General features: G+C 47.4%; 7 protein-coding genes across 7 annotated transcripts; 4 read left to right on the top strand and 3 right to left on the bottom strand.

Moving 5' to 3' along the window:
* Positions 1-8,030: 8,030 nt before the first annotated feature.
* On the bottom strand, positions 8,031-9,545 carry LOC123167817 (SNW/SKI-interacting protein A). The gene is made up of 3 exons (XM_044585679.1): positions 8,483-9,545; positions 8,256-8,356; positions 8,031-8,166 (listed from the first exon to the last, which is right to left on the bottom strand). The coding sequence occupies exons 1-2, from the start codon at positions 9,416-9,418 to the stop codon at positions 8,288-8,290; spliced, it is 1,005 nt and encodes a 334-aa protein (XP_044441614.1). The 5' UTR covers positions 9,419-9,545; the 3' UTR covers positions 8,031-8,166; positions 8,256-8,287.
* A 114-nt stretch (positions 9,546-9,659) lies between these two features.
* On the top strand, positions 9,660-12,468 carry LOC123170963 (uncharacterized). The gene is made up of 3 exons (XM_044588655.1): positions 9,660-9,966; positions 11,346-12,123; positions 12,266-12,468. Exons 2-3 carry the CDS (start codon positions 11,346-11,348, stop codon positions 12,466-12,468), a joined length of 981 nt encoding a protein of 326 aa, XP_044444590.1. The 5' UTR covers positions 9,660-9,966.
* A 7,981-nt stretch (positions 12,469-20,449) lies between these two features.
* Positions 20,450-22,030, top strand: LOC123166927 (protein CURVATURE THYLAKOID 1D, chloroplastic). Its single transcript, XM_044584752.1, has 5 exons — positions 20,450-20,685; positions 20,794-20,915; positions 21,324-21,428; positions 21,518-21,589; positions 21,674-22,030. Exons 1-5 carry the CDS (start codon positions 20,544-20,546, stop codon positions 21,743-21,745), a joined length of 513 nt encoding a protein of 170 aa, XP_044440687.1. The 5' UTR covers positions 20,450-20,543; the 3' UTR covers positions 21,746-22,030.
* A 696-nt stretch (positions 22,031-22,726) lies between these two features.
* LOC123168933 (protein CURVATURE THYLAKOID 1B, chloroplastic) lies at positions 22,727-24,778 on the top strand. The gene is made up of 5 exons (XM_044586795.1): positions 22,727-22,938; positions 23,047-23,168; positions 24,049-24,153; positions 24,260-24,331; positions 24,419-24,778. The coding sequence occupies exons 1-5, from the start codon at positions 22,794-22,796 to the stop codon at positions 24,488-24,490; spliced, it is 516 nt and encodes a 171-aa protein (XP_044442730.1). The 5' UTR covers positions 22,727-22,793; the 3' UTR covers positions 24,491-24,778.
* Positions 24,779-27,914: 3,136 nt separating this feature from the next.
* On the top strand, positions 27,915-30,040 carry LOC123167238 (pentatricopeptide repeat-containing protein At5g18475). Its single transcript, XM_044585069.1, has one exon. The coding sequence runs from the start codon at positions 28,228-28,230 to the stop codon at positions 29,743-29,745; it is 1,518 nt and encodes a 505-aa protein (XP_044441004.1). The 5' UTR covers positions 27,915-28,227; the 3' UTR covers positions 29,746-30,040.
* Positions 30,041-30,636: 596 nt separating this feature from the next.
* LOC123167240 (blue copper protein 1b) lies at positions 30,637-31,779 on the bottom strand. The gene is made up of 2 exons (XM_044585070.1): positions 31,466-31,779; positions 30,637-31,205 (listed from the first exon to the last, which is right to left on the bottom strand). The coding sequence occupies exons 1-2, from the start codon at positions 31,638-31,640 to the stop codon at positions 30,943-30,945; spliced, it is 438 nt and encodes a 145-aa protein (XP_044441005.1). The 5' UTR covers positions 31,641-31,779; the 3' UTR covers positions 30,637-30,942.
* An 8,999-nt stretch (positions 31,780-40,778) lies between these two features.
* Positions 40,779-47,121, bottom strand: LOC123165104 (peptidyl-prolyl cis-trans isomerase CYP40). The gene is made up of 9 exons (XM_044582736.1): positions 46,744-47,121; positions 44,623-45,123; positions 43,857-43,944; positions 43,672-43,724; positions 42,913-43,017; positions 41,597-41,672; positions 41,480-41,517; positions 41,322-41,401; positions 40,779-41,241 (listed from the first exon to the last, which is right to left on the bottom strand). Exons 1-8 carry the CDS (start codon positions 46,951-46,953, stop codon positions 41,345-41,347), a joined length of 1,128 nt encoding a protein of 375 aa, XP_044438671.1. The 5' UTR covers positions 46,954-47,121; the 3' UTR covers positions 40,779-41,241; positions 41,322-41,344.
* Positions 47,122-70,025: the final 22,904 nt, after the last annotated feature.

Below are 70,025 nucleotides of genomic sequence, written 5' to 3'. Positions count from 1 at the left end.
CTCCTGTAGAACTGTGTGTACCGCTCGTCGTGCTCCATCTTAACGGTTGTCTTGTGAGACCTCATCCGCAGTGGCGGGAGCATCTGTGAAAATCAAGAACCAAAGCATAATTAGCATAGACATAATACCTAGCAACTTGTTTTCATCAATTTGAAAGACTTGGTTTAAGAATGGTAATTACCACTCCATTCTCAAATGTCATCAATTTGGAAGACTTGAAAGACTAAGTTCGACAAGGGTCACCATGCCCCTTTCATTGAGAATGGAGTGGTAATTACCATTCTTAAACCAAATCTTTCAAATTGATGAAAACAAGTTGCTAACTATTATGTCTATGCTAATTATGCTTTGGTTCTTGATTTTCACAGATGCTCCCATCACTGCGGATGAGGGCTCACAAGACGACCGTTAAGATGGAGTACGAAGAGCGGTATGCACCGTTCTTCAGGAGAGCCTGACTATTGGGTTTCGTCCTGCAGTTCAAGCGTAAGCCGCGGACGCTCGTCCACTCAGCTCTCACGGCTTTGATCGACCGGTGGCGGCTAGAGACGCACAACTTCCATCTTCCATGTGGGAAGATGACCGTGACCCTCCAGGATTGGGGGATGATTACGGCCCTACCGCTCGAGGGTCGTGCTCTCACAGGACGAGTGGAGAGGACAAACTGGCACAATAGGGTTGTCGCCCTCATCGGCGACTGCCCCCCTGCTAAGAACAACCGGACTTCCGGCGTACCGCTGCCATGGCTCCTCAAGTATCGGAGCAAGTGCCCGGAAGATGCAGAACCCCGGGTGGTGGAGCAGTACGCTAGGGCCTACCTGTGGTATCTTCTCACGGAGGTAGTGTTTTCAAACTGCTCCGGGAACTCTGCCATATGGATGGGTCTCGACTTCCTAAATGACTGGGATGTGGGGTACAGCTGGGGGGCCGCCGGCCTCGCCTACCTATACCGTTCGGTAAGTGAATATCACTCTGTTTCAAATATCATGGACGTGTGCTGCTTTAGATTATGTCATCTTATCCTCTATACTTGTTTTGTAGCTTGACGACGCGACCCAGGGGGCGGAAGACACGTCCGGTATGTGTGGATGTGTATGGGGCCTCTCCATTTGGATGTGGAACGAATCCCGGTGGGCCGTTCGGAGAAGCTACGCTCACGTGCATGGATGGACTATGGCGAAGATGACGGAGATGATCAGTACCCGACCGTCGCATACGCTTGGGACGTGGTGCGTGTCTACGCGGGCGAATCCAAGGCCTTGTACAAGGTCTTCAGCAACGAGCTTGATGCTCTGACAGTTTTTCAGGTATAAGAACTAGATTTCGAATAGTTTCGATGACACTTTCACTTGGGCTTACCATTGTTTGGTACTAGGTTACTTGGCGGCCGTATGATGATGAACGAGAGTGGGGGTTCACGCTGAACAGCATGTGCAAGCAGGACCGGCTTCTCTGGCGGTGCATCGTGCCCATGATTTGTGTCTATGTCGTGGAGTACCACTTGCCACAGCGCGTTGCCGCGCAAGTTGGTAAGGCGCAACGCACACCACCAGCCGGCATCGTCACCGATACCGGTGGCTACGACCTACACCAGTGAGTACCACCACGCGTCCTCATCGACGCCAAGTTCTTGTTTTGATGTTTTACATTCATTCTTAGGGTGTTCTACATTCTTTCTTATGCATTGCAGGATGAGCAGCCAGAAGAATCAGTCAATCATAGATTGGGAAAACCAACATGCGAGATATGTGAAGGAATGGAACGAGTGGAGAACTCGCAAAGATGTGGAGCGGAAAGTGATTGATTGGAACGAGTACGAGGATCACATGTTGTGGTACGACGATGGCATCAAGCATCGTCTGCGTCTGAGGCCCCAGTGGACGACAGCAGATGCCGAAGACCTGTTCGATGACGCCTCCGAGAATGAAGCCTACAATGATATCATCAGAGAGCTTAAAGGTGGGTTTAGGGAGTACGGACCCCTCATGAACATAGTGGTAAGATGTTTTAATCTGTTTTCAACCGATGGTTGGATGAAATCAACTTTAGTGATACTGACTCATTTTATTACTTTGCAGTCTTCGGAGCTGAACAAAAGCATTTTTGAAGCCTCGCTTAGTTCTATAACCGGGACTTGGGCTAGTGAGAACAAGTTGAGGGGAATGGTGAAGGTAACATGGAGTTCATTTGCTTAAGTTCGTCATTGCAGAAGTTCTCATTGTTTATTGTTTCGTTCTCATTGCAGAAGTTCGTCAACAAATGTCGCAAGCTTGTGGGCCTGCTATCCGGGTGAGGCCTAGCCGGCCTATCGGTGTCGTTTGTGTCGTGCTAGGCCGTGTTTGCTTGCACAAGACAGGCATGCGCGTCCGCCCGCCTTAGTGTGTGACACTCGATTGCACCTGTCTTGTCTGGGTACCCTGCTGCATATGCACTCGGCTTGATGTGCTACGAATGTGAACGTCAAACATCCAGTTAACACTAGCAGAGTATAACAGACTTTTTAGGTAGATACAAAAGTAAGGGGCGGCGGACGAGTCGGTGTGGGCAAGTAGATGGTCAAAAGGCGACGAGTGGCGGGTGTACAAGCAGCTTGGCTAGAAAAGTTTGGTCCGCCGTGCCACAATCATGTGGGGGGTCATGTGCGCGGGCCTACGCTTTGGTCACATGTATCGTCTACCGAGAAAGTGCGATGGGACCACGTGGCGGATGGGTTGGGCACTCGCCTGACATCATTATGTTTGGGACAATGCCTCCTTGCCGATAACCCTCTATCTGTGTTATTTATGGTTAATAATATGCGGTGATGTGTGATACTTTTGCTTTTGTGTTTTCCCCATCTTGTTCTTCGGTGCTTCCCCCTCCACCTTTTGCCCGTAATCTACTTTCAGGCCAGCCGAGTCCTACCACCTTGGTTGTCATGTGTAGGAAAGAAACAGAAGGCAACGACCGATTTCCTCGGGTCTACCGGAAGGGTGTTAGATCTGGACAGCCTGCCTGCTCACCCAGCGCCACCAAGGGAAGTGGTTGCCTTCATTGGTGTTTAAGTGCAACTAAATAAGCTCTCCATGCTTGGTTGCATTCCAGCGTAGGCGGTGGCTTCTTGGCGTGCCATGACTAGGGGCATTCCTCAACCACAGAGGTCGTGTTGGTGCCTCAGGATGACGAGCAAGTGGTGTTGCTGCCTTTCGTGATGCGAGGGATGTCTCTATCGCTTCATCATTTCTTTTGTGTGTTACTCTTCTTCTATGGCCTCTAGCTGCATCACCTTGTCCCTAATGGAATCTTTCACATCGTTTTCTTCATTGCATTGTGTGAGTGTTTATTGGGGAGTCAGTCGCATCTTGGCTTGTGGAGGAAGTACTTCCATGTAAAGGCCTGAAGAACGACGACCATCTATGAGAGTGTGGTTGTCCTCTCATACAAGTGTGGGGAAATGTAAAATACTTCGATCTGTGATCGCCCGACTCTGTGAAGACATGGTAGCAAGGTTGGTTCTACTTTCCCAACACCTTGAATGGCGATGAGAAGATGGGGGTGCAACCATTCTCGTGTAATCGACATGTGCGGCAGAGGTCTTGGGGTGAGCTGATGGATCTCGACACATCTGAGGAGACACAGATCCTTGATGGGGCAGTGGAGGCCCTCACGAAAAGCTACCTTGCTAGCAAGCAATCTTTAGTTGGATGGGTAGGCGGATCCAACCACTCCGCACAAGGGCATGTCTGGTGTACGAGGATTTGACTGCGATGGTGAAAGCCTACTACGATCAGAAATGGACCCTTTCCTGGTGAAGTTGAAGTCCTAGAGTTCCAGTTAGGTCCCCGCATTGTTTTGTACTCGTCCAAAAATGAGGGCATGAGAGTTAGTATCCGGATGTGTCTTCTCTTTTTTCATTTGCCTTTCTCTTACCTATGAAAAGTAATCCGATTTTTTTTCTCTAGAAGAGATTCAAGGAATTTTTTTGTATTCCAGCGCTTTAAGAGGGCAACATGGCAGATAATGTGTGTTTGCTGGACCCAATAGGCATGAAGAAAGGCACACTAGAAAATGGCAGAGACTATGCCCACATGGCGGGATAAAATGAAGACGATGATGCCAAGAGGTTGTCTAAGTTTACAGTGCACCTCCTGGATTGTGATGAGGTGAATGGTGGTGATAAGGCAGGGATGAAGCAACCTCCTAAACGGAGACACGGAGCTAATGCCTTTGGCTCGCAGAATCCCATTGCAGATTGTGTTCGGACATCATCAGAAGGCTCAGGCAGCGTGCCTTCCATGCACGGAACTAGGTCGGAGGCAAGCACTAGAAAATGTGTGCTATATTGTGACAAAAATCCTAGTGACAGGCCAAAAAATTGTCACTTAAGATCATTTTCTGTGACGGTTTTTGGTCGCCAGCTCATTTCCTCCCAAAGTAGTGCCCTGGGAAACTATGGTGAAGTTCTTGCCTGAGTTTAGCCGACGCATTTGACCGTCACTAGGTATGTGCATATTTTACGATGATTTTTACCATCACAGAAAATGTTCAGCGGGATAGAGACTAAAAAAAGGTGCGGTGGGGTTCAAGCATAGTTTTGCGTTTTTCTGCCAAAGGAGATTATGAACATATTATAATCAAATTTGTAGGGGTTATGAGTTGAGATGCTCACTATTGAAATCCATTGAAATTTTCTAGTACATGCTCTCATTTTATTAAACTATGAAGTGATATACTCCCATTGTTCCATAATGTAGTCATCTGGAATTTTTTTGAAAAGTCAAACCCCAGCTCGAGCCCAACACGACCATGGCGTCGGCAAGCGTGTGGGTGTCCTTACCTGTGCAGGCAGTGGCGGAGGAAGGAAGGGAATGGAGAGGCTAGGATTAGGGCGACGCGTTTGACATGCTTATAGGCTCTAAGGAGGAGCTTCGGTCATCAAATCAACGCTGTTGTCATTGTGGCTCCTCTGGATGCTCTGCCGTACAGGGAGAAGACGATGAAATAGAGGGGGATCGATGCTGGTGGGCTGGCTTTGGCTCAGAGGTAAGTGGGTTGCGTGGCTAGGAGGTAAGTTGGGCTGCGGCCTAGGCTTCTCTCTCTCCTCTAATTCTTTCCTTTTTCTCTTTTCTTCAAACAGAAAACTTGCGAGAAAAGTAAGGCAGGGATAGAGATGGAATTTGGCAGAGATGGAGATATTTCTAGAGTCCTGGATTTATGCCCAATTTTATAAAATGCCCTGGCAATTTTAAAAACTAAAAATTAAACCAAGTTTGAATTTAATTCAAACTTGAATGAATTTTGAATCTGTCCATAACATTTTGAAACGAGCTGAAATTTGGTGGAGTCGGTCTTAGGGTTTTTTAGAAATATAGTGAACATTTATTGGAATCAGGAAAAGTGCCACTTGAGATAAATGGATAAAATGGAAGAAAAGAAACTAGGGTGGGGTTTTGGACTAGATGGTGGTTGAGTTGGTTTGGTGGCAAGAGGCAGGAGGCAAGATGAAGGTGAGAAGGAGTTTCACACAAGATCACAACAAAATCAAATATGCCACAACAAAGCAATGATGATTATGATGCATGATGCAAAAACACACACACATTATATAGCATGCAAGCATGACGATAACACAAACTAATGGGGGTCTCAGTCTTGGGTTGTCACAACCCGTATGTCAAAAATGTTGACTAGTCAAACATGGTGGAACAGTTGTTAGTGATGGATTTATCATCATCAAAAACTATGATGAGGGAAAGATTATCCATCTAAGGTGACAATATTTCAAGTATGAGGAGACTGAGTAAAGCAGACTAGCCATGTGATGTTGTCTTGGTGTCATGCAAGAAAAAACCGATGGTTTTTAGGTAACACATGCTAATGTTGTAGTTATATGCTTAAGAGCATCTCTAGCAGACCCCGTATAATGCCGACCCGCAAAATGCATTTACAGTTCGCGGAAAACCAGATTTGCGGGCCAATGCGGGCGGCGGCCGAGCAGACCTCGCAAAGCGGACCCGTATGCTTTGCGGGGTCTGCTCGGCCGCCGCCCGCGCCGACCCGCAAATCAGTAATTTGCATTTCAATTTCAGACATGAAAACACTTCTTTGCTTTTTTATTTTCTTCAACGGCATTGGATACGTAGTAATTCACCAAATCTTTGCTAGAATAGCAAGACCAAAGAAAACAAGAAACACAATTATGCATTTTAGAAGATATCCAACTTCCATAACTGCTCCCACTAGTTGGATCAATATCTTCTCCATGCCTTAGTTGTTGATCTGCGGATTCTTGATCTTGCATTCTACATTCTTCTTCTTTGATTCTAAAGAAGTAGGCGTTGCTTCCCTCTAGTTTCTTCTCTAATTGCACATGCAGCCGCATCAGTAGCCTCAATTCTACTAAGGAGTGCACAAACATCTATTAAGTTTCTTTCTATCAATAAATCAATGTATTATCCTTCCCAAAACCAAAATGAGCATCCATCTTCCTAGAGACATGTCCATAAGCTATCGAAATTGAACCGAATAGGGTGACCAAGCCGAATGGAAACAACAACATACCCCGTTGTTTTCGCATTTGAAGAATACCCATCCGAGGTGCTTGGGCGTGCTAGAAGTTAGCCGCAGCACTGTCCGCGTGTAGTCATCGCACTATATGAGCGGCATCGGCGAGCCAGCGAGCCGCTGCGCGAGCGCCGAGCCCGGCGGACAGCCGGCCAGATCCTTGCCGGCAAACCGACGACGATGGCTACAGGACGAACCAGTACCTGCATGCGGCGCTGGGGCTTTGCCGGGGCTGCGCGGGGTGCTCCCCGACCAATCCATTGCTTGGCGCAGCCACCGATGGCCGGAAACACCAAATCCGGCCGCCGTGATGAACAGCCGCCGATCTGCTCGTTTCCGGCCCGCCGACGCAGGAAGAAGTGGCGGAGGGCAAGCTCGGGCGTGTGGCGGCCCTCCGGCGTGATCCCGTCGGCTAGTTTGGTCGGAATCGTAGGCGGCGGCCCGGCGGCGAGGGGTGGGGAGAAGCGCGGGGCGTGGGGGAGAGGGGCGGCGGGGGTGGGGAAAAGCGCGGGCTGAAATGTCTGCCCCGCCAACTGCTACCGCTATATACAGGGCGGCGACGGGGCGAGGGGGGAACACGCGTTTTCGCAGGTTGGGACGGGAATTATGCCGCGCCCCGCAAAAAAAATTATGGGTCGAACACGTTTGTAGCGGGGCAAGGCCAGAGCACCAAAATGCAGTAAAAACACGCACTGCGATATGGCCAGTGCCTTCCGCCGATGCTGGTCCGCCCGCTCCGCGCGGCGCCTTGCCGTCCTCTCCGCCCAGAAGGCGCGCTCGTTGGCGACGTCCTCTGGGTGGTGCCGGCGCCACTCCGCCATGGCTCGCTCATCCTCCTCGGGGATGAGGAGGCGGCGCTGCCGCCGACGGTGCTCCGCACGGTCCAGGTCCGTGATAAGACGAGGAGGAAGGGCGACGGCCTGCGCCTGCTCACGCCTGTAGACGTCGCGGAAGTTCATCTTCGAGCGAGGCCTATCAAGGCGCCACGCCGCCGCGTCGTACGCGCGGGCGGCCTCGTGCGGGGTCTCGAATGTGCCGAGGCCGAGGCGGACGTCGCCGGACCGGATCTCAGCGTAGTACGCGCCGGAGGGGCGCTTGCGGACACTGCGGCAGCCCGAAGATGAACGACGGTGCGGCGGCATGGTGGCGCGGTGGTGGCGGGGCGCTGAAGCGGCGAGAAAGTAGAGGAAGCGGCGAGAAAGCAGTGGAAGCGGTGAGGAGGCAGGGGAAATGCGCGCGTGGCAGTGTGGAGCACCGCGTGGCGAGCGCCGCAATTTATAGACAAGCCGGAAGCGGTGCGCCAAATCTACCGCACGACTGACAGCTTTCTCCCGCGCGCGCGCAAACGTTTACCGCACACGTTTGTTTCCCGCCTAAGCTGGAGCGCGCGAAAACTTCCCGCACGCTAAATGAGCATTTTAGCGCGCGCGCGTCTTTTGGCGCGGCTGTTGGAGATGCTCTAACGAAATATATTTTGGATTACGCTGGATTTTGCTGTTCGCGCAAAACAATTGGGCTATCTCGGCAAAGGAACAAAAGTACCTTGTAAAAGATCCGTGGGGAAGATGGAGCCTGATCAAAGCAATGACAATGTTCTTGAGACTAATAACGACTGCTCTGAACCTACAGAAGTTTATATGATACATATGAAACGGGAACACAAACTGAAACAATAACAATCTAGCATAAATTAGAGGAATCACCGACATTACCAGCAACACATGCGGGCCGAATCCTGATCATACTATGAGATGTGTAGCATCGATCCTAGCAGTTCGTCCAGATTGAAATCATCCATACCTAAGCAGGCAAACTGAAGCATATGGAAACAGGAAACTGAATTTCAGCAAGAGAGGCATACGTTTCAATAACAATAACAAAAACCATGAGATCAATTTCTTGCTGGTAAGGAAGATCAGTGCTCCTTCCCCTTCTTCACCTGAGACATGAACTGGTCGAGGTCGAAGGGGTCGCCGCCCTTCTCCGGCTCATCATGCCCGACCGGCCTCTCCCGCTTGACACCCGCCCTGACCTTCGGTGCTCCGCCGGAGAGCCCCTTGTCGGGTTTGGACCTTCCCGTCTTGGCAAGCCGCTGCTTATCGGCATTGCCGTGCATGTCAGAGCCGCCTTGCTTTGCTTTGGAGTGCAGGTCGCGCGGCTCCTCCCGGACAGGGGCCGCCGGAGAAGCTTCAGCGTCGGCTCTGTTCGCGCGCGCCACCCTGGCGAGCCGTCGCAGCTGCTTCTCCCGCCGCTCCTTCTCCTTCATCTGCAGCTCCTGCTGCATCTTCTTCCGCATCAAGACGGCCTCCCTGGCCTTCTTCTCCGCGACGTACAGCGCCTCCGCGAGCATGGCGAAGTTGCTTGCTACCTGATCGCCCCGCGTCCCCCGGCCATCCGACGACGCCAACTGCCGCTTGTCGAGCGGGATCGAGTACCCCTTGGGGTTCTTCCAGTCGGAGACGCAGGGCGGGATCTTCCAGTCGGCTTGGTCCTTCTGCGAGGGCGGCCGAGGAGGCGAACTCCGTACCGGCACCGGCGGCGGCCGGGACGGCCGGGGCAGCCGTCTGAACTTTATCATGGGCGGATCCAACGGGTCGGTTGAGATCTCCGATAACCTGATGATCCTCTCCGCCGCGCCCGGGTTGGACGCCGTGGACTCCGGCGCTGGGACGTACCTGATGAAGAGCGGGCGGGCACGCTTGTGCGGTTGGATGTCCGCGCCGGGCCGCTCGGTTGCGAGGCGGGCGAGGAGGGCCTTTTCCAAGGCGGCTTTGGTCCTTGCGGTGACGGCCTCATAGTCCACGTCGTCGTCGTCGGAGATCATTGGGACGTCGTCGCCGAGGCAGTAGCACGCGATCTTCGATGCGGATTCCATGGCGAATCTAGGGATTTGGTAGTTTGGGATTAACCGGACGTTTAGATACGATTATATATAGATCGAGGATCAAAGAGTCGGTTTGGCTCCGTTACAAAAACGCCAATACGAGGCCAGGACATTTTCGGCCTACTCCCTCTGTCCTTTCGAGAGTGTACTTCCAACTTAGTTGTAAATGTTGAGAAACCAGCCTGGAGGGGTGGCGGCGGCCGCGTGCAAAACGCACGGGCCGGCCCCTCCCGTTTCTCCTTTTTTGTTAAGTGGGTACTTATCCCTTGTTCACCTATCCCCTATATAAAGCAACGAGGAGCCATCATTGTAACACCTGATCATTGATTAATAAAGCTGGTCTCCTCCATCTCCCTGTGTCACTTTTACTTTCGACTACTTCGACTACTTCGTCTACGACGCTCGCTCTCGCTCCGCAACCTCGGACCGGACTCGCCGGCGGAGTTGCGGAACACGTTATCAGCACGCTTCGCTCCATCAACTCTCCGTCAAGCCTGCGTCAAGCCTGCATCACGCAGGCTTTCGTCGATCCCGCGGAGGTATAAGATCCGATCCCCACTCTTTGCAAAAATGGATTTCTCTCGTTACTATGATTCCGTTTTTGCGATTAGATTATTTTTCGGATACATCTACCTATGGTGTGGATTTCTCTCCCAAAAACCGAGCGGACGAACACGTCGCCGACCAATGTCGATGTTTTTGGATCACGAGAGACTTGTTGACTACACTATACGGGAGTCGGTACAGATCGTGATCCCGATGATCACGGTACCGCCGCGTTGTACCCGACGTACACGCGTCGTGACGTCCCGAAGACGCACGATCTTGCCATCCCGAGGCAGATGACGACGTCCCCGTCGCCAAGCGCTCGACTGCCGTCGCCGCGCTCGCGTGCCCGCTGCACGCGCCGCCCTGCTGGCCGCGACCCCGCTGGTTGCCGGCGCTGCCGTTCTGGCCGTCGCCGTGGCAGCACACCGCGCGCCCGTGGCCGTAGCCGCGCCGCGCTGGCCGTGCTGCTCCGGCCGCGCCGCGCCGGGGCCGAACCGCGCCGCCGCGCCATGGCCGCGCGCCCCGATGGCCGCCGCGTGCTGTGGCCGCCGCCGCCGCAGCCGCCGGCCGTGGCCGCGCCTCGCGCCGTGGCCGAGCGCCCGCGCCGTGGCCGCGCCCCGCACCGTGGCCGCGCCCCGCGCCGTGGCCTCGCGCCTCGCGCCGTGGCCGCGCCACGCCAGTGGCCGTCGCCTCGCCCGGCCCTGGCCAGCCTCGGCAGCGCCCGCGTGCGAGCCCCCGCCGCCGCGCCCGCGTGTGAGCCGCCGCCGCGCCCGCGTGCGAGCCGCCGCCGCCGCTCGGCTGCCAGGGGAAACCCTAGCGCCGTTTGCGTGCAGGAGGCAGCGCCGCGCATGGGCCGGCCCGCTGGCTCCTGGGCCGGATGGGCCCCGGTTGAGGGGATGCCTCCTCTAAAAAAAAAGCGAAGGCACTGGCTGCTGGGCCTAGATGGGCCGCGCGCCATGGGGATTAAAAAAAAGGAGGGGCGCCGGCTGTGGCGTAAAATTGCGGTTTAGCCCCTGTATTTTTCAGTTTTTACGCGTAGTTTATTCCTGCTGTAATATTTCGCGTAGAAACCGCTGGAACTGTCTGTTTTCGCTGAAAATGCGTATTTGGGCTTAAAAATACCTCGGGAATTCAATTTTTGGGCTAGTTTTCACATACTAGATGCGCTTAACATGCTATCTTTTGTAACATGATATTATTGTATGATTTTACTGCTGTAGATTAATTGTTTAGCACTCTTAATCATTTAGTAAGTCATATAATAGCATGTTTTAAATATTGGAACGTCATTTTATTGAATAAGTTTATCAACATCGCTTTGTGCAAAAGATTACCTGCTGTAATCTCATGATTTTTGCATAAATCGCAGATGGCCGGAATTGCCCACAAGGAGTTTCCTGAGTTGGCCCAGACAGGGCTGAACTACCTGTCATGGTCCTCGGACTGCGAGATCTTTCTCCAGGGCAAAACCCTCCTGAGGGCGATCGGTAAGGGGGCCCAGCTGGCCGTCACTGATCCCAAGTTCGAGACTGAGAATGCGCAGGCTCTGCACTTTCTCCGTCATCACCTGTCACCTACTCTGAAAGATGAGTATATGGCTGAGCGCAGTGCTTCTGGCCTTTGGACCGCTCTTAAGCAGCGGTTCGAGCGGCTGAAGTACACTGTGAAGCCACGTGCAGAGGCAGAGTGGATCCGTCTGAGGTTTGCGGACTTCAAGACGGTTGGGGAGTACAATTCGGCTCTGCACCGGATTTGTACGACTCTTCGGTTGTGTGGTACTGAGATTACCGACTCCCAGAAGATTGAGAAAACCCTATCCACTTTCCACCCCGACGCGGTCCAGTCCTCACGGAACTACCGCCAGGGGAACTACACGAGGTATTCAGAGTTGATTGACGTCCTCCAGGTGGCGGAGGCGCAAGACGAGGTTCTCAAAAAGAACTTTGTCGCGCAACCACTTGGGGGGAGATCTCGCCAGGGGGTGCACGCTCTCAAAGTCCGCAAGCCTCAACAGAAGAAGAGGGGCCGGAAGGGCAAGAAGAAGGGCCCTCACCCCCCGCCCCGGCTAAGCAGAACAAGCCGGGCAAGGGAGGACAACGGCCTCAGGACTGCTTCCGTTGTGGCTCGGTGGAGCATTTCTCCCGCCAGTGCCGCGCACCACAGGAGGTCGTTGCTGCATATAAGGCTCGGAAGGCGCGTGAGACGCACCTCGCCTTGGTTCAGGAGGGAGCTCCACCGGCGCCCATGGCGGCACCCGTGATGATTGCTACCCCCCTGCTGCGCCTATAGATGCGACCCCCGTGGTGCCCATCGCGGCAGCTTTGGCGGTCTCTACCGAGGCCCACGTCGCCATGGAGGTTGACCATGTGGCCGCCTCGGCAGCGCCGCCACTAGACATTGATGCTGCCTCCAAGATAATTTCTGAGGAGGATCAGCTCACTAGTATGGAGATTGCGGCGGAAGTGAATGGCTTCTTCACCGAGTCCACTTAGCATACCTCTTTGGTTATCACGATTCCGTGCTTTGCTACAATAAAATTGAATAAATTCGATTTGGTTGTAAGCTCTATGAGAGCATAAACTTATTCTTTACTTTGGCGATTGGATGACATTTATTCATTTATTCCATTATTTATACATGATAGCCTGTTATGTTCTGAGATGTGTGCATTTATTTTTAATGTATTTTCTTCCTCATTACATTAATTAGATGTCATATTTTAGAACGCGTGTGGCGCCCGAATGGAGGAAACGTGCCTTGCCGATAGCGCCACCACTCATACCATTTTACGAGAAACTAAGTACTTTGAGTCCATTAAAAAATCTCCGGGAAGTATTATGACAATCGCCGGCTGCGGTTCTCACATAGTTGGCTCCGGACGAGCCACTATTATACTCCCCATGGGAACAACTTTGCTCATTAATGATGCGTTGTTGTACCCGGAGTCGACTCGTACTCTATTGAGCTTTAGAGACATCCGCGCTAATGGTTTCCATGTTGAGACCGATGATGAAAACGGCAAGGAATGCCTACTCATCACAAAGCGGGATGAAGGTGGTAAACATGTTATCGAGAGGCTTCCTTCGTTTGACACAGGGCTATACTACACTCAGATAGTAGCACCGCCCGTGTACACTACCCTCAAGACCGTCTTTAGAAGCTCTGAACTCTTCTGCCTCTGGCACGATAGGTTAGGCCACCCCGGACTTAGGATGATGAGAAATATAATTAACAACTCGCATGGCCATAATGTTAACGTGAAGAACTTCCCGAATCCTGATGATTTCGTGTGCTCCGCATGCGCTAAGGGGAAGTTAGTCATTAGGCCATCACCCCTCAAGGTGAGGGATGAAATCCCCGCGTTCTTGGAACGTATCCAAGGGGACATATGCGGTCCAATTCAGCCCCTCACGGGGCCGTTTCGGTACTTCATGGTGCTCATTGATGCTTCCTCTAAATGGTCCAATGTTTGCCTGCTGTCAACAAGGAACCATGCCTTTGCCAAATTGATCTCACAGATCATCCAAATGCGGAATAATTTCCCGGATTATCGTATAAAGTCTATTCGAATGGACAACGCCGGAGAATTTACTTCAAAGGCGTTCGATGATTATTGCATGGCAATGGGAATCAAAGTTGAGCACTCGGTACCACATGTTCATACACAAAATGGACTTGCCGAGGCATTGATTAAAAGAATTAAATTCATTGCCCGACCGCTCCTTCAGGGTTGTAATTTACCAACTACATGTTGGGGCCACGCGGTGTTACACGCGGCTAATCTCATCAACTTTCGACCGTCGGCCTACAACATCCACTCTCCTGTTCAACTTGCGCAAGGGTCGGCACCGAAGATTTCCCATCTTCGTAGGTTCGGTTGCCAGGTATATGTACCAATACCACCCCCTCAGCGATCGGCGATGGGCCCGCTCCGTAAGTCGGGGATATACGTTGGTTATGAGACTGTGTCCATAATCAGGTATCTGGACCCCATGACAGGAGACTGTCACACGGCTCGTTTTGCTGATTGCATTTTTGACGAGGATCTTTTCCCGACTTTAGGGGGAGAGAATCAACCCCTTGATGCTAAAAGTCGAGAAATCACGTGGCAAGCCACGGGGATCCACGCTCATGACCCGCGCACTGCTGAGACTGAGAGAGAAGTCCAAAAGATAATAGATTTGCAGTCTTTAGCAAATCAACTGCCCGACCACTTTAGTGACTTAAAGACTGTGACAAAATCGCATGTGCACGCGCGCAATGCACCGGAAAGGGTTGAAATACCGAAGAAAAATGATGGTATGCCCGCTCCCGTCCAAAGGCCTAAAAGGACGAGAAATCCGGCTTCTCAAATCCCAAGTACTCGGGGACGCCCGACGAAAAAGGATAAGAGAGATTTATCACAGCCTGTCACCAAAGTACCCCAAATTGAAACGGGGAGCCAGTCGAGACCTGGCACAAGTACGGAAAATTCAGTGCACGAAATTCCGGACTTAAACTTTCCCATAGGGGAAACACCCAGCGGAGATGTGAGCGCACACATCGGCGCGGGAAATCTAAAGGACCTTGCTCCCATAATGGGAAATTTGGTAGAGCAAGTGTTTGCGCCTGATGCGCTCCATGACGAAATGGCCATAAATTATATTGATACGGGGGAGTCCCTGAACCGAGCAACGGTGATTGTCGACATCAACTTTGCTACGAAAATTGCCTCAATCATAGATCTTGACCCTGAGCCTAACACGCTCGCTGATTGCAAGAAAAGGTCGGATTGGAAAGATTGGCAGCAGGCAATTACTGCCGAATTATTATCTCTCAACAAAAGGAAGGTGTTCGGACCAGTTTGTCGAACTCCTCCCCACATTCGCCCTGTTGGCCATAGGTGGGTTTTTGTTCGAAAGAGAGATGAAAATAATAAGGTAGTACGGTACAAAGCAAGGCTCGTTGCTCAAGGGTTCACTCAACGACCAGGTGTCGATTTTGAGGAGACTTATTCCCCAGTCATGGATGGAGTTACCTTTAGATACTTGATTTCGATGGCAGTAAACATGGGCTTGAAAATGAAACTAATGGATGTTGTCACTGCTTACCTATATGGTAACTTGGATTCGAACATATACATGAAGGTTCCAGAAGGTATCCCTGTTCCGAACCATGATAGAGCAAATAGGGGTCTATACAGTGTTCAACTTCAAAAGGCACTGTACGGACTCAGACAGTCCGGTAGAATGTGGTACAATCGCTTAAGTGATTTCCTTCATGAGAAGGGCTACACGAGCAATAAAGATTGCCCATGTGTTTTTATACGGCGATCCCAAGATGGATTCTGTATAATCTCGGTGTACGTGGACGATTTAAACATAATCGGTACACCTGAGGATATTGAGGAAGCGAGTTCCTACCTGATGTCGGAATTCGAGATGAAGGATTTGGGTAAAACCAAGTTCTGTCTAGGTCTGCAACTTGAACATTCCCCTGATGGGATTCTAGTGCACCAGTCGGCCTACACCCAGAAGGTGTTGGAAAGATTTGGATTTGATAAGGCATATCCTTCTAAGACCCCGATGGTCGGAAGATCTTTACAACCAGACAAGGACCCGTTCAGGCCAAAGGAAGAGGGGGAGGAAACTCTGGGACCAGAGGTTCCTTACCTGAGTGCAGTTGGAGCACTCATGTACCTCGCAAATTGTACACGGCCAGACATTGCGTTCGCCGTCAGTTTGCTTGCTCGGTACAGTTCTGAACCTACCAAAAGACATTGGAAAGGTGTCAAGGACGTCTTCCGTTACCTGCAAGGGACCAAAGATCTTGGTTTATTTTATAAGAGGAATCAAGACCTATCTATTATAGGCTATGCCGATGCTGGGTACCTGTCGGACCCGCATGATTGCAAATCGCAGACTGGCTATGTTTTCCTTTGTGGTGGAACTGCGTTTTCCTGGAAATCGTCCAAGCAAACACTTGTGTCGACTTCCACGAACCACTCGGAAATCATGGCACTATTCGAAGCGTCAAAAGAGTGTGTATCGCTTCGGCGGATGATCGGCCACATTCAGCAGACATGTGGGCTGAACACCGTACAAACCCCTACCATTATCTATGAAGATAATGCTGCTTGTGTTGCACAAGTCCAGATGGGTTATGTGAAGAGTAACCTCACAAAGCATATTAGTCCCAAGTTCTTCTATGCGCATGAGCTGCAACAGTTGAACGAGGTGAGAGTTTTGCATACTAAGTCCTGTGACAATCTTGCTGATATGTTCACTAAATCATTACCGGCATCAACCTTAGAGAGGTGTGTGCGTGGAATCGGTATGATGAGACTTAGAGAGATGCAAGGTTCAGGGGGAGAAACTTCACAAACTCGTCGCTAAAATCTCAATCCTGATGATCGAGTACTCAACTTGATGGTTGAGTGGATTGTACTCTTTTTCCCTTGAGTGAGTTTTCCTGATGTTTCTCACACGAGGTTTTTGACGAGGCAATTCGTGCAATACAACAACGTATACTGTGTGCTCTTTCTCCACTTTTTTCCCACTGGGTTTTTCGGAGTTTTGAGGCATGGATATACGGATAATTACCCAAGGGGGAGTGTTGAGAAACCGGGTCAGCCCGGAGGGGTGGCGGCGGCCGCGTGCAAAACGCACGGGCCGGCCCCTCCCGTTTCTCCTCTTTTGTTAAGTGGGTACTTATCCCTTGTCCACCTACCCCCTATATAAAGCAACGAGGAGCCATCATTGTAACACCTGATCATTGATTAATAAAGCTGGTCTCCTCCATCTCCCTGTGTCACTTTTACTTTCGACTACTTCGACTACTTCGTCTACGACGCTCGCTCTCGCTCCGCAACCTCGGACCGGACTCGCCGGCGGAGTTGCGGAACAGTAAAGTCCAACATTTTTAGGTTTGACCGTATTTACAATAATACATCAACATTTATGCCATCAAATTAGTAGCATTAGATTCATGATAAAATGTATTTTCATCATGTACCTATTTGATTTCACAAACATTGATGTATTTTTGGACAAACTCGGTCAGAACTTTGAGATAGTTTGATCCTCCAACAAAGTTGGAAGTACACTCTTTGAAGGACGGAGGGAGTACTCTACACCCAAGTTCAACTCGGACAACAAGCCCAAGCCCAAGCCCAAGTTCAACTCGGAGTCAGTAATCCTCAAAAGAAAAAAAATATCAGCAGCACTACTGCAGACGTTACTCCCTATACGCCGCTCCGTGCGGCAAATAGCCTCTCCTCCGCACAAGGCACGCCTGACTTTAGCAGTCCGTACTGTAGCAACTGTTTAAAAATTTTGAAAACATGTTTTTGGAAAACGAACAATTTTTTAATTTTTTAAATATATTCACAAATTTTGAACATCATTGAAAACGCTAACAAATTTGGAGTTCTGAATTTCATTTTAAAAATCTAACAATTTTTTAATTCCATTTTATAAAAATGAACATTCTAGTTTTTTTTAAAAATGTGAAAAATAAATAAATTCCAGATCAAATTTGAAAACCAGAAAATTTTCTGGAAAATCCCGGAATATTTCTTGAAATACTGACTTTATTTTTTGGAACTTACCAAACATTTTTGACAAAAATGAGACTTTTCTTAAAAAGGAAAGAGAACAAATGAAAAAAAACCTTACCAAAACCTTCTAGAAGGTTCACAAAACCAGTAAAAGCCTGGAGGAAACTTCCGGATTATTCGTAAAACTAGAGCGTACGCTACTAAAATAGGCCGGCGTGCGAAGCCCAGGCAATATGACGCTTAATGTCTCAAATAGGGTTTACTGGTGCAGACAACCTGCCCTGCCGTTTTAAATCCCCACATAGGTCCAGGAATATGGGAACATATTTGGTGCAATGGTGAATTTGATGCTAACGGTACACCCCATCTCCTATCTCAATTTATAAATATTGAAGTGTGACAGATATATACTGCGGTATAAAATTTTAGATTCAGATTCAAAATACATAGGTAGGAATGGCAAAAGACAAATCCTGTTGTGAATAGTAGCTAATGCAAGCTGGGCCTTGAATTCAGCCCATTTTCTATATAACATGTGAATTTATCCTTTTTGTTTTCTAAAGCTATGTTTTCAAATTGGATCTCAAATTGTGGTATGACAGATTCTTGTTGCTAGTACAACTAACTTTTTGTTTGGCTTTTTATGAAATTTATAATTTGGGTTTTATTAACTACGTACGCAGGTAGAACAAGATGACCGGGTGCGCTAGATATTTCCCAACATTAATATGAGTGTGGATATACGTCGCTTAGTGCGACATAGAGCCTACGCATGTGTCCAGCTTCGCTACTAATGGGCCGGCTCAAGGAACGTCTAGGTTAGGTGGGTTTTTCCTCTGTTTTTCTATTTGTTCTATTTTGTTTTGTTTATTTATTTCCAATACATATATTCAGCAACATTAATATGATTATAAAATTCAAGAAGAGTGAATTTAAGAAATGTTAGCGCGGTCTAAATTTTTTGTTATCATAATGTCACAAAAAATATTGATAAAATTGAGAAAAAAATAAATTCACGGGTTTCAAAAAAATGTAAGTGATCTAATAGAAAAATGCTAATCATGTATTTATAAAAAATGTTAAATGGATATAAAAATGTTCCTGAAGTATAAAAAATGTGGAACTTGTATGGAAAAAATGTAGAAATCAAAAACCTATATTTAAAATATTGTTAAACATGTATTGAAAAATGTTATATGTGTATAGAAAATGTTCCTGGTGTATATAACAACATATAACATGTACGAAAAAAATAGATATCAAAATATATAATTAGAAATATGTAATCATGTATTTAAAAAAATGTGAGATGTGTATGGAAAATGTAGACATCAAAAAAAATATTCTAAATGCTAAAAATATAATTAAAATTTTGAAACGTGTATAAACAATATTCCTGATGTATACAAAAAATGTACCTTTTACATAAAAATTTAGATGTGTTGAAAAAATATAAATTAAAAATAATAGAAGTCAGGTAAAGAAAACGATGAAAACCTTAAAGAAAACACTCATATAAAAATAAAATAAAAAACCTGATGAAAACCAAAGAAAATGGATGAAAATTAAATAAAACACGACAAAGGACAAGAAAATAAATAACAAATTAAAACAGAAGAAAGTCGATGAGAAATTTAAAGAAAACACATAGAAAAGGAACAAAAAAAAACAACAATAACCAAAGAAGATCGATAGAACACAACAAAGAAGGAAAACAGTAAAACCTGAACCCGTCCAACTAGTGTACAATAGAAGAAGAGAAGAAAAATAAATTGAGCGAGTGACCACAACGATTGTGCAAGCTAAAACCCACTAATGGGCTAGTCGATATGTGCGGACGCCAGAGGCGAGCCAGAGCTACATATCTCTTTAGGCAAGAGATAACTATATCAGCATAATGCCAAACAATCGCGCACCCGTGCCTGTGCGCTGGGCCGGCCCACTTAGCTGCTCGGTACGTTCCCCACCTGCTAGGAGATTAACGAACCACCCTAAAAAAAGGAGAATGTTGAACCAACTTTTATGTGCATTTTTTAAGGCATTCTATCGTCGTGCTCTCCACTCAACCTCCCCCACCACCATTGCTTTCCACCGTCCCGACTATCCCTCTAATCCCCGCACCACCGATGAAAACCTCTGGCGATCCCCTGCCCCCCCCCCCCCCCCCCCAAGATAGATATAGGGTTGTAGCTTCCCCCTAAGATAGATAGTGCGGTTCGTTCTTACCCGCCAAGATTTTTTCTTCTCCAGCGGGGTCTGGCGTGAAGGAAGGAAGACGGTGACTGACGCGATAAAAAAATTCAGGTATCTGAAATAGCAAAATCGTAAAAGTTTATGTGTTTGTTTGGACTTGTGCAAAAACCCAAACAAAAAGTGTCATAGCCATCACATGAGCATGCTATAGACGGTTGAGATACATTCCAAAGATGGTTAAGAAGCATCAAATAAACAGCGTGGTAACCGTCACAAGGACATGCTGTATTGCTGTGGACAGCTGAGAGGCATTCCAAGAATGCTAGAAGCACACATATATGCTAAACAAAAAAACACGTTTGCATAAACAAGCCCAAACAAATACAGTAGGATCGTAGCCGTGACAAAGACATGCTCTGGACACAGGTGTGCTGCAATTCATGGTTGGTAGAGAGTAGAGCCGCATCTCAAAAGAACGGTCAGCAGTAGAAACGCACGGGTATACATAAATAAAGTGCGACAAAAGTTGGCACGGCTACACTCCAAACGTAGTAGGAACGCACGGGCATACATAAGCTGTCACATGGGCATGCTACAGTCAGTTTGAGAACACTCCAAAGATGATAGAAACACACACACACACACACACACACTCGCTCACCAACAAAGCCAAGCAAACTCTTCTCATAAAGCAAAATGGCCAAGTGAACTCACATCAGAAAACAAAAAAAAGCCAAACAAAACAGCAGGAACGCGGGTGTATATATAGAGCAGAACAAACCATCCCCCTCGCAGCCTCGACGGACACTCCAACTGTGGCAGAAGAAAGTTGACGCAATGGCGGCCTTGCTCTGCACCAACACCGCCGCCGTCGCCCTTCCCCGCCTCCCGCGCCGACGCGCACCCCCGTGCGACGTCGCGCTCACTGCTCCGGTGCCTGCCCGTCTCTCCCTCCGCCGCCGCGGCCTCCCGACTACAGGTCTCGTTCGGGCACAGAACAGCACGCGCTCACGCAGTCACGCTCGTCGGATTTACCTGCTGAGGCCTAACCTGAGGACTATTTTGTTGCTGCGGTGTGTTTTTACAGGGCTGCGCTGCGCCGGCACGGAAGTGGGGGTTACGGATGCAATAAGGGTCGCTGCGGCCGCGCCGTTCGGGCATAGCTTGGTGGCGGTGGACAGTGCCGGTGACGACGAGGCTGCCAACAAGGTGACTTTCCTGCTTTGCACGCGACTTGCTTGTTGTATTGCGTCAAAGGTACTTTTGTGGCCATGTTTGGACGGAGGGTCGAGCAGTTGTGAGTTGTGATAGATCTTGGTGTGGAGTTATACTGAAAGAAATATTACCATACGGCTTTGATTATTATTATTATGTAGAATTGAACTACTACGGTTTTTGAACATGTTTAGAAAAGATGATGAATTTGTACGTCCTAAATTTTGCAAAGCAATAGAGCAGCTTAACCTAACTAAAGCCTTATAGTTTTCAGTGGAAAGATGAATTTGTGCGTCCCACTAGGATGTATATCATTTACAGAAACAAATTAATATGGTTTGGCATGCAATATTTCTTAGCACATGTGGTTGATTCTTCTAATTGTTTGGTGAAATGCTCCAGTTGGGCTTCAAGGAGACGGCTATGTATGTCATATATGCCACCGGTGCTTTCTTTGCCGGATGGCTTTTGTCCGCTGTTGTTTCTGCAATTGACTCCATTCCCTTGGTCAGTAGCCATTATATCTCTAGGTGAATGTAAAATTCTTTCTGTTGCCATCATATATTTTTAACTGACTTGTTGCATCCTGCCCTCAGCTCCCAAGGATACTGGAGATGGTGGGTCTCGGATACACGGTTTGGTTCAGCTCGCGGTATCTTCTTTTCAAGGTGTTCTATTTGCATCATAAGTATTTTCTTTTATTGTGTACTCTACTATGTTCAACGTCCTCACTACGTATTTACCACTTGCAGAAAAACAGAGAGGAATTGTTTGCCAAAGCTTATGATCTTAAAATGAGAATTGTTGGATCCGGCGATGCATGATGTCTTCGCATATGATTGGGCGGCTGAGTGTAATTTCTCTCTCGTATTGGGAGAAATGCTAAGTTGTGTGTTCCAATAATATGCTTACTGAATTTGTGATGTAGTGTCCGTACTGTTTGAACTATTGGGAGAGAATGTATGCCGTATTTTTTAGAGAAAAATGTGGTGTATGTGATAGCTGGAATAAGCAAGTAAGGCCCATGTAGGACATGGCTAGGCCAAATGCATCCAACATTGCCTCTTTTATGCAGAGCGAACATGAAAGCTTATGGGAGATTGGTATGATATGGTGTGTTTGATTTATCCAACCCAGAGGTAGTCTATGGTGTGTATGGTTTATCCAACCCAGAGGTGGTCGTAGCCTATTTTAGGAACTAGGTATAAGGAATAAGGATGCAAGCGGGTAAGCGGGCAATCCCGCATATAACTAAATCTAAATGCACTGTACATTGATTTTATCTTGATGACACGGAAATTTTCGCTAGTCCTGACAAAGACGAGCTCTTGGCCTTGTGCCACATCCTCAATGCCTTCGCTGAGGCGACTGACCTTAGAAGCACACATGTATGCTCAACAAAAAAACACGGGTGCATAAGCAAGCCCAAACAAATACAGCACGATCGTAGATGTGACAAACACATGCTCCGGACAAAGGTGTGCTGCATGCAATTCATGGTTGGTAGAGACGCATCTCAAAAAGAACGGTCAGTAGTAGAAACGCACAGGTATACATAAATAAATCGCGACAAAAGTTGGCATGGCTACACTCCAAACGCAGTAGAAAAGGTATACATAAGCTGTCAAATGGACATGCTACTGTCGGTTTAAGAACACTCCAAATATCGTAGAAACAAACATACATACTCACAAACAAAGCCAAGCAAACTCTTCTAAAAAAACAAAAAGGCCAGACGAACTCTCTCAGAAAACAATTATAAAAAAGCCAAACAAAGCAACACGAATGCGGGTGTATATATAGAGCGCCGCGAAGCCATCGCCCTCACAGCCTCGGCAGATACTCGAACTGCGACGGAACAAAGTTGACGCAATGGCGGCCTTGCTCTGCATCAGCACCCCCGCCGTCGTCGCCCTTCCTCGCCTCCCGCACCGACGCGCACCCCCGTGCAACATCGCCCTCACCGCTCCGGTGTCCGCCCGTCTCTCCCTCCGCCGCCGCAGCCTCCCAACTACAGGTCTAGTTCGGGAACAGGACGCTCTCACTCACGCTCACCGGTTTTACCGGCCGAACGGATGAAAGCCTAACCTGAGGATTCTTTTGTTGTTGTGATGTGTTTTTACAGGGCTACGTTGCTCTGGCACGGAGGTGGGGGTTGCAGCGGCAATAAGGATGGCCGCGGCCGCGCCGTTCGGGCACAACTTGGTGGCGTTGGGCATCGCCGGTGACGAGGAGGCTGCCAACAAGGTGACATTCCTGTTTTGCACGCCACTTGTTTGTTGTATTGTGTCCCAGGTACTGTGTGGATATGTTTAGATGGAGGGTAGAGGAGTTGTTCTGGATCTTGGTGTGGAGTTATACAGAAAGAAATGCACAGTAGCTACATGTCAGTCGCTTTTGAATTTGGGTTAGTCAATTTCGCTAGAAGGGAGAAATAACCGGAGGGGAGGAAGAAGCTCGCTGGCAGGCTACCCCATCGTCTATCTTAGGGTGGGGGATGGGGAGGCAGCACATCGGTGGTTGAGGGTGGCAGCACGGCGGTGGTGCAAGTTCGTCGGAGAAAAACCGGTCATCGTCCGGGGTTAGAGGGATGGCCGGGGGCGGCGGCAAGGCCGGCAGTGGGGGCCGTTTAGGGGCGGGTGGTGCAACGAGTAGGTCGCGAGGGCGGCAGCAGGCGGCCCGGCCGGTAGAAACATGCGGCGGAGGAAGTAGAACACAGGCGATCTGTTTTTGGGAAGGAGGAAGAAGACATAATACAAACTGTTCCTTTTTGATCTAACGCTTGAGATTGATCCTGCCAAAATCTTCCAAAAGAAATTTTCAGTCGACTGGCTCCTAGCCATTCCAAAGAAATATTACAATCTTATTATTATGTACTCCTAGAATTGAGCTAGTACGGTTGTGAACATGTTTAGAAGGATGAATTTGTGGGTCCTAAATTTTGCAAGGCAATAAAACAGCTTAACCTAACTAAAGCTTTTATAGTTTCTAGTTTTCAGTAGAAACATGAATTTTTGCGTCCCACTAGGCTGTATATCATTTGCAGAAACAAATTAATATGGTTTGTTATACATTATTTCTTTGCACGTGTGGTTGATTCTTCTAATTGTTTGTTGAAATGCTCCAGTTGGGCTTGAAGGAGATGGCCACATATGTCATATATGGCACCGGTGCTTTCTTTGCCGGATGGGTTTTGTCCGCTGTTGTTTCAGCAATTGACTCCATCCCCTTGGTCAGTAGTCATTAGATCTCTGGATGAATGTAAAATTCTTCTGCCATATGAATGTAAAATTCTTCTGCCATCATAGATCTTTAACTGATTGTTATCCTGCCCATAGCTCCCAAGAATACTGGAGATGGTGGGCCTCGGATACACGGTTTGGTTCAGCTCACGGTATCTTCTTTTTAAGGTATGTATCTATTTGCTTCATAAGTACTTTCTTTTGGTGTGCACTCTACTATGTCCAACCTCTTCACCACTTATTTACCACTTGCAGAAAAACAGAGAGGAATTGTTTGCCAGAGCTTATGATCTCAAAATGAAAATTGTTGGATCCGGCGATGCATGATGTGTTCACATATGGTTGGGCGGCTGAGTGTAATAACTTCTCTCTCGTTTTGGGAGAAATACTTAGTTGTGTGTTTCAAACATATGTTACTGAGTTTGTGATGTAGTGTTTGTGATGTTTGAACTATTCGGAGAAAAATGTATGTCGTGCTTTCTAGAGAAAAATGTGGTGTATGTGATAACTGGAATAAGCAAGTAAGACCCATGTAGGACATGGCTAGGCCAAATAATCCCAACATTGCCCCTTTTATGCAGAGCAGACATGAAAGCTTATGGGAGGTTGGTATGATATGGTGTATATGGTTTATCCAATCCAGAGGTAGTCTATGGTATGTATGATTTATCCAACCCAGATGTAATCGTGGCCTATTTTAGGAATTAGGCCTAAGGATGTAAATGGGTAAGTGAAGAAGCCCGCATATAACTAAATATAAATACATTGTATATTGATTTTATATTGATGACACCAAAATTTTCGCTAGTCCTGACAAAGACAAGCTCTTGGCCGTGTGCCACATCCTCGATGCCTTAGTCGGGGCGACTAACCTTAGAACGAACCCACTCGAGATGGAAGTCTTCCCCTTTTGTCATGACGACATTAACCTCGTTGACACACTATTTGTTGTTCCAGCTAGATTGGCTTCCTTCCTGGCAAATATCTTGGTCTCCCTCTCCGCTTCCGGTGTCTTCGCCGGGTGGACTTACAACCAACCGCTCATCTACAAGTTCAGAGCATGATTACTTCTATGAACTAGAGAATACCAAGCGTGTTGCAGCGGAATTGAATATATAGTTTCTAAATATTGTGTAGAATATTAATTCAAACATTACGATTTAAAGTATGTGAAGATTTCTACATAAGCAAAAAAAACTTAGAATGGAAAATTGTGCATGTCACAATTAAATGCAATGTGATTTAAAATCCACTTAGAATGCACTAACACACATTGCATGGTAGAGGATTCACATATGCATATTAGACAGACACTAGTGGATCAAGCTAGTAAATCCAACGGCTAAACAATTTTGATGTTGTGAAAGCACACATATTGAGATAATTAGAAGTAGATGGGATCACTCTCTTTGTTATAATATATGATTCTCGTATCTAAATGGCAGAGAAGTTTACGTATTTCCACCTTTTCTTATTAGAGGGGCGACTGAATGTTGATCTATCAAAAGGGGTAAACTAATGTAATTATTAAATTGTAGGTGCTTGTGATGGGACGGATGCGACTCCCCTCATAAATAATGGGTGTCATAACACGCAGAAGGGGGGAAATCTTACTGCTGCGACAAAATCGGTCGTCACTCTGATGGTCATATCTAGCACATGGTTGTCATCTTGCTAGGTAAATAAAAAGATGTACAAGATGACATGGAAGGCTGATGATGGCGAGTTGCTAGAGGCGGGTAGTTAAGTGGAAAATGATGCGCAATCCGTAAAATCTTGGTGGCCAGGGTGGCTGCCCTTGACCGCTTTGGTTGGGCCCTACACCTTTGTTGGCCTTGGTTCATGCGGACCAACCCCGATTGACCTTGGACATGAACTAGGCTCCCTTGTAATGACTCTAGCATCTCACTCTTCTGGGCCTCAACTACTATCACAATCGGAGATGGAAAAGCGAATTAGAATTTTGAAAGACATATGAGCTTGGGACAGAACAATATGCAACCGCGGTCCAGGGCTCTTCAAAATTGCAACCAGGAGTAATAGGATTTTGCACTAGGAGCCTGAGGGGGGAGGGGTAAATGGATAGCAATAGTTGCCCGCTTAAACAACCAAGCACAGCTCCGCGAATTCATTGATATTTGGTAGCTTCTCCAAGAATCCAACGCCGACCCCTGGCCGGACTCCGTCCGCTGGAACTGGACAGACTCCATAGTATTCTCCACCGTTCAGTGTATTGAATGCAATTCCATGGTCGTTTGCAGCCTTTTCGCCCTACAAAAGTTTGAAGGCCACTACTGCTCCCCGATGCATGATATTTGAATGGCTTATTTTACATGGTAGAATCCTCACACTCGGAGAATCTAACCCTACCTGTCACTTGTGCCTTGCGACCAACGATACCACCGTAGACCTATGCCAAGCTGCGTAGACATGATAAGGTAATGACCCAGCCAACCTCTTACTACAGTGATGAACAGTGCCTACAATCGATAAAGTCAATGAATTAAGTTGTTGCCACGCCCCAGGCCATGGCCAGTGTTACCTGGGCCTGGCTATGTCCCTACCTATGTCAGGACTGCCCTTTCTCGCAAGAGGTATGGAAGACAGTTAGTGTTCTACATGAGATGCATGCTCTGACCTCGCCTGACCTAGACCAATCTATTAATCAATGGTGTGAGGACATTCTCATGCCCCCCTCCCCTCCAGCGCAATGGCAACATGATCTATTTGTTATGGAATATTTTGAATTAGAGAAATTGTTGTGTCTTCATTGGACAAAGGATGAATTATCGTTAGGTGGCATATGTAACTCTGGAGTATATTCGCGTGCACAAGCGTAGTAGTTTCCTCTTACACGTGTAGTCGACATTTTGTTTGTGAGGGGTACTCTTGGCTTTACCCCATCAAAAAAGCATGGTGTAAATATATGTAACTTATGTTCTTTTAGTTGGGCGATGCTTTTGCTAGTATCTCAAGTTATTTGAAGTGACAAATTGTACCAGGTTGACACCATCTACTATGTAAGATGCTTATCATAGAAGGCAGATGCTTAATTAGACATCTTTGCTATAGATAAAACTATAGGTGTTCAAGAAATATCCGGTTTGTTTTTATACACATATAAAAGGAGTTCATTGAGTAGCCATCGGCCCATCCAGGTTTCATTACTTTTCTTCATTAAAAAGGAATGATGAATGACCGATTCACCACGGATAGCATTAAACCCTAAAAGGAGGGATATATTTTGATAATAGTGGCAGATCAAACAAGAACTTGGTGTCATGATGAAAAAATCTCTCTAAGAGCTTTGCATGGTAGATGCCCTAACTTTGTAGCAATATTGCCAAGTAAGTAGTAAGCAATACCACACCGGGTAATCTAAAAATAGCAAGCTTAGTTAAAAAAGTACTCCCTCTGTAAACTAATATAAGAGCATTTAGATCACTAAAGTAGTGTTCTAAACACTCTTATATTAGTTTACGGAGGGAGTAACTGATAACAACTAAAAAGAGAACATATATAACTTCGACCAAACATGGACGCCATACATCGTCACCTAGCACACACGGTATGAACCTCCATATTCGCATTTTGTTGGTCATCTGATACCCTCTTCTTTTCAATTCTCTTTCAGCAACCGAACTGTTTTAAACTTGAATCTGTATATGGGGTAAAAGCTCCACCTTCCCCTTCTGCAGGTGTATTATCCTGAAGCAAACTTATCAAAAAAGCAGATATGCAGATTGTTTCTAGAGGAAGATCCACATTTTTGCAGCAGACATGATCGGCCGTCGCGCCTGTTTGAAGCTGCGACGGCGCGGTTGCGAGCTGCGATCACCGGCAGGTAGAGATGTGGTGCGCTGCCTGTGGGCTGTGGCTGTGGTAGCACGCTCACCCAACGGCCAACGCCCCGGCGCATTCAGTTTCAGTTCGCGCCTGCCCACCCCGCGCCCGCCGCTGACCACACACAAACCTCGCGGCGAATCCGCCGATCTCCTCCCCCCTCCTTCCCGAGAGGCCGAGGCGGCGGCGACCGACAAGCACCCCCTCCACCGCCGGCGGCCATGAAGCCCCCGCCCCTGCCGGCGCCCGCCAGAGCGCCGCCGCTCCCGTGGATCTCCCCACTCCAGTACCGCAGCCCCACCCGCGCCGCGCCCGCCTCCCCGCCCCCGCCCCCGCCGCCGCCCTCCTCCCCCCCGCCGCGCCGCGTCGACCACCCGGACCTCGCGCGCCTCATCGCCTCCTCGCAGTCCGGGCAGCGCGCGCTCGACCTCTTCAACGCCGCCGCGGAGCAGCGCGGGTTCTCGCACACCGCCTCCACCTTCTCCGCGCTCCTCATCCGCCTCGCGCGCGCGCGCCTACCGTCCGCCGCCACCGCCGTCCTCCGCCGCGCCGCCTCCGCGCCCTGCCGCTTCCTCGAGCCGCACCTCCTGCCACTCCTCCGCCTCCTCCCGCCCGACCACGCCCTCGCGCTCCTCCGCCTCCTGCCGGCGCTCCTCCACCGCCGCCGCGTCTCGCACAAGGCCCTCGCCGTCTGCCTCGACCGCCTCGTCTCCTCCCGCTGCCCCAACGTGCTCGACGACCTCATAGCCGACCTGCGCGACCCGCGGAACAAGTACCTCCCCGCTCCCAACACCTGCGTCTACAACATCCTCATCAAGCACTACATCAAGAACGGCGACTCCGAGACTGCCTTCAGGGTGCTCGATGAAATGCGTGAGTACACCTGCGGCGATGTGAGGCCAAACCTGGTCACCTATTCGACCTTGTTGGGCGGGCTCTGTCGTGCTGGTAAGATGAAGGAAGCGTTTGAACTATTTGAGGGGATGATCGAGAAAGACCACATCGTGCCAGACCAGCTGACATACAATCTGATCATCGACGGATTCTGCCGTCTGGGGCAGGTGGAGAAGGCACGGACAATCTTTGGATTTATGAGGAAGAATGAGTGTGAGCCAAATGCTTTCAACTATGCAACTCTTATCAATGGACACTGCAAGAAAGGGGAAGTGGAGAATGCAAAGCTGGTGTTCGAGGAGATGAGGACTGCTGGGGTGGAACCAGACGCCGTCAGCTACACGGCACTGATCGGGTGCCTTTGTAGACATGGGAGTGTCGATGAGGGGATCAATCTTCTGATGGAGATGAGGGAGAAGGGATGCAAGGCTGATGTTGTCACATACAATCTGCTGCTTGAAGGGCTGTGCAAAGATGGGCGGATGGCGGAAGTGATGGACTTGCTTGGGAGGTTGCCAGAGGAAGGAGTTCAGTTGAACGTCGCAAGCTATCGGATTGTGATGAATACTCTGTGCTCAAGTGGAGATATGGAGAAGGCCGTTGGCTTGCTGGGATTAATGCTCAGAAGAGGGTTTTTGCCGCACTATGCAGCCTCAAACAAATTGTTGATTGGTCTGTGCGATGTTGGGCAAGTGGCAGATGCGACAGCCGCATTGTATGGATTGGCCAAATTTGGGTTCATGCCAGAGGCTAGTTGTTGGGCAAAGCTGATTGAGGCTGTGTGCCGGGACAGAAAACTTAGGAGATCTGTTGAGCTTCTGGATATCTTAATTACGGGAGGGTGAACAAGTTACCTCAGTGCAGCATGGGTTACTTTGGCCGATTTTTTACCTGAAGTAGGATATAAATCAGGTATGAAGATCGCTCGAAAACGGAGTGATGGCACATTGAAGGGATCACTTTCACATAAGATATTACCCAAAACTTGCACATAAGATGATCAGGCTTGACCCCAAATGGCGAACAAGATGCAGTCCAGGAATTAACTCAAAAGGGTCGTTTGATCTGCAACAAGGACGGCGACCTGAGCCAATTTGCGATACAATCCACAACCATCCATTCTGAATTGGGGGGTGGGGGGGGGGGGGGGGGGGGAGGGGGGATTTGAGGGTGCGCACAGGAAATTGACTACTTTGATGTTTTTGTGCCCGTACTAAAAATAATTTGCATTATCTTTGGCCGAGGAAACTGAAGATGCAAAAACCATGTGGAAGACTGGTGCTCATTCCCCTTATTCGTTGGTGCGTTTTTTCTACTCTTCTTGAAGACATTTAGCTGACTTGCTGTTCACTGATGTTCAGATCACCGAAACCAATTTTATGAATTGCATCCACTGTATCTCACTCTCCATAGTTCTCGTGCTATCATTCTGTGCACTCTTCAGCCAAAGTGTTCTCATCCATATATCTGATTGTGGTTTTTTGATTCAGTACACATTTTTGTTTTTGTTGTAAATGCCGGTTATGAGGCAGATAATTATGTGTAAGATGGATACATTTTCCTTGGCTGGCTTCATGCTTATTCATTTCAGAACTCAAACTCTCATGGAAGGCTTCAAGCCAAATGTTCTTTTTTGACAACACTTTCTTTTTTACAGCAACTTCAAGCCAAATGTTCAGTTGAAACTGGAAGAGAGGGCCTTTTTAGGGGTAGAAAAGAGAGATCGACACAACAGCTACTAATGGACTAACAGTCCCTCATTTCTCATCACATCATGCATTAATCTATAGCAACACGCTCGCGCGCACACACTCCCTACTTTATTAAAAGCACCGAGTCATGCATAAAAAGCGTATCACGCAACACAGTTTACAGCACACGACACATATGAATGCAACAATTGTGATAACTTACAAGCAGCAAGTATAACAAATGATTTCAGACAGAATAGGAAGAAGAAGGCGGCATGCAGAAGAGGAAGACGGCGAAGGCTGTGGACGCCATGGACAACCGGCGGGGGCCTGCGAGGAGGGGGCGGTCGATCAGTCGCGGCAGACGGAGCTCTTGGGCTTGACGATGAACTTCATCTGGCCGGCGGTGCAGTGGAGGCCTTGGCGCTCGCCACAGACGAAGTAGTGCATCTTGCGCTTCTTGAGGACGAACTCGAAGCCCGCGCCGACGCCCTCCGTCACGCCGGCCACCAGCTTGGCCGCCTTGAGGTTGCACGACTGGTAGTCAGCCAGGTTCCGCATCATGTACACGCTGTGCGCGTGCGTCGTCGCGTTCGGCGGGTCGTACGTGAACACTGCACGCACACACCCAGCATCCAAACACTGAATCTTAGTTAACTGATTTCACTGCAAGTTCAGTGAAACAGTAATAACTTTGTTGTTTTTCCTTTTTCAAAGCCTTTTTTTGGTTTTTGCAGTGAGTGTGTCCAAATATGGCAAAGCTTAAAGTGTTTTAAAGGGCCTCCCGGTGTGCAAAATGAACCCTTTTTTCAGAGGGAACCAAGGCTGAACCGAAAGATCAGAGGTACGCGGGTAGAGTAGTATAATTGTGTACCGAGGCTGTCGTCCTGGAAGAAGGGGCCCTTCCTGATGACCCAGTCGGTGTAGTTGTACCCCCACGTCCACCGCGCCGCGTCGCCGACGATGAACCGCTCCGCCCGGCACGCCTCCGGGACGACGAGCACCAGCGCCAGCAGCACGAGCACCGCCGCGGCCACCCTCGCCTCCATCTCTCAACCACAAACAAGCTTAGCTACGGACTCTGCAGCACACCTGTTACTGCTAGTAGTAGCAACTAGCAAGCACTCGTTTTGCTCGCCGGCTGGCCGCTGGATGCTCCGGCTGGTTTGGTTTGTGATGAGCATGACATGGCATGGCTTGGGTATAAATAGGGAGGAGGGACGAGCCGGTCGATCATGGCGTTGCGTCGGAGTGCAGGCCGGGTTCGCCCGGCCAGCGCAGCAGGGGGGCGCGTGATGATGGCTCAAGTTGACTCCTGCGCCAGGGGCCGAGAAGTTCCATCAGGTTGACAGACATAACCTGTGAAAAACTGGATGGATGCGTTCTCGGGTCATTGTTTACTTGTCTGGGCCACACGATTAGAAAAAGCGGGCGTTGCACTTGGGGAGGGTCGCGCTTGGGGTTGGTCGACCGCAACGTTGGTGCGCCATTAGCGACCTGGTCGAGCGTGCTTAGTGGCGCGGCGTCTGTTTCGGGGTTGGTGGACACCACTGGCTGGCCCTGGCCGTGTGGAACTTGGTAGTAAAATCTAGCTTAGCTACTGTCCACTTTGATAATGCATTGTCATCTGATCTCTGGTCAATTCTACGGAGATGTCCCCGTAGGCGTACGCAGGGTCATCAGCATAACATAGCCATGATTATTACGGTGGTGGATTAGGGGGGCACTGCCCATGATTACTGTGGAGGGTTAGCTAGCCTAGGGTGGCGCGAGATGATTAAGTGAGCGCGTGATTGGTCGTTGTACGTACGCTTTGCCTGTTTATTTGACAGCAAAGTACCAGTAGATACACTAAACCACTTACTCTAAACTACTTACTCTGCTAGTAGTATATGTACATGCGTGCTTCATGATCTCGTCATGCTGAGTGTGGCTTCGAGCAAGTGCTCAATGTGTGGTGGTCAATGAACTAACCCTAGCTAGTGCTGCAGTATTGGCTCGGCATCAGTCTAGACATGCATAAACTAGTACTAGTAAGTACTCCACGACCACCGTCAAACGGCCGATCTCTTTGCTACCACTCCACGTAAAGGGTCAGCCTGTGGTCAAGGTGGCGCGAATTCGTCGCCGTCCGGCGCACGATCCGATCAGCAACTTTTGCTAGGGTTAACCGTATCGCATGCGCGGGAGACCCATCGGTCGCTTACCTTTGAATCGGCTCTCGAGAAAGAATGAAAACCTTACCTTTGAATGGATCCTTAACATGCATGCTTCCGGTAAGTAAGTCTAACTTTGGGGTTCAGACACAGAGGCTATGAGGAACGCGTGCACGTTCCAGCAATTAGTTACTCCATCCGATCTATATTAACTGTGGCTGATTTAGTACAAGCTCATTACTCATAGCTTAACTACAAGTGTTTCCATGAAAAAAAACAATATAATTTGAAGCTTGTAGAAAATCCATCTGCATCTGCATTGTTTCAGGGTCAACTTGGGCTGCATTTGTCCGAGTTCAATTATGCACACCACTCGAGTGCTCCGGCCACACAAATGCCACGGGCGTGCGACATACGCTCTCGCGCTACTGCATACAGGTCAGCGGGAGAGACGGAGAGTACTGCAGGCCTGCATCATTCATGAATTCATGAGTACATTTCCTGCAGACACAAAACACACATATCCAAACCTCCCTTCGGTTTTGACAAGCTACGCGCTGGTACTATCTGTTCACCGGTGACCACCTGCGAGTATGTAGCTTAGCGGCGTGCTGTGCGTGGTATACGTAGCTTGGAAGACAAGATCAAAAGATGAGCGGCCTAAATGATCAATTATGCTAGTCGCATGATGTATACTCGGTTGGCTCTTTCGGGGCCGGCCATTTGGAAAGCGTTAAGCATACACATCCATTCCGTGCTTTTCCAGATGTTTAATCGCATTTCCTCTTCTCTACGACCACTCAATACCGGCTTCGCAATTTTTCTTTCTTTCTTGGAATATCATGACCGCTTTCGCATTTTATCTGTTTGTGTGATTTTTTAACACAGTACAAACATAGATGCTCACGAAGTCGCCAAAGACGCTTTCATATTCTACTCCTCCCACTGAACACAATTCGTCAGAAGATTTGAAATAAATTCAGAAACCTAACCGCCTGAGTGTGATTTGAGGACCGTGCTAAGCTTCCTTTCCCTTTACCTTTTCTTTACAACTCTACGGCGATGAATAGTCCATAACTAATGTATAAAATATCATGTTGGATGCCATTTCAAAATATAAGATGTACTAGTTTTAAAGAAGTCAAACTTATCACATCTGACCAAATCATAGAGAAAAAAGATTCAATATACTGTATGTAATATCGAATCGGCGTCTTTAGATTCATCAAGAAATGTACTTTTATTTTATTTAGTCTAGATGTTGGCATATGTCTATATGAACGTGGCCAAACATAAAAACATTTGACTTCAAAGAAATCAATACACCTTCTATTTTGAGTGCGATGCCCGAATGGCACTCGCGTGATCTAACCGATGGTACCCATGAGTCACTTGTAACATATCTCTCATTTTAAAAGCAAGATGCTCTCATCTGTCTACTATATCTCACTAATCTCTCTAGGATTATATGCCTCTCATTTAATTGAATTAAATTGGGGACATTGGTTTTGAATTGGGTTCCTAACTTTGACTTGATCAACAATTTTTTAAGGATCTCACTCACTTAAGTGAGGTGTTTAATTTTTAATTTGGTTCATGATTTTGACAGGTCAATGATTTCTCAAATCAATCAGCAGCAACCATCTTATATAAAATATACCAGTCTCGCACATGCTCTCATCAGTCATCACCTCACAAAAACTAAATACCAACATGCAACACTGTAGCACCAATATGCTTTTGGATTGAGTTCCCAATTTTTGACTTGATCAACAATTTCTCAAAGAGCTCTCTCATGCAAATGAGGTGTTCAATTTTGAATTTAATTAACGTTTTTGATTGGTCAAGTCAATGATTTCTCAAATCAACCGGCAAGAACCAGCTTATAAATATACATCAGCCACGGACCCTCCCACCACTTGACAAAAAATAAATGCCAACATGCTACACAATAACACAAATATAATACACGTGGTCAACTTACCTGCATACGTGTGGGTGAATTTGGAGGTGACACATAATTATACCCCCAGAATAAGACCATCAAAACATCACATTATAAATAAATAAATAAATAACACTTCTTCATCTCCCTCAAACGCCAAACCAATTTTTTTTGTGAAGTCCCAACAAAACCAACCGCACATCAAAGCGCCTCCAATCCTTCTAGGTAAAGTTGATACCTAAGGCTTGTATGGGACAGTGCACTTAAACAACCAAGACCAAGTTTTTTTTTTGAGGCAAACCAAGAGCAAGTGTGTTTTTTTTTTTGCGGGGTAAGACCAAGAATTAGAGCTCCCGGCTTAGACAAAAACGTCCCAAGGAAAGTTTGCCTTGTGTCGACGGAGGCTCATTGCCCAGTTCGAAAGGTGCACCTCTCTCGACTGGAGGTCATGGCCGAACCCGGTTAAAAGCCATAATTGTTTGATTTTCTCGAATGTGTCTCGAGTGGTTGCGCGGTATACGCCCATTATTGCCATTGCTTATTGTGGCGACCAATATCCATCCCCTTTGTGTGTTGTTATACTACAACAACACAATATACCTTTTCGCGAAAGGCTTCATAAATAAGTTCAGCATGCCACACCAACAATTCAGCAAACATGTATTCTGAATGTGCATGGCTTCAGTATGTGTCCGTGTGCTGACTTGTGTTCGTTCTGCTCTTAATAATTTATCCAAAAAAAAAAACTCAAATGGCACAAAATACGCACGGGGCAAGGGTCCCAACGAAGAATCTCATAATTAACTATCCATAAGGGGAATGATTTAGATAACATGACTATACTGTTTAAAGGTAACGCAAACATGAATGTAGGATGTGCCACATGCTAACATCAATGGCGAATGAGTGCTGGCTTTGTACAACCTGGATCATGTTCAGGTCTTTTTTTTTTCTTTCCTTTTTCCCTCTTGACAGGAGGCCTTTTACTTTTACCATATACTAGTCGAATGCCCGTGCGTTGCCACGGGACATAAAATATGATGTGAAACGATAACTCCACAGAGTGATAGACAAGTGCTTCTTATGGACTACAACCCAACACCGGAACAATGTCAAAGATGATCCAACAGTGTAGGTACATTATTGTTGTTCTTCTATTTGTGTTACCCGCCATTTAATTCAATAGAACAAACTCTCTAACTGAGTCAAACAGAAAAATAAAATCTATAATAAAATGGTATTTTCATTTCACAATGCATGCACACACCAGTTCAAATCCAAGTGTGTTATCTCCTGCCGCACACATCTTCATACCTCTCACCTCTGTCCATCAGCCGACCCATCTCCACTCCAAATCTCCACCATCATCACTTTCTAGATATTCCCATCCTATCACCGTGCGCACATCCTACTTCCTCCCGCTTGTCTTCTATGGGTTCACTTTATTTGATTCGCTTCTCAAACTTTAAGAATTTCTTGCCGTCGTGGATGTTATTTGACAAATAATGGCAACATCTATATATAATAAATATATATACTAAATGTGGTGAGGGCTACGCGATAATGATGAAATACATTGGCACACCATTGACATTTGGTGACGATGAGCGGCAACACCACACCCTAGGCTTCACCTTTTAGCTATAACAGTTACACTCCACTATCCTCGTCGGCTCACACTCTCAATGCTACAGTCCACCTCCAGGCGTACGTCTAAATAAAGTTAACATTTTGTTTATCCACAAACTTGTAAATCTAGACGATTTTTTTCTTAAACAGGAAGGATGAACTACCGCTAGCATAATATACCAATTAGGAACATACAAATGTTTTTATGATCAATCAAGTGAGGGAAAGGGAGATTGTACAACTTGTTGATATAATTTGGTCCGATTAGGAAGAGGATCACAAATCACAAATATAATATTTTGATGCCAGTAAAAAAATTCAGTGAAAAGAAAAATAGCATGCTACATAACAGTTTGTTGAAGAGGCACCCCTTAAAGTATGATCTATTAGGTTGACGAGATACATAATAAAAAAATTCAGACTAATGGTAGCAAAAGAAACATCAGCTTTGACTTCACGTAGCACCTTCAAATGACAGTCTTATCTATAGATGGCTGCTATCGGAAAAAAGGCACAAAATATGATCGAGGCAAAGAGCGAGAACACATCTTCAGGTTACTGTCTTACATTCAGATAATTGCTAGCTAGATACATGGTCAGACCATAATTAATTATCAGCACTCTTACTCTTCATATCCATGTACAACATATATAAACTCTCCCAAAAACATTTATAAATTCTAAAATGAATAAACTGAAGCACAATCATAACTTTTGACCAGATTCATTGCCGCTATCGTAGGGATAAAGATTCATTGCCGGTTTACTCTCACAATCATAGATCCATCATTTTTCTTTTTTTAAAATATCAGGATGGTGGTGCAATTACCCATGTCAAGAGAAAACAGATCAAATGGCATAATCATATACAATGCATTGTATTGGAAGAGGCCTTTGTGATCACTATAAATATTGTGATACCTCAATTATACATCCATCCTCTATGTCATTAAGAAACAAATAACATGACACATTGTGCAACGGATTAAGATACTAATCTCTGCTATTAAAGCTACGACTACCTAGCCTTCTCCCATACAAAAGAAAAATACTACCTAGCCTTATCTTGGAGTTATCTACCACCGAAGCACTATGCTATCTGATTACAGGGCTATGGCCAGTTTCCCTATAAATCATTATTAAAGTTATTCTACCTTTCAAGTGCTATGTTATCTGAAAACAGGGCACCAAGCATCTCAAAGTAGCCAGACAAAACTTTAATTCGTTCATGTTTACATTCAGTGGCCTTGAGCAACATATCTTGGAAAAATTCACAGAAAATCTACAGGGAACATGCACACACTTTGTGAGATCCCTATACCCCCATGGAGTACACGTTATACTTACCCACTCCTTTCTCTCATGAGTGCAAGGAGTCACGAACTCTTGACCACACAATATGATTACCCACTTCGTTCTCTCATGATCACATATTTCTCTACTATTGGCATCTATCAGAATTGGTCCGACGGTGAAGATAAGAATACTGGCAAATGTGTGTGCTCACCTGAAGGTGGTGTCTGACACCCTTAGAGAAATCCATGCTGCCTCCCATGCTCAAGCATGTACAAGCTTACATTTCAATCTGTAGAATTACACAATAAGCAACTATGTTAAGCCCTAAGACCATAATTCCCTCTAGGAGGAAAAATACTTCCTCTGCATAAAGAAATTGCATTATTTACGACCAGGTTAAATGTCAAGAAAATGTCTTTTTTTTTCTGAAACCTTAACCCTAGCTAAATGATTTTGATGCATAGCGATCACGGCATATACTTGGCTCTAAGAGTTTGATGACCATTATATGCTACAAAGGTAAATGCTCTGCAAGGCCTGAACAGAAAGGTACAAATTAGGGTAAAGCATAAATTATTAACAAAACAAAATTTTAGTTCTAACATGCTTCCATGGCAGACATTTTAGTAAAATAAAAACAGTGTATGTCTATTACTGTCCTTCTTCTTTTGTTAGATAGTAAGTGGCTAGTTTGATAAAGAAAAGAGAAAAAATACAACACATGACATTTTACTGATCCAAATACACGCTCATCCTTTAGGGCAGCCTTATTTCCTGTATCACCATACGTAATCAACAGCTTGATGAGAAATTAAGAAACAAACGTTATAAGTGTGCCCACAAGTTAATTTTGTACGTAAGGGATATTTTTCCACAACAGAACTATGCTCTGTTCAGTATTACCATTAATAAATAACAACAAATGCCCACTATTACTTCACTGTCGCATGCAAAATTGCATGAAATGCTAACAAGCATGATAAAGAAAACCTGCTAACGAAATCAATGTAGAAAGATAAGAATACTTGGTGGATAGCAAAATCAATGTAGTTCTTCAGCTCTTGGATTACGGCTGCAGATTATATATCAAATTCAAGAGTAGCTTCATAGAAGAAAATACCCAACATCTTTAAGTCAGCTGAAATGAAATAGAGTTTAAGCAGTAGGTAGTGCCTAATTATTAATTAAGCTAGTCCCGTAGTTGCCCTGAACACCACATCAAAATCCGATTCCGTCAGCAAGTTGATCGATGTCAAACTCCAAGGAAATAGCGAGAGCGTGCCAGTTATCTACCTTTGTACATGTCGCCGTAGCCGTCGCCGGTCGCCGAGCTCTCGGCTGTCGCTGAAGTCACCGATGGCCACCTCCAGCTCCTCATAGGTGAATTGGTGTGTCTGCAGCTTGTGGACGCTGCCGGACTCCAGGTCGCTGCTGCCTGTGGAGCAGGGTGTCCCGCCAGAGTTACTGTACTTGAGGAGCCTAGACAAGGAGGTCATATGTACTGCCTCCTCTTGCGTATTTACTTGAACGGCACCACGACGAGAAGCACAAATAGAACTTGAGAAACTGTAGAGCTTTCTAGAGTGGCAAATGGCGATTAAATAGGTGAAGAATGAACCATGCACATTGATGCTTGAATTCGTAAGAGAAGAAAAATAAAACACAAATGCTTGAATTGGTCCATGTACACGATGGATTTCGGTAAGAAAAGCACTGGTAAGTAAGGCAGTAGTATTTCATGTGCTTGCCATTGCTATTGCCTTTTTGTTTGCTTTCTTTGGTCCCGAAAGATCAAAAACCAATGTGAAAATAAATAAATCTGTATAAAAAAGGAAAGATAGCTAGGAATAGACAAGTTCTATCTCTAGTCAGACACGGCTTCGATTCAAACATAGTATAGAGTAGAGAATATGATAAATGTGGAGCATTTCAGGGAATTGTCCAGTTTACACTTCACAGTACTATCTTGTTTGTGTTTATGCCACTATCATACTTAATTCCACTTCACAGTACTATCTTGTTTGTGTTTATGCCACTATCATACTTAATTCGTTCTGATTTCCTATAGACAAAAAGAGTCAGACGTACTTGTAGATGAAGTGTCAGCATCAAAGAAGATAAGTCTTCCATCACCTGTAAATAGACTGGTCGGGAATTATCAACTATTGGGTACCTGAACCTGACGAACGAGTAGGAAACAACCTGCTAGCCTGACCGCCCGGTAGAAGAACATGTGTTATTCTGCCGCCCCGCTGGTCATGCCCGCAGCGCCCTTCGGAGGCCTCGCACTCGCCGCAACATCCGTCGCCGGCCTTCTGCGGCACCGAGAACCCCGCCCCGACGGCGTCCCTGAGTGTGGCGTTCCCGGCAGCCAACACGTCCTCCGGTGCCGACGTGCCATTGGATAGCCAGCAGTACGAGTACGACCACCCCGGCGATGCAGGCAAAGGCGTTGTACACCAATGGAGAATTTCTTGATGGGACTCCTATCGCCGACGGCCAGCACCGCGACCGTGGGGCGGAAGCCGGAGAAAAAACTTCTGGGGAGCGGAGAGAGAGACGGGATCGGGAGCGACGGGGTGCGGGAGATGAGGAAGTCGCGTGCGCGTGGGACGTGCGTTCGTGGATCGTGGATTTTGTCTTTTTTTTCTTTTTTCTCGGGCGGGGAGGGGAGAAGCGATGGGTGGGACCGTGGGAGGAGGGATCGTACGTGGGGTGTGAGGAGGTATCGATAGGAGGGGGTATCAAAGGAGGTCGAACCATCACGACGTTCGATCCCCTCTGGTTCAACTTAGAGGAAAAAGAATATAGCTGAGAGAACAAGTGGGCCTCCTTTCTATCACCATACGCAGCACTTCTAAGAAAATGAAAGGCACATGTGGGACTGGTGGAGGGGTCTTATCAAATTGCATATTTCTTTTTTTTTTTGACGGGATCAAATTGCATATTTCTAGCAACATATAAAACCCACAAAATGGGCATATCCAACATGTTGGAAGAACAGTATGGGTACAAACGGTAGCAACCATCAGGAGGATGCCAAAACGCAGCGGCGTGGGCCGAGGCCGAGCACATGCACCAGGTGAAAACCCCACTGCGAAAAGAAAGAAAATTACGCCAAAAGCACTGCGGCGTTTGGCAGCAGGCATGTGTGGCAGACAAAAGGCACATACATCACACACAAAAAAGCAAACGACGCACAGAAAAGTAGCAACGGTCAGGCTTGACCACAATGGGACCAAACAAGAGGAAAAGTTCTGGCATGCATGCCTTGCTGCAGCAAACATCTGAAGCAATGCTCTGCTCAGTTCCAGTGTCTCAGGTTTTTCTCAGGGCACCATTGACTACCTCTTTTTTTTTCTCCTGTATTTTTCAAAATAATGGGAGACGGTCTCCCCTTGTCATACGAGCAACACAAATAATCCTCTAATATTTTTTTCCCAACACATAAGCATCCTTCGGTGTGCATCAGCAAAACTAAGCCGCAGAAGAAGAGCACAAGGTTCTGTTTTACGGCATATTAACTAGGACGACGACCTTTTCCGCGGAAAGTTCGAGTATGTATCCCAGAATAAGCTACCAAAAGTTCCGCCGGGGGGAGAAAACTATGATTCAATCCTTCTCCTACAAGAGTTGGAAAGAAAATAAACATTAGCACCTTTGCATGCCTGGGGCAGAAACTGAACAGCTACTCGAAAAATTACTTCGCCGTCTCCTCCGATTTTCCTTAAGGTTGGAACATCCTGGCGTATGCCTTGCGCTCCTTATCTCTCCTGTTGGAGATCTGTAAAAGTTTGCGAGGAGTTGGTAACGATGAACATTTTTATTCATAAATTAGGTTCACCGCGAAATCAAGACTGACCTTCTTCTTTGCAGCAGCCAGCTCGCGTTTAATTGCTCCTGCGGGTTGAAAAACAAATTCATTAGATACCCCGGTTGCGGAGAGAAAGGACCGGTGATGAAGAGAAAAGAGGCAAACCATCGTTCGGCTCCAAGTCCAATGCATGCTGGAAGCTCTCCACTGCTGCATCAATGTCATTAAGTGCTATGTGTGCCTGCAGATCACATTCAAGTGACCATATATCAACAGGTGGTAACAGTCTGGCGCATATTATTGCTGTTGACTGATATATGTAGAAGGCACGGAATATAATGTTCGACTAAACCACAAATACTTAAGAAATCAACATTCACATCCATGAATTGTCGAAACAAATAATATCAACAAGAAGCAACAAAAGCGAACTTGAACACAATTCTCTTTGGGCTGTTTCTTCTTGGGAATGTCAAACAAGAAGCTACTAATTGCTTCTGAGGTAACAGTCTCAGGTCCAAAATATTGAATTGTGACTTTGGCGGCTTTACAGTCTGAAAAAAACTACAGAAAATATCATGGAATGTACCCTTCGTCGTCTTTTTACAACAACAACTAAGACTTTAGTCCCGAACAAGTTGGGGTAGGCTAGAGCTGAAACCCGCAAGATTTCAAAACCAGCTCATGGTTCTGGCATGTGGATAGCTAACTTCCACGCGCCCCTGCGTCCTTTTGGTTTTATAAAATATAAAAATATGTCTATAGTAGACTCCAAACGAAACATCAAAAATATGTTAGTTCAGAAGGTATTTTGTATATTTTACACTAAGATACTAAGTCTAGAATTAACAGAGAAAGTTAATAAATGTCCAACTGACCATAGCATGAAAACAATACCACTATGTTCTTCGTAAGCATATCCTTACTAAAAAATATAATGCCCAACTGTCCGACTATTGAATATAATGCCCGACTGTCCGACTATTGAAAGGAATTTGATGAGGTCTCTTGATAGGTTTCCATGTAGTCAAGGCTTATAAGAGATGGATTTAGACATTAGATGAAGACCTATTGCTAGCTATGAGCTACTGCAAATAGTGGAGCTACTCGGAGGAGCCTCATACGCGTAGTTATATAGGTAAACATCAATCTATATAGTTTGGGGTCCAAAAAATATATAGCGCCACTATATCTAGCTATTTAGAACACTACTCAAATTCAGATTTTAACCAAAAATTGTTATAAACACTATATAGGCTTGTCACCATGTTGGGTCAAACATTTTTCCAAACAACAAAGAGTGTATAACCTTGTACTGTGCATGTCAGATTCAAGTCAAGATATCTTAAATGGAGAGGGTAAATATTGTAAGCACTACAAATAAGATGAGCCCTTGGAAATGTGAAAATAGAATCACTCAAGAGAATGAACCATTCCAGGTGAAGAACTTAGAGCCACATACTACTAAGGGCAATACAAACCTGTCCTTGTCGGAAAAAAGCCTTAGCATTGCCCTCTGTTTCACGCAGCGCAAAATCTGCATCCAACAAAGCACCCTTCAAATCTCCCAGCTTCATTTTGCATGCCTGAAGAAATCACCTCAGTTTCAGGAAACAAGCAACACAGTGTAACAGGGTGTGCAATGTTTAGATTACTTAAAAGATTATCAGACAACAATAAATCGTAACTATCATATGTTTCTGAGTTGGTAAACAGGAATTTGCAAAATTGTTGCCGATGTACAGTTGAAAGGGTTCACACTGCTGCAGGCAAGAACAGCAATTGACTGGCAACAATTCTTCAAGAACAGTACAATAAAGCATGAATATAAAGCTACTTGCATAATATGCAGGAGAAAGAAGTACACAGTGCTGGCAAAGTAAATGAAAAGCAATGAACAACATCGATGATTGGAGTTTACACTTTTACAGAACACTACAATTCTACGAACTCCATTGCTTATTTATTCACAAGGTACTCAAAGACTAATCTATAGTTGGCTTTACATAGCAACTTGAAGGGAGACAACCTAGAGCGTTGGGCAACAGGCAATCAGACTACCAGAGACATGAGCCATATAGCACTCTATCTAGCTTAAGTTATGTAACCCTCCAAGAGCTTGCTAGATGCTACAAGCCAACAACCATGCGCCTAAGTGAGCTAGTCAAGATAATATTAACAATGCGGTTTTCTAGGATAAAAGAATAGCAGATACGCATCCAGCAAAGTAATTAACTTACAGAGCTATTCGTGAGTATTATGGACTTGGTCTTCCGTAGTGCTGAGCTCTTCTCTGCATATCAAGACATGTTCATAATACTTATAAGTGCCATGTGACATGTTTTATGATCAGTATGTACCATGCGACAGAACCAACAAAAAAAACTGAGCAATTGTAGTGCAGAACAGAAGCAGTAAAATTTGCCTTCATCTATCTCTTCTTTCTCCCAGCAAACATCCAAGTAGCGCAGAGCTTTCCTGTACTTCCTCAGGGCCGTCTTATAATCCTGTTTCTGTACAGAGTAGATAAACTAGCTTTAACTTTAGGTACCCAGATAGGGAAATACAAGATTACATGTGTGCAAAACTAGGTTAGCTCAGAGCGCTAATAATGAAACATCTATGAAACACATACAAGAGTCGTGACAATGATGCTAAGCATCTTATATGTCGCAGGATATGCTTGACAAAGAAAGTGAAAACTTATTGTCAAGTTAAGATCCGATAGGTATCTGCTAGATTATGTCCAAATGTAGATAAAGGTGGATGTTCATATCACAGAAAGTGGAGGGTATAAATGCTAACTACAAAAACTCCAGGGTCTTTTGCAGAGCCACTAGTTCAAGTCCAAATGCATCATGGTGGATATTCATACTGCTAGAAAGTCGAGGGTACACAAATGCTAGTTGCTAACTACAAAAAATCCAGGGTCTTTTGTAGTCTATGGATTTCACAAAGGTTGATCTGAGCAATCAACATTCAATCAGAGTAATAGTTAAAATTGTTGGTTTAATATCCTATCTAAAAGATGCACGGGTTAGAATAGTATCACCCAATGCAGTAAACATTGTTGCGAAAAATTGAGCACACATCTGAGATATAAGGGCAAACTAGTAAAGTTTAGTCTGAAAATGTGGAAATACCACTAACCTAAACAAAATAAGATATAGCTTAGCTAGGACAGAAATTACCTTGAAATTATCATTCCCAAAAGCCTTGGCAGACTCCACAGCTTCCATCCACCATGAAACCTCTGTAGGCTTCTCATCGAGATCATTTGGCCAGTCAGGATACATGTCACCATCCTTGAAAAAGTTCACAACTCCATCATCTGCACCTTCAGGAAGTTCCCCACATTCAGCAATTACGGCATCAACTGTGGGACGGTCAGCTTCTCCAACAGGAATGTGCTCACAAGAACGAACCACACCCATTCCCTTTATTACTCTCGCAAAAACTACATGTTTCCCATCTAAATGAGGTGTTCGGGTGGTAGTGATGAAAAATTGAGATCCATTTGTGTTGGGGCCAGAATTGGCCATAGATAATATTCCCTTCCTCTCATGCTTTAAAATAAAATTCTCATCCTCAAATTTCGATCCATAAATCGACTCCCCTCCTGTTCCATCACCAGCAGTAAAATCTCCACCTTGTACCATAAAACCTTTGATAATGCGATGGAAGTATGATCCCTGCAAGAATATCAATTACCAAAGATGTGTCAAGTGCTTACTGTGAAGAACTAGTAAGCGAATCAGTGCAGCATAAACAGTTGTGACAACATCAAACTTTCACCATGACTTTTGTTGGTTGAAATTGGAAAATGGAAATTAGAAAAAATAATAGTTTTCAACACAGAAGAACACCGATAAATTCCATCCGTTAGGAAGAAGAATGATCATCGATAATATCAGAAGTTAAGATGGTGAGTGGCTCTGTCCAGAAACACTGCAACCAAAAATACCCATCATGCACATTCAGAATCCATATCCAAATGCACATCACACAGTCTCCAACAGGTAAGCAGAAAGAAATCAGCTAGTACTACTGCACTTACTCTCAGTTCGCACGCATCACTGTTCTCATAAACATTAGTTTCACTCAGGTTGAGTGCGGAAGGCCAAGCAGTTACCCAAAAGCTAAGCACGTGGCAACCAACAAATTGTGTCCTCACTTTATGTAAGAACAGTGACCAAAACATAAATCAAAATGAGTGGCAAACAAAATCAAGATACAGTGATGGCTTCTGTCCTTCCAAAAGGCTACAAGGCCAGCTGCGCAACGAATGTTTCTTTATGGAGACAAAATTCTCCGGATTACTCAAAATTGGTCTGCTATGTTTTCGCTTAAAATAAAGAGGTGCAGTGTTTTGCACTAACTGGCCTGTCAATGGAATATTTTGTGATGAAAGTACCACATGCACACACTATTGCGAACAGCACCGTAGTTCCTCGCGCGTACAAGAATCTCCATGTGATCTAATCACTGCATTGTAAGGCTGATAGCAAATCATTGCCTATTCATACACAGATTTACGAGCACTGTAGCAGCACGAGGCAGATGTGCCAACTTTTAAGTGGGAAAAAGGAGTGTATTTACCAGGTTCCGACAAGCACATGCCCGCGCACAAAAGCTACCACGTGATGGTACTTATAGGTTAATATATGCATTGTGCAATTTTGGAATGAAGTCAAAAGGGAGGGGGCCCTTATTAACAGTGGCAGGACTTGTGGTACTAGCAGTGTTAACTGTACATCAAAGGACACGAATTGTTTTTTGACAGGCAAAGGACAGGATTTGACATCACAGGGAAAGTAATAGTACTACTTTCTGAGTACAAAGGAAAAAGTAGGCACTGGTCCGGCTAGGTTAGAGCATAGATTGAGCAAAATCCAGCCATGTGACAAAAAGGGGGCGATATTTACAAAGACGGGTTCCAATTATCAGCAGGAGCAGCTATGTAATTACACGGGAAGCAAATCCCTCCCGACCAAAACGAAGCCTCTGAAGAAATTGATCTACAAGAAATAGGAGGGCAGACCATACGAAATCCGGGTCAAAACCCTATATTGTCAATTGCATCAGAAAAAGCAATTTTCGCTGAAAAAGGTAACAGGAGCAGCCAAATCGCACCAAAACTCAGATGTTCTGACACTAAACGGCACAATTATTATGCAAACTACTCCCCAATCGCTCAAGAGTGTCGCTCAACCAGACCAAATTGCATTTTGCACCACTCGAACCACTCGGCGACAGCACCGAAGGAATCAAATCAGAAGGTGCTCTAATCAGTAAGCACTCAATACACTAACCTTATAGTGGAGCGGCTTGCCGGAGGCGCCGACGCCCTTCTCGCCGGTGCAGAGCGCGCGGAAATTCTCCGCCGTCCGCGGGACCACGGACGCGTACAGCTCTATCACGATCCTCCCCTCCATCTCGCCGCCGATGGTGATGTCCATGAAGCACCTCGGGTTTTTCACCTCCGCCGCCGCCGCCGCTGGGGCCGGTGCTGCGCCCTCCATTGCTCCGACGAAGGGACCGGGGATCAAACCCTAGCCTGGGTGGAGCTTGTCGAGGTGCGGCGGAAGCGGAGGTGGTGGTGGCGCTCGTCCGTTACCACGGGAGAATAACGGCGAGAACCGCGTCTGGGCACGAGGGGTGGACCGAGGGGGGTGGGGGTGGGGGCTAGGGTAAAGTTTTCCGGTCCCGGAGTTTTATCGGGTAGGTGTGGGTTTATCGGGTCCTCGCTGAGGGCAAAATAGTCTATTGCAACGTGAACGGTTTTCAGCGTACCTCGGCATCTGGGCCGGCCCAGCCCATGCTTAAATGTGCCTAGCATGGCACGGCCTGCAGCGCACATCTAACATTTTCTGGCCTGATTACCTCAAAAAACACAGAAGAAAAAAAATAAAAATAAAAATAAAATGGACGCCGATAACTGCCACACGTGTGGTGTATCGGTTGGTTGTGCCGCACGCCCTGTGTGGCACGGAGATGACCCCGCCCGCACGACCGCGTCCGGGCGTGCGCAGCCACAGCCCGCACGTCCGGTGTGTGGCAAAATCGCCCACACGTCCGGGCAAACGACCGCGCCGCCCGCATGACCCGGCACGCCAGTCGTCCCGGCCTCCTCTCGATCCCCAGTCCGACCTGCCGCCATCGTCTCCTACCTCTCGATCCCCTACCTCCATCGCCTTCCTTCTCTGGTTGCCATGGCAACCAGGACAGATCCATAGCGCCTTCCCACCGCCAACCACCCACCCCCACCCCCCAACCCCGCCCTCCCAAGACGACGAGCAAAAAGCAGGTCGATCTCCGATCTCCTTCTATTTCTCGTCCTTCTTCTTTCCAGAAATTTGAAATTGCAAATTTGCCCACGAAGATGGCGACTGGATCCACGCTATGAGGGAAAACACCCCACGGATTTATGTGTATTCGCATTTGCCCACCAACATACGCCAGATCTGCCATATACTATGCTAGAGTTGAGCTAAGCTTCTGGGTTGGCTTGGTATGAGTAGTTGGTAATGAAGGATGCGCATGAATCACTGAAAATAGGGAGAGAAAGGAGAAATTTGGCATAGGGAGGGAGAAAAAATATTTGCCACTTGTATCTAACATCAGTTGCCACCTATCGTGGTCGTTAGCTGCCATCATGTTGTCTTGTTGCTTGCCATCCTATTTTATTGGTTGTTGCCATCGCTTCAAAATGATAGCTGGCATCCAGATTTCAGAAAAGAGAATGAATGTGCATGTCCTACTTGCCATGATGTGTTGGTTGCCTACGCAGGAAATGTGATAAGATTGCCGTGTTATCTTCTACGTGCAAACAGCAAGAATGCATTTTGCGGATTGTTGATACGTTCTTGTTCATGCAGTGACTGAAAACACATTGGCAGAAAAAAAAGCGGAAGAATGAATCACGAAGACGGCAATGATCCTTGGTTTTCCCAAAGGCCGGAAATGCCCCCTGGGGTGCAGCAGAGTACAATCAACTCATTTCTGCAGGGCCTTTGCTGCCACTACTGGAGCAGTACGCGGGCATCGGTACGATGCATGATAAACAAAAAAGAAACAGTCGCCATGTTCGTGACGATGAAGATGTCATTCTACTTATGTCCTACAATCTCATTTTTCGCAGGTTCTTATGACCAAACCACAGTCAGGGGGGCACCATGGCAAGTTCAGTCACAGGGCGCTAACGCTGACAAATGTATGGGCAACCAACTTCAAGTAGCTCATGTGGCAAATCAAGGTAACGCATACGAAAAAGAAACTTACTGTTGTGGACATGAAATTAAACTTGCAAGGATGGCAAAAGACTCACGAGTTACATCGGAAAAATGTAGGACCTTCATGCAGCACGTGGCATCAGGCGGCAACCATGTACCTGCCATCAACGTCGTACACAGGTGAGTACATGAAGTGAAGTTGTGGACAGTGAGTTAGAAGAAAGGAACATAGCTGACAGCTGCAGTTGCCATGCCTGGACAGCTAGAGTTGCCATGTGTCATAAAATGTGATTGCAAATGTCTAAAACAAATGTGGATGACACGTGTGAACAAACATGTGTGCCATGGATGCACCGCTACATGTGCCATGTTGAACAAACTACAGTTGCCATGCAATGACCATCTGCTACCATGATCACAGGTTGTTACGGTGGAACCACATCGGCAAATGTCTCATGGCAAGCTTCACAGTTGCAGGACAGCGCTATTGCAGATATAGCACATCAAATTGGAATGACATACCATATAAGATCGGCACATGCGGCACAACAAGGTAAAAAAATGTGAACCAGAAAACAGTACTGCATTTGCTTTTGTGGGAATAGCATGTGAGGAAAATTAGATTTGTAGCGGTGGTGGTGGAAAAAACAAACAAAAAATGCTACCAAGTGGTCGTGTGCAAAGAGTCATCTATTGTCTTCGGGATTTGCCAGTTGCTATAAGAGTGTGTGCGACATTCATGATTGATCGCATTTGCCTAGTGAGCTCAAGCCTAGAATACAAGTTTCGATGCTGGAATATACTGGTTGCCATGTAGTGGCAGCAGTAGTTGCCATGTATGTTGGACAGTAGCTGCCATGGCTACAGAATCCAAGTTTTGATGCTAAAAGAAGCTGGTTGCCATGTTTGTTGGACTGTAGCTGCCATGACTGGAGAACTACAGTTGCCATGCATGGCCATATGCAGATTCACGGCTTAATGTGTGAATGATGTCATGCCAAATCACATGCAGTTGCTGTACTCCGTTACGATAAACATGCCACTCAAGCAAAAGCTTACGCTCGTACCTATTTTTTTATTGCAGGACCTTCAACTACAATCAACAACGGCGTGGGGACATCTACTGCGGGGAGCTCCGAGCACACGGAGGACGCGTTCCACCAGCCAGCCAACAACCATGACACAAACAATGCCAAGTCAGTGTCGAAAATGGCAATCGTTCCAGCAATGTCGACAAGCACACCTTTGCACACCAGCACAAGCAACGCTCAAACACATGAAACAACCGCCGATACTGAAGTGAATGATGAAACTGATGACGAAGCACAAGAGGATGAAGATGGTGGGCAATCAGAAATCATGGTACCTCAGCCACCGTATGTTGGGCAGAGATTTGATTCGTTTGAAGATGCAAAGGAATTCTACCAGACATATGCAAAGTTCCATGGGTTTGCGGTCAACACCGAATACCATAGGAAAATTAAAAAAACTAACGAGTATAGCAGAGGTGAGATGAGGTGCTACAAGGCACGAAGGAACAAGAAGGGGAAAGGTGTTGCGCCTATCGTTACGGAACGAAAGAGAGATATCATTGTCAAGACGGAATGCCCTATCCGGTGTAAGCTGAACGTAGATGGAGCACGGTGGGTGGTCACTGAATATTTTGACGAGCACAACCACGAACTCATAAAGAAGTTTGACCTGGTAAAATTGCTGACCGCCCACAGAGGATTCACCCCCCTCGAGAAGAAATTCATAAAGCTGCTACATGATTGTAACGTCGGTCCATCAAGAATGGTCCAGATACTATCCCTCATCCACAGCAGAAATGGGACTCTGAGTAGCATGCCCTACATACCGGCAGACGTCACAAACCTAAAGGCAAAGTACCATAGAGAGAGCAGGTTGGCTGACATAGAAGCCACGATAGCCTACTTCGATGAGAAAGCAAGGAAGATCCAGATTTCTTCTACAGGATAAGATTGGACGATGAGGACCGTGTCAGGAACATGTATTGGGTGGATGGTGCTGCAAGAAGAGCCTACAAACATTTCCGAGATTGCATTTCGTTCGACGCAACATATCTCACTAATATGTACAAGATGCCATGCGTTCCATTCATAGGCATAAATAACCACAATCAGTCATTGCAGTTTGGATGCGGGCTCGTTCGGAATGAAGACACGGATGGGTACACTTGGCTGTTCAAGACCTTCTTGGAGTGCATGGGTGGACTTGCTCCGATGAACATAATAACAGACCAGGATTTTAGCATGCGTGCAGGCATAGAGGAGGTCTTTCCGTTGGCAGTGCATAGGCACTGCAGGTGGCACATTATGAAGAAGGCTGAGGAGACGCTAGGACCATTCTTTGCTGATCGTCCAGAGCTGCACAAGGCATTCGAGCTGTGCGTGGACCACAGCTTGACGGTGGAGGAGTTTGAAAGGAGCTGGATGGCTATGATTGAAACATATCAAGTGCAAGACAACGAGACACTTGCTAGCCTGTGGGAGAAGCGAATGTACTGGGTGCCGGCCTACTTCATGCAGTGCTTCTTCCCGTTTCTGCAGACTACGCAGCACAGCGAGGGGTTCAATGCTGTTTTGAAGCAGTACGTGAGCCCTGGCAACTCATTGCTGCAGTTTGCCAAGCAATACTCCGCTTTGCAACAAAAAATACTGGATCTGAGCTATAGCAAGAAGCAAACACCGCGCTCAAGTAGCCAAAATTGCTAACGTATTTACCGATGGAGAGGCAGATGAGCAAGATATACACCAACAAGATTTTTAACAAGTAAGTCAGTTGTGTTACAATCTTATTTGCACAAGCATGAAGGTAGTAGGTGCCATGTAGAATGCAATGCAGTTGAAAAGCTTATTTGAAAATGATGATTTTTTGAAAGTAGCCATCGAGTACAGAGTAACCATGATATGTAGTTGCCATGTTTAATGAACTACAGTTTGCCATGTTTAATGAACTACAGTTGCCATGTTTACTCAACTGCAGTTGCCATATTTGATGAACTGCAGTTGCCATGTTTAATGAACTGTACTTCCATTGGCCATGCCATGATGGTATGGAATGCAAATGCCAATTAAAGATGTTATGCAATTGCCATGTTTACTCAACTCCAGTTGCCATTTTTAATGAACTCCAGTTGCCATGTTTAATGAAATGCAGTTGCCATATTTACTCAAATGCAGTTGCCATGTTTAATGAACTGCAATTGCCATGTTTAATGAACTGTACTTCCATTGGCCATGATGGTATGGAATGCAAATGCCAATTAAAGATGTTATGCAATTGCCATGTTTACTCAACTCCAGTTGCCATGTTTAATGAACTCCAGTTGCCATGTTTAATGACATGCAGTTGCCATGTTTACTCAACTGCAGTTGCCATGTTTAATGAACTGTAGTTGCCATGTTTAAGCGAACTGTACTTCCATTGGCCATGATGGTATGGAATGCACATGCCAATTAAAAATGTTATGCATTTGCCATGTGAAAAACTATCATGCAGATGCCATAGCCATCATTCATTTTAGATGCCTTTCCTACGTTACAGCCTACAACAACATAAGGTGCTACAAAAACATCACACAAGAGTTTAACAAAACCACACAAAACTTGCAGATTCCAGGAAGAAATAAAGCGTGCCAGCATGTACACGGCTTTCCAGGTGGACGAACATACGTTCAAGGTGTGTTCTATCATGGGCATGTCGGATTCAGAACCTGAAGACCCAGACAAGGGGAGGAACTACTTTGTAAAGGCCTTGATAAGCGAAGGCGAATACTACTGCCAATGCTGCAAATTCGAACGGGACGGGATTGTGTGCTGTCACATACTGAAAGTAATGGACATGAACGCGGTGACACGAATGCCCCGCCATTTCATACGGCGGCGATGGACTTGGGACGCTGACGATGCATTGGGGTGAGGGAGTCCTGGATTAGGGGGTCCTCGGACAGCCGGACTATATACTCTGGCCGGACTGTTGGACTATGAAGATACAAGATTGAAGACTTCGTCCCGTGTCCGGGTGGGACTCTCCTTTGCATGGAAGGCAAGCTTGGCAATTTGGATATGTAGATCTCCTCCCTTGTAACCAACTCTGTGTAACCCTAGCCCCCTCCGGTGTCTATATAAACCAGAGGGTTTAGTCCGTAGGACAACAACAATCATAATCATAGGCTAGCTTCTAGGGTTTAGCCTCTACGATCTCGTGGTAGATCAACTCTTGTAATACTCATATCATCAAGATCAATCAAGCAGGAAGTAGGGTATTACCTCCATCGAGAGGGCCCGAACCTGGGTAAACATTGTGTCCCCTGCCTCCTGTTACCATCCGCCTTAGACGCACAGTTCAGGACCCCCTACCCGAGATCCGCCGGTTTTGACACCGACATTGGTGCTTTCATTGAGAGTTCCACTATGCCGTCACCATAAGGCTCGATGGCTCCTTCGATCATCGGCAACGATGCGATCCAGGGTGAGGTTTTTCTCCCCGGACAGATCTTCGTATTCGGCGGCTTCGCACTGCGGGCCAACTCGCTTGGCCATCTGGAGCAGATCGAGAGCTACGCCCCTGGCCGTCAGGTCAGGTTTGGAAGCTTAAACTATACTGCCGACATCCGCGGAGACTTGATCTTCGACGGATTCGAGCCCATGTCAGGTGCGCCGCACAGTCACGACGAGCACGACTTGGCTCTGCTGTCGGACGGTGTTCGGGAGATCACACCTGTGCCTACTCCGGTCCTCAATCCGGAGCAGATCGTGCCATCCGAGGACGGGTGGATGGACCCCGCCATGGAGGTCGCACACTCAGCGGCGTTAGAGCCGAATACTGACTTCACCTCTTATGAGACCTGTGTTGCCGAACCCTTGGATTCGTCCCCGGCCACGGGCTCCGAACCGCTTGCGTCCGTGCCTATCGAATCTGATTGGGCACCGATCATGGAGTTTACCTCCGCGGATATTTTCCAGCACTCGCCCTTGGGCGACGTGCTAGATTCATTAAGGTCTCTCTCCTTGTCAGGAGACCCTCGGCCGAACTATGTCCGGCTCGAGTGGGAAGCGGACGACGAAGAAATTCGTTCCCCACCCACCACCCACTTAATAGCCACTGTCGACGATTTAACCGACATGCTTGATTTCGACTCCGAAGACATCGACGGTATGGACGACGATGCAGGAGAGGAACAGGAACCACCGCCCACAGGGCGCTGGACAGCCACTTCATCACACGATATATACATGGTGGATACACCCAAAGAAAACAATGACGAGGAACGGAAGGATGCAGCGAAGGATAATCCCCTCGAGAAGCAACCAAAGCGACGACGTAGGCGCCGCTCCAAATCCCGCCTCGACAAAAATAGCGATAACAGCGCAAGAAAGAATAATACCCCAGTCGACTCCAAAGGAAACGACGACCACATGGACCCAGCGACAGAGCAGGATGAGCCAGCGGACGGCGAACATAGTACGGAGCCGCTGTCCGATCACGGCGACGCCGAGGGTAAAGCTCATCAACCTGTCTCCGGAGAGGAGAACAGTCCGGACGACGATGCACACATCATCCCGGAAAGGCATTTGGAGCAAGAGAACCTCCATAGAAGGCTTATTGCCACCGCGAGGAGTCTGAAGAAGTAGAAGCAAAGGCTTAAGGCCGCGCAAAATACACTCAACAGTAGATGGAACAAAGTGCTAGACACTGAAGAAAAGTACGGTGGCAGTCGCCACACAAAGAGTTATCCAAAGCGCAAGCTGTTGCCTGAATTCGATGACGAGGCTTTAGAGCCCATACAGTTAAAAAATAAAATGGCCGATCAGCCGGATCGACCACCCCGTGGCCGCGATAGGGCGGCTAACGATGTTACACATAAGTCAGCACACGATTTACGTGAGGACTTGCACCAAAAAGCCGGTATGACCAGGTCCATCTACGGATCTAGGAAGCGCGCTCCGGCACAGAATAAAAACCGAACACTACAACCGTCAGAATGCCATGACACATCCAAATACAGGGGTGCCGCGCACCCCCTATGCTTCACCGATGAGGTGCTGGATCACGAATTTCCAGAGGGATTCAAACCCGTGAACATAGAGGCATACGACGGAACGACAGACCCTGGGGTCTGGATTGAGGACTTTATCCTTCATATCCACATGGCTCACGGAGATGATCTCCACGCCATCAAATACTTGCCCCTCAAGTTGAAAGGACCAGCTCGGCACTGGCTGAAGAGCCTCCCCGAAAACTCAATTGGAAGTTGGGAAGAGCTTGAGGATGCTTTTAGGGCTAATTTTCAAGGGACCTATGTCCGACCTCCGGATGCAGACGATTTAAGTCATATAATTCAACAGCCCGGAGAGTCAGCCCGAAAGCTTTGGAACAGATTCCTCACTAAGAAGAATCAAATTGTCGACTGCCCGGACGCCGAAGCCTTAGCGGCTTTCAAACACAGTGTCCGGGACGAACGGCTCGCCAGACACCTCGGCCAGGAAAAACCGAGGACAATGGCAGCCCTAACAAGCCTTATGACCCGCTTTTGCGCGGGCGAAGATAGTTGGCTGGCCCGTAGCGGCACCAGCGACCCAGGCACATCCGAAGTCAGGGATGGCAATGGAAAACCACGACGCAATAAAAGCAAGCGTCGAAACAATGAAGACAACCCAGACAACACGGCGGTAAACGCCGGATTCAGGGGCTCTCGACCCGGTCAACGGAAAAAGCCATTTAAAGGCAGCAGAGATGGACCGTCCAGCCTAAACAAGATTCTAGATAGATTATGTCAGATTCATGGCACCTCCGACAAACCTGCAAATCACACCAACAGAGAATGCTGGGTTTTCAAGCAAGCCGGCAAGCTAAACGCCGAACACAAGGGGAGGGAGACACCAAGTGAAGACGAGGATGAGCCTCGCCAGCCGAACACTGGGGGACAGAAAAAATTCCCACCAGAGGTCAAAACAGTGAACATGATTCACGTAACGAAGAGGAGGAGCAAATGCGCACTCCGAGACGTATGCGCCGTGGAGCCCGTCACCCCCAAGTTCAACCCTTGGTCGGCCTGCCCGATCACTTTTGATCGCAGGGATAACCCGACTAGTATCCGGCACAGAGGATCGGCGGCCTTGGTGCTAGACCCAATAATTGACGGATACCATCTCACCCGAGTCCTTATGGACGGCGGCAGTAGTCTTAATCTGATATATCAGGACACAGTCCGCAAAATGGGGATAGACCCGACAAGAATCACCAAAGCAATACTACCTTTAAAGGAGTAATACCAGGCCCAGAGGCCCGCTGCATGGGCTCTCTAGTACTAGAGGTTGTATTCGGTTCTCCCGACAACTTCCGAAGCGAAGAATTAACCTTCGACATCGCTCCATTCCGAAGCGGCTATCACGCACTACTCGGAAGAACGGCCTTCGCTCGTTTTCATGCAGTACCACATTACGCTTATCTTAAGCTTAAGATGCCCGGTCCACGTGGCATCATCATAGTTAGCGGAAACACAGAGCGTTCCTTACGTGCGGGAGAATGTGTGGCGGCTCTAGCAGCCGAACACTGAAAGGCCTCTCCAACCAGAATAAATGATCGGTCGTCAAGACCGCGGACACGGCTAGACAAGTCCGGCGCACAACTAGCTGTAACAGCTTAGATAAACCTGAGATTGGGTCGATGGGTATACCCCCATAGGTGGTACTAGGGGCTTCCCGCATGTAAAAAGGACTACAGTTCGGCTTGACCCTATTTAGATTGCATTTTAATGGTTTATTAATAATAACCAATTTTTCGCACGAAGACTTTCACCTGGGTTTTTCTCTTTTACAGATGATAATCGTGCTACACCCTTCCAGGATACATTACAACGGAGACACAGGCGCAGACGTGCAGCAAGGCCCCGCTCAAAGGTTTCTTTTTAGATTAAGACCCTGTGTAAACCTTTCTTACTGTCTCTTGTTGCTTCACACCCTCCGGATACTCAACACAACCGAGAGGGATGCTGGCGTTATTGGCATTTCATCACGTCAGACTAATGCACGTACCTGGAAATTCAGGGCTTACTATCGAGGGCGTTACTCAGCCCAGTATATGTTGTAAAGTCCGAATACCTTAGGGAGTGTTCGGCGTCGCGAGTTTGGCCTTATATGCATCAGCTCCGAATCATGTCTTTGGTCAATATTGGGTTTGCCCGGCTCCCATGTTTTGCTACCTTACGTTCCGCTCTATCGGCTAAGGTGGCACCGGGAGAACTGCTGCAATTGTGCCCTGGTTCATCTGGATGAGCACCTCAGTAGAGAAAGCCAAAAACTGACTGTCATGATAAAGCGCGAGACTGGTCAACCACTCGAGGACTCAGCGGAATCTTCGCGATTCCTCCGCATTAACGAAGGACCGGTTTCCCGGTCATGTATGTATGCGCACCGTATTCGGATGAGCGCGGAAGTACCAGGGGCTATATAGTAGCCCCACCGTCAAACTCCTATGGCTAAGTGAAAGTGTTAAAGCAATATAGTCCGATTGCCTTGTTCGTCGCGCTATCACCTCCTTAATGGACCAAGACGTTGGATCAAGTGTGAAACGCGCTTTTCCGAACACCCCCGCATTATATGCGTGGGGGCTGAAGCCGACGACTGCAAACTTTCAGGTTATATACATACACAAATGGCCACACATGAGGCATCATAATACTTTCAGGCAAAAGTATAAACACAGCCTTTATAATCCAAATAGCATCGTTTTTACAATTGGGATACATGTCACTCGAACATGATACTCTTCGAGCACTGAGCCTCTATTAAACGAGCGCCTTCTAGGACTTCTTCAAAATAGTGCTCGGCTAAGACCTGGCCTACGGCCGGACCCCGGGTTGCAATAGCGGTGGCCTCCATCTCTGCCCAGTATGTCTTAACACGGGCAAGAGCCATCCGAGCACCCTCTATGCACGTCGACCTCTTTACAACATCGATATGCGGCACAACACCAAGGAATTGTTGCACTAAACCAAAATAACTATTCGGCCTTGGTCCTTCCGGCCAAAGATGATCCACGACAGACCTCATGGCAAGCCCGGACAACCTATGGAGCTCAGCCCACTCGGCCATTTGTTCATTTAACAGCAGCGGACGCGTTGGAGCACTGAACTGCGACCAGAACAACTTTTCCACTTCGTGATCTTTCTGATATTTGAAAAACTCAGTCGCATCAGTAGCACTCGTTGCCAAGTCCAAGTACGCGTTCGCGGCACTCCATAATTGATCCAGAGGGGCATACTTCAGATCTCCGAACTTCGTCCGCAACAAAAAGGGCTTCCCAGCCGAGATATCTCTGGCTTGACGGAGCTCCTCCTTCGCCGCTCTAATTTTAGAGCGGGTTTCCTTGGCCGCTTCCATGGCTTTCTTCAGGTCCGCCGCTTTCGCTTGGCTTTCCTTTTCAAGAAGCTCATACCGGGCGGCGGCATCTTTTAGCTCAACAGCCATCTTGGCCATTTTATCTTCGCTCTGGCGATGAGCAACCTGTTCGGCTCTTAACTCTTCGGTCGCCTTTAGGGCGGCCGCATCACTTCTCCTGGCTTGTTCCTTGGCTTGGGCAAGCTCCGCCCAAAGGGTCTCCACGGCGGCAGCTCCATCTACAGTCACATCATAGTATAGATACTAGCATCATGCTCCTCTTAATATCCGTTGACCACCCGAACATACATACCTTGTGCCTCGTCAAGCCGCTTGTTCACAAGCGTGATGTCGGCATCTGCCGCGTCAAGCTGCCCCCTCAGTTCGGCAAACTCAGCAGTCCGGCCAACCACCGGACCCTCAGCCGCCTGCACACGAAAGCAGCATGATCATTACCTGGGACTATGATCCTCTGTTTACCGCCTCTGGACAGCAACCAGAGTCTCAGGGGCTACTATCTGTATAGGGCACACCTAGCGTGTGCGGTACCGTCAAAAAATATATATATATATATTACTTTGCGTATCTCATAGCCTCTTAGCAGACTCGTAAAAGCTTCATGCAACCCACTTTTGGCGGATGAAATCCTCTCAACCATCATACCAATTAAAGTACGATGCGCCGCTGAGATAGCCGATTGCTCCAGAAGACCCATTAGTACGTCTGTGCACCGGACAGTCCCGGACTCTTTCTGTTGCTCTCCTTAGGAGCCAAATACTCCGGACTTCGGGTGGCCGAAGGGTTACCTTCTGGCCTTGGCGGATCAGGAGAAATCCTCCGTGACGACACCTCAGGGTCGTCCGCCCCATGAGGCGGGGAGACAGGGGAAGGCGTTTCGCTCTCCATCATCTTCGGAAGAAGATCCCCCGAAGATGAACTCTGTTGAGAAGGGCTACGATCCGGACTGCAAGACATACGTCTCGGTTATTGTCCTCAGAGATAAAGCAGGATATATCTACCAAAAGTACTCTTGTTCACTTACAGCTCGGTGGAGGGTTGACCCCCTTGCGGGTACAGTGCGGTAAGGACGTCTGACGAAGGTTTCGTCCCTCGTTTGGAAACCCTCATTTCCAAGTCTTCAGAGGCGGTCCTTTTCCTTCCTTGGGGAGAGGGAATTTTAGATTCTTCTCCCCGATTATCCTCCTTCGCGGAGACACTAATTCCCCCGGTTTGGATGAGTAATGCGTGAGGCCCGCTTTCGTCTTCTTTATTCCTCCCTTTATCTTCCCCTGATGGCACTTGATAAGGTGCGTGCTCAAGCATCCTGGCTAGTACAGGATCCGGTGAGCCTTCGGGAAGGGGGGCCGAACACCTGATCATCTTCGCCTTTCTTATCCAGTCCTGGCCAAGAGCGATTTTTTCAGAATGATGTTGTGACAAATGAAAAGACAGCGTGTTCGGCCACAGAATTACTTACGTAGGTATCTGGACGATTGCAGTTTAGACCCGCATCCTCGGTGGTGTCCGGACACTTTCTTGTTGGAAATATGCCCTAGAGGCAATAATAAATGGTTATTATTATATTTCCTTATTCATGATAATTGTCTATTGTTCATGCTATAATTGTGTTATCCGGAAATCATAATACATGTGTGAATACATAGACCACAACGTGTCCCTAGTAAGCCTCTAGTTGACTAGCTCGTTGATCAACAGATAGTCATGGTTTCCTGACTATGGACATTGGATGTCATTGATAACGGGATCACATCATTAGGAGAATGATGTGATGGACAAGACCCAATCCTAAGCATAGCACAAAAGATCATGTAGTTCGTTTGCTAGAGCTTTTCCAATGTCAAGTATCATTTCCTTAGACCATGAGATCGTGCAACTCCCGGATACCGTAGGAGTGCTTTGGGTGTACCAAACGTCACAACGTAACTGGGTGACTATAAAGGTGCACTACGGGTATCTCCGAAAGTGTCTGTTGAGTTGGCACGGATCGAGACTGGGATTTGTCACTCCGTATGACGGAGAGGTATCTCTGGGCCCACTCGGTAATGCATCGTCATAATGAGATCAATGTGACTAAGGAGTTAGCCACGGGATCATGCATTACGGTACGAGTAAAGTGACTTGCCGGTAACGAGATTGAACAAGGTATTGGGATACCGACGATCGAATCTCGGGCAAGTAACGTACCGATTGACAAAGGGAATTGTGTACGGGATTGATTGAATCCTTGACATCGTGGTTCATCCGATGAGATCATCGTGGAACATGTGGGAGCCAACATGGGTATCCAGATCCCGCTGTTAGTTATTGACCGGAGAGGCGTCTCGGTCATGTCTGCATGTCTCCCGAACCCGTAGGGTCTACACACTTAAGGTTCGGTGACGCTAGGGTTGTAGAGATATTAGTTTGCGGAAACCCGAAAGTTGTTCGGAGTCCCGGATGAGATCCCAGATGTCACGAGGAGTTCCGGAATGGTCCGGAGGTGAAGAATTATATATAGGAAGTCCAGTTTCGGCCACCGGGAAAGTTTCGGGGGTTATCGGTATTGTACAGGGACCACCGGAAGGGTCCCGGGGGTCCATCGGGTGGGGCCACCTGTCCCGGAGGGCCCCATGGGCTGAAGTGGGAGGGGAACCAGCCCCTAGTGGGCTGGGGTGCCCCCCCTTGGGCCTCCCCTTGCGCCTAGGGTTGGAAACCCTAGGGGTGGGGGGCGCCCCACTTGGCTTGGGGGGCAAGCCACCCCCCTTGGCCGCCGCCCCCCTCATATGGGATCTCCAGGGGGCCGGCGCCCCCCAGGGCCCCTATAAATAGTGGGGGGGGGGAGGGAGGGCAGCAGCACCACAGCCCCTAGCGCCTCCCTCTCCCCCTGCAACACCTCTCCCTCCCGCTTGCGCTTGGCGAAGCCCTGCCGGGATCCCCGCTACTTCCACCACCACGCCGTCGTGCTGCTGGATCTCCATCAACCTCTCCTTCCCCCTTGGTGGATCAAGAAGGAGGAGACGTCGCTGCTTCGTACGTGTGTTGAACGCGGAGGTGCCGTCCATTCGGCACTCGGTCATCGGTGATTTGGATCACGACGATACGACTCCATCAACCCCGTTCACTAGAACGCTTCCGCTCGCGATCTACAAGGGTATGTAGATGCACTCCTTCCCTCTCGTTGCTAGTAGACTCCATAGATGGATCTTGGTGATGCGTAGAAAATTTTAAAATTCTGCTACGATCCCCAACAGTGGCATCATGAGCCAGGCCTATGCGTAGTTACTATGCACGAGTAGAACACAAAGCAGTTGTGGGCGTAGATGTTGTCAATTTTTCTTGCCACTACTAGTCTTATCTTGTTTCGGTGGTATTGTGGGATGAAGCGGCCCGGACCGACCTTACACGTACGCTTACGTGAGACAGGTTCCACCGACTGACATGCACTAGTTGCATAAGGTGGCTAGCGGGTGTCTGTCTCTCCCACTGTAGTCGGAACGGATTCGATGAAAAGGGTCCTTATGAAGGGTAAATAGAAATTGGCATATCACGTTGTGGTTTTACGTAGGTAAGAAACGTTCTTGCTAGAAACCCATAGAAGCCACGTAAAAACTTGCAACAACAATTAGAGGACGTCTAACTTGTTTTTGCAGCATGTGCCTTGTGATGTGATATGGCCAGAAGATGTGATGAATGATATGTGTGATGTATGAGATTGATCATATTCTTGTAATAGGAATCACGACTTGCATGTCGATGAGTATGACAACCGGCAGGAGCCATAGGAGTTGTCTTTATTTTTTGTATGACCTGCGTGTCATTGAATAACGCCATGTAAATTACTTTACTTTATTGCTAAACGCGTTAGCCATAGAAGTAGAAGTAATCGTTGGCGTGACAACTTCATGAAGACACGATGATGGAGATCATGATGATGGAGATCATGGTGTCATGCCGGTGACGAAGATGATCATGGCGCCCCGAAGATGGAGATCAAAGGAGCAAAATGATATTGGCCATATCATGTCACTATTTGATTGCATGTGATGTTTATCATGTTTTACATGTTATTTGCTTAGAACGACGGTAGTAAGTAAGATGATCCCTTACAATAATTTCAAGAAAGTGTTCCCCCTAACTGTGCACCGTTGCGAAGGTTCGTTGTTTCGAAGCACCACGTGATGATCGGGTGTGATAGATTCTAACTTTCGCATACAACGGGTGTTGACGAGCCTAGCATGTACAGACATGGCCTCGGAACACACGCAATACACTTAGGTTGACTTGACGAGCCTAGCATGTACAGACATGGCCTCGGAACACGGAAGACCGAAAGGTCGAGCATGAGTCATATAGAAGATACGATCAACATGGAGATGTTCACCGATCTTGACTAGTCCGTCTCACGTGATGATCGGACACGGCCTAGTTAACTCGGATCATGTTTCACTTAGATGACTAGAGGGATGTCTATCTGAGTGGGAGTTCATTGAATAATTTGATTAGATGAACTTAATTATCATGAACTTAGTCTAAAATCTTTACAATATGTCTTGTAGATCAAATGGCCCACATTGTCCTCAACTTCAACGCGTTCCTAGAGAAAACCAAGCTGAAAGATGATGGCAGCAACTATACGGACTGGGTCCGGAACCTGAGGATCATCCTCATAGCTGCCAAGAAAGATTATGTCCTAGAAGCACCGCTAGGTGAAGCACCCATCCCAGAGAACCAAGACGTTATGAATGCTTGGCAATCACGTGCTGATGATTACTCCCTCGTTCAGTGCGGCATGCTTTACAGCTTAGAACCGGGGCTCCAAAAGCGTTTTGAGAAACATGGAGCATATGAGATGTTCGAAGAGCTGAAAATGGTTTTCCAAGCTCATGCCCGGGTCGAGAGATATGAAGTCTCCGACAAGTTCTTCAGTTGTAAAATGGAGGAAAATAGTTCCGTCAATGAGCACATACTCAAAATGTCTGGGTTACACAACCGCTTGTCTCAGCTGGGAGTGGATCTCCCGGATGACGCGGTCATTGACAGAATCCTTCAGTCGCTTCCATCAAGCTACAAGAGCTTTGTGATGAACTTCAATATGCAGGGGATGGAAAAGACCATTCCTGAGGTATATTCAATGCTGAAATCAGCGGAGGTGGAGATCAAAAAGGAACATCAAGTGTTGATGGTGAATAAAACCACTAAGTTCAAGAAAGGCAAGGGTAAGAAGAACTTCAAGAAAGACGGCAAGGGAGTTGCCGCGCCCGGTAAACCAGTTGCTGGGAAGAAGCCAAGGAATGGACCCAAGCCTGAGACTGAGTGCTTTTATTGCAAGGGAAGTGGTCACTGGAAGCGGAACTGCCCCAAATACTTAGCGGACAAGTCTGAAACACAAGTCTGAAACCTTTGAAAAGTTCAAGGAATTTCAGAGTGAGGTTGAGAATCAACATGACAGGAAAATAAAGTTCCTGCGATCAGATCGTGGAGGTGAATATTTAAGTCATGAATTTGGCACACACTTCAGGAAATGTGGAATCGTTTCACAACTCACGCCGCCTGGAACACCTCAGCGAAATGGTGTGTCCGAACGTCGTAATCGCACTCTATTGGATATGGTGCGATCTATGATGTCTCTTACCGATCTACCGCTCTCATTTTGGGGCTATGCTTTAGAGACTGCCGCATTCACTTTAAATAGGGCTCCGTCGAAATCCGTTGAGACGACACCGTATGAATTATGGTTTGGGAAGAAACCTAAGCTGTCGTTTCTAAAAGTTTGGGGATGCGATGCTTATGTCAAGAAACTTCAACCTGAAAAGCTCGAACCCAAATCGGAAAAGTGCGTCTTCATAGGATACCCTAAGGAAACCATTGGGTATACCTTCTACCTCAGATCCGAAGGCAAGATCTTTGTTGCCAAGAACGGGTCCTTTCTAGAGAAAGAGTTTCTCTCGAGAGAATTAAGTGGGAGGAAAGTGGAACTTGATGAGGTGATAGTCACCCCTTCCGAACCGGAAAGTAGCGCAGCGCGGGAAGATGTTCCTGTGGTGCCTACACCGACTGGGGAGGAAGTTAATGATGAGGATCATGAAGCTTCGGATCAAGTTACTGCTGAACTTCGTAGGTCCACAAGGACACGTTCCGCACCAGAATGGTACGGCAACCCTGTCCTGGAAATCATGTTGTTAGACAACGATGAACCTTCGAACTATGAAGAAGCGATGGCGGGCTAGGATTCCGACAAATGGCTAGAAGCCATGAAATCCGAGATAGGATCCATGTATGAAAACGAAGTATGGACTTTGACTGACTTGCCCGATGATCTGCGAGCCATAGAAAATAAATGGATCTTTAAGAAGAAGACAGATGCGGATGGTAACGTAACCATGTATAAGGCTCGACTTGTCGCTAAGGGTTATCGACAAGTTCAAGGGGTTGACTATGATGAGACTTTCTCACCCGTAGCGAAGCTGATGTCCGTCCGAATCATGTTAGCAATTGCCGCATTCTATGATTATGAGATATGGCAAATGGACGTCAAAACGGCATTCCTTAACGGCTTTCTTAGGGAAGAATTGTATATGATGCAGCCGGAAGGTTTTGTCGATCCTAAGAATGCTAACAAGGTATGCAAGCTCCAGCGCTCTATCTATGGGCTGGTGCAAGCATCTCGGAGTTGGAACATTCGATTTGATGAGATGATCAAAGCATTTGGGTTTACACAGACTTATGGAGAAGCCTGTGTTTACAAGAAAGTGAGTGGGAGCTCTGTAGCATTTCTCTTATTATATGTGGATGACATACTATTGATGGGAAATGATATAGAATTCTTGGAAAGTATAAAGGCCTATTTGAATAAGTGTTTTTAATGAAGGACCTTGGAGAAGCTGCTTATATATTAGTCATCAAGATCTATAGAGATAGATCAAGATGCCTCATTGGTCTTTCACAGAGTACGTACCTTGACATTATATTGAAGAAGTTCAATATGGATCAGTCCAAGAAGGGGTTCTTGCCTGTATTGCAAGGTGTGCAATTGAGCACGGCTCAATGCCCGACCACGGCAGAAGATAGAGAAAAGATGAGTGTCATCCCCTATGCCTCGGCCATAGGGTCTATTATGTATGCCATGCTGTGTACCAGACCTGATGTAAACCTTGCCGTAAGTTTGGTAGGAAGGTACCAAAGTAATCCCGGCATGGAACACTGGACAGCGGTCAAGAATATCCTGAAGTACCTGAAGAGGACTAAGGATATGTTTCTCGTTTATGGAGGTGACAAAGAGCTCGTCGTAATGGGTTACGTCGATGCTAGCTTCGACACAGATCTGGATGACTCGAAGTCACAAACCGGATACGTGTATATTTTGAATGGAGGGGCAGTAAGCTGGTGCAGTTGCAAGCAAAGCGTCGTGGCGGGGTCTACATGTGAAGCGGACTACATGGCAGCCTCAGAGGCAGCGCAAGAAGCAATCTGGATGAAGGAGTTCATTACCGACCTAGGGGTGATTCCCAATGCGTCGGGCCCGATAACTCTCTTCTGTGACAACACTGGAGCTATTGCCCTTGCCAAGGAGCCCAGGTTTCACAGAAAGACCAGGCATATCAAGCGTCGCTTCAACTCCATTCGTGAAAGTGTTCAAAATGGAGACATAGATATTTGTAAAGTACATACGGACCTGAATGTAGCAGATCCGTTGACTAAACCTCTCCCTAGAGCAAAACATGATCAACACCAGAACTCTATGGGTGTTCGATTCATCACAATGTAACTAGATTATTGACTCTAGTGCAAGTGGGAGACTGTTGGAAATATGCCCTAGAGGCAATAATAAATGGTTATTATTATATTTCCTTGTTCATGATAATTGTCTATTGTTCATGCTATAATTGTGTTATCCGGAAATCGTAATACATGTGTGAATACATAGACCACAACGTGTCCCTAGTAAGCCTCTAGTTGACTAGCTTGTTGATCAACAGATAGTCATGGTTTCCTGACTATGGACATTGGATGTCATTGATAACGGGATCACATCATTAGGAGAATGATGTGATGGACAAGACCCAATCCTAAGCACAGCACAAAAGATCGTGCAGTTCGTTTGCTAGAGCTTTTCCAATGTCAAGTATCATTTCCTTAGACCATGAGATCGTGCAACTCCCGGATACCGTAGGAGTGCTTTGGGTGTACCAAACGTCACAACGTAACTGGGTGACTATAAAGGTGCACTACGGGTATCTCCGAAAGTGTCTGTTGAGTTGGCACGGATCGAGACTGGGATTTGTCACTCCGTATGACGGAGAGGTATCTCTGGGCCCACTCGGTAATGCATCATCATAATGATCTCAATGTGACTAAGGAGTTAGCCACGGGATCATGCATTACGGTACAAGTAAAGTGACTTGCCGGTAACGAGATTGAACAAGGTATTGGGATACCGACGATCGAATCTCGGGCAAGTAACGTACCGATTGACAAAGGGAATTGTGTACGGGATTGATTGAATCCTCGACATCGTGGTTCATCCGATGAGATCATCGTGGAACATGTGGGAGCCAACATGGGTATCTAGATCCCGCTATTGGTTATTGACCGGAGAGGCGTCTCGGTCATGTCTGCATGTCTCCCGAACCCGTAGGGTCTACACACTTAAGGTTCGGTGACGCTAGGGTTGTAGAGATATTAGTATGCGGAAACCCGAAAGTTGTTCGAAGTCCCGGATGAGATCCAGGACATCACGAGGAGTTCCGGAATGGTCCATAGGTGAAGAAGTATATATAGGAAGTCCAGTTTCGGCCACCGGGAAAGTTTCGGGGGTTATCGGTATTGTACAGGGACCACCGGAAGGGTCCCGGGGGTCCACCGGGTGGGGCCACCTGTCCCGGAGGGCCCCATGGGCTGAAGTGGGAGGGGAACCAGCCCCTAGTGGGCTGGGGCGCCCCCCTTGGGCCTTGCCCTGCGCCTAGGGTTGGAAACCCTAGGGGTGGGGGCGCCCCACTTGGCTTGGGGGGCAAGCCACCCCCCTTGGCCGCCGCCCCCCTCAGATGGGATCTCCAGGGGGCCGGCGCCCCCAGGGCCCCTATAAATAGTGGGGGGGGAGGGAGGGCAGCAGCACCACAGCCCCTGGCGCCTCCCTCTCCCCCTTAACACCTCTCCCTCCCGCTTGCGCTTGGCGAAGCCCTGCCGGGATCGCCGCTACTTCCACCACCACGCCGTCGTGCTGCTGGATCTCCATCAACCTCTCCTCCCCCCTTGCTGGATCAAGAAGGAGGAGACGTCGCTGCTCTGTATGTGTGTTGAACGCGGAGGTGCCGTCCGTTCGGCGCTCGGTCATCGGTGATTTGGATCACGACGAGTACGACTCCATCAACCCCGTTCACTAGAACGCTTCCGCTCGCGATCTACAAGGGTATGTAGATGCACTCCTTCCCTCTCGTTGCTAGTAGACTCCATAGATGGATCTTGGTGATGCATAGAAAATTTTAAAATTCTGCTACGATCCCCAACATTATTCGTGATCCGAAGAACAATCCATACATCTCTTCAAGCGTCACGCCGAAGAATTGCTGAATAGTTCGCGGTCCTTCCGGGTTGAACTCCCACATACGGAGAGGTCGACGTTGGCATGGCAGGACCCGACGAACTAGCATGACTTGCATTACCTTGACAAGGCTGACATCTCTCTTGAGGAGATCTCGGATGCGACTCTGCAATGTCGGCACGTCATTAACTGCCCCCCAGTCCAGCCCCTTGTTGACCCATGACGCCAGTTGTGGCGGGAGCCCCGAACGGAAGGTGGGGGCAGCTACCCACTTAGTACTTCGGGGAGCTGTGATGTAAAACCACTCCCGCTGCCATAAGTTCGAGATCTCCGGGAAGGAACCCTTTAGCCATGGAGCATCGGCGCCTTTGCTTATTATGGCACCTCCGCACTCTGCATGTCCCCCATCGATCATCTTCGTCTTCACATTGAAGGTCTTAAGCCATAAGCCGAAGTGTGGGGTGATGCGGAGGAAGGCCTCACACACGACGATAAACAACGAGATGTGAAGTATGGAATCTGGAGCTAGATCATGGAAATCGAGCCCGTAATAGAACATGAGCCCGCGAACAAATGGGTGGAGGGGAAATCCCAGCCCGCGGATGAAGTGGGTAAGGAATACAACCCTCTCGTGGGGTTCTGGAGTAGGGACGATCTGCCCTGCATCTGGGAGCCGGTGCGCGATGTCTGCGGCCAGGTATCTGGCTTCCCGGAGCTTCGTAATGTTCTCCTCCGTAACGGAGGAGACCATCCACTTGCCTCCCGCTCCGGACATGTTTGGAGTGGTTTTGCGGAGAAAATGCGAACTTGGGCGCTGGAGCTCGAGTGCGCGAGAATAGATGGGCAGGGAAGAAGAAGGCGTGGGTGAAAAAGAGGAGTCCTTATCCCTTTATAAGGGCGGTAGAAACTGTGCGCCTCCCCACTTGCCTGGTAAACTCGCTTATTCCCCAAGCGCCGTGATTGATGGCGCGGTTGGGTTACCCACACCCGTATTGATGAGAATCCCGTGATAAGGGGACACGATCTCTGCTTCCACAAGATGTGCCAGGAAAACCGCCTCGCAATATGTGCAGTAGCTGGTTGATAAAAACGGTTCGAATAATGACCGGGCCATGGCGTGATGTCACGCTATGAAAGTTGTCAGCAGATTAGATTTGTGGAATATTATACTCTCTATGGTGGTATGTGGAATTTGTTTTGCAGAGCCGGGCACGATCCTTGTGTTCAAAATCTTCTATGGAGTATTCGGAGGAGGAACCCGCCTTGCAATGCCGAAGACAATCTGCACGCCGGACTTATCGTCATTGAAGCTGGTTCAGGGGCTACTGAGGGAGTCCTGGATTAGGGGGTCCTCGGACAGCCGGACTATATACTCTGGCAAACTATTGGACCATGAAGATACAAGATTGAAGACTTTGTCCCGTGTCCGGGTGGGACTCTCCGTTGCGTGGAAGGCAAGCTTGGCAATTCGGATATGTAGATCTCCTCCCTTGTAACCGACTCTGTGTAACCCTAGCCCCCTCCGGTGTCTATATAAACCGGAGGGTTTAGTCCGTAGGACAACAACAATCATAATCATAGGCTAGCTTCTAGGGTTTAGCCTCTACGATCTCGTGGTAGATCAACTCTTGTAATACTCATATCATCAAGATCAATCAAGCAGGAAGTAGGGTATTACCTCCATCGAGAGGGCCCGAACCTGGGTAAACATTGTGTCCCCCGCCTCCTGTTACCATCCGCCTTAGACGCACAGTTCGGGACCCCCTACCCGAGATCCGCCTGTTTTGACACCGACAGGGGCCGCAAACATCAAATGCAGTTTTGGCTGTGCATGATGAGAGACCAGAGTCAACCATGGATGTCGTGAGGCACGCTGTGTTGACAAAGAACTATGCTGAGCTAATAGATGAAGCGTGCAAGAGCGATGAGACAGCGAGGGTCGCAGAAAAACACAGGAAGGCCCTGAAAAGATAGCTTGATGAGATCAAGAAGAGGAAAGCCGAGGAAGCCTTACACAGGTTCCCCCGTACCACAAGTGTGCCTTCATCCACGGGGCCATCATCTGAAAACTCGGAGGTAGGATCTGGAACAACAAGCACACAAACCCAGGTCAGGAACCCACCCCGTTCCATCACAAAGGGGCGTCCAAAAGAGATAAGATACAAATCGGGATTGGAGATTCAAGCAAAGCACAAGAAAACAAAGAAAGGGACGGGCAATCCGTAAGCAACATTGGAGCACTGTGACTTGGTTGTTGGTGACATTTTTTGCAAGCTAGATGTTATAAATTTGTAAAAATGGGAGAATGACTCTTGAGGTGCAACGTGTGTGGTACTGAAGTTGCCATGTCTTTTCATCTGAATCTGTCGTGTATTTTCTACTGAATCTGCCATGTTGTTTCAACTGAATATGCCATGCCT

The sequence above is a fragment of the Triticum aestivum genome, chromosome 7D, assembly GCF_018294505.1.
Source record: "Triticum aestivum cultivar Chinese Spring chromosome 7D, IWGSC CS RefSeq v2.1, whole genome shotgun sequence".
Taxonomy (NCBI): domain Eukaryota; kingdom Viridiplantae; phylum Streptophyta; class Magnoliopsida; order Poales; family Poaceae; genus Triticum; species Triticum aestivum.
This window is presented reverse-complemented; position numbering and strand designations above follow the sequence as displayed.

Excerpts from the sequence above, each read along its gene's own strand:
- LOC123167238 (XM_044585069.1), top strand. The coding sequence starts at position 28,228 with ATGAAGCCCCCGCCCCTGCCGGCGCCCGCCAGAGCGCCGCCGCTCCCG.
- LOC123167817 (XM_044585679.1), bottom strand. The coding sequence starts at position 9,418 with ATGGAATCCGCATCGAAGATCGCGTGCTACTGCCTCGGCGACGACGTC. Across the intron at positions 8,357-8,482 it reads TCGACCAGTTCATGTCTCAG|TTTGCCTGCTTAGGTATGGA; the intron begins GTGAAGAAGGGG and ends CATATGCTTCAG.
- LOC123165104 (XM_044582736.1), bottom strand. The coding sequence starts at position 46,953 with ATGGAGGGCGCAGCACCGGCCCCAGCGGCGGCGGCGGCGGAGGTGAAA. Across the intron at positions 45,124-46,743 it reads GCAAGCCGCTCCACTATAAG|GGATCATACTTCCATCGCAT; the intron begins GTTAGTGTATTG and ends ATATTCTTGCAG. Across the intron at positions 41,402-41,479 it reads TGGCTGCTGCAAAGAAGAAG|ATCTCCAACAGGAGAGATAA; the intron begins GTCAGTCTTGAT and ends AAACTTTTACAG.
- LOC123168933 (XM_044586795.1), top strand. The coding sequence starts at position 22,794 with ATGGCGGCCTTGCTCTGCATCAGCACCCCCGCCGTCGTCGCCCTTCCT. Across the intron at positions 23,169-24,048 it reads ACGAGGAGGCTGCCAACAAG|TTGGGCTTGAAGGAGATGGC; the intron begins GTGACATTCCTG and ends GAAATGCTCCAG. Across the intron at positions 24,154-24,259 it reads CAATTGACTCCATCCCCTTG|CTCCCAAGAATACTGGAGAT; the intron begins GTCAGTAGTCAT and ends TCCTGCCCATAG.
- LOC123170963 (XM_044588655.1), top strand. The coding sequence starts at position 11,346 with ATGGCCGGAATTGCCCACAAGGAGTTTCCTGAGTTGGCCCAGACAGGG. Across the intron at positions 12,124-12,265 it reads GTGGAGCATTTCTCCCGCCA|ATGCGACCCCCGTGGTGCCC; the intron begins GTGCCGCGCACC and ends CTGCGCCTATAG.
- LOC123167240 (XM_044585070.1), bottom strand. The coding sequence starts at position 31,640 with ATGGAGGCGAGGGTGGCCGCGGCGGTGCTCGTGCTGCTGGCGCTGGTG. Across the intron at positions 31,206-31,465 it reads CTTCCAGGACGACAGCCTCG|TGTTCACGTACGACCCGCCG; the intron begins GTACACAATTAT and ends GTGTGCGTGCAG.
- LOC123166927 (XM_044584752.1), top strand. The coding sequence starts at position 20,544 with ATGGCGGCCTTGCTCTGCACCAACACCGCCGCCGTCGCCCTTCCCCGC. Across the intron at positions 20,916-21,323 it reads ACGACGAGGCTGCCAACAAG|TTGGGCTTCAAGGAGACGGC; the intron begins GTGACTTTCCTG and ends GAAATGCTCCAG. Across the intron at positions 21,590-21,673 it reads CGCGGTATCTTCTTTTCAAG|AAAAACAGAGAGGAATTGTT; the intron begins GTGTTCTATTTG and ends TACCACTTGCAG.